This window comes from Ptychodera flava, chromosome 8, assembly GCF_041260155.1.
Source record: "Ptychodera flava strain L36383 chromosome 8, AS_Pfla_20210202, whole genome shotgun sequence".
NCBI classification, from domain to species: Eukaryota; Metazoa; Hemichordata; class Enteropneusta; family Ptychoderidae; genus Ptychodera; species Ptychodera flava.
In genome coordinates, this window is record NC_091935.1 from 16,522,181 (window position 1) to 16,594,269 (window position 72,089).

The 72,089-nt window shown below is 39.3% G+C and overlaps 1 protein-coding gene across 4 annotated transcripts; it reads left to right on the top strand.

Annotated features, from left to right (window-relative positions):
* Window positions 1–8,935: 8,935 nt before the first annotated feature.
* On the top strand, window positions 8,936–57,197 carry LOC139138645 (uncharacterized). 4 transcript variants are annotated; one of them, XM_070707121.1, is made up of 15 exons: window positions 8,936–9,121; window positions 27,158–27,218; window positions 43,890–43,949; window positions 46,085–46,117; window positions 46,942–46,962; window positions 47,409–47,426; window positions 48,473–48,517; window positions 49,450–49,464; window positions 50,083–50,118; window positions 50,605–50,622; window positions 52,358–52,387; window positions 53,523–53,540; window positions 54,232–54,277; window positions 55,489–55,536; window positions 56,448–57,197. In XM_070707121.1, exons 2-14 carry the CDS (start codon window positions 27,167–27,169, stop codon window positions 55,490–55,492), a joined length of 396 nt encoding a protein of 131 aa, XP_070563222.1. In that variant the 5' UTR covers window positions 8,936–9,121; window positions 27,158–27,166; the 3' UTR covers window positions 55,493–55,536; window positions 56,448–57,197. The 4 variants fall into 4 exon arrangements, with proteins under 4 accessions (XP_070563222.1, XP_070563220.1, XP_070563223.1 ...); XM_070707119.1 differs by having other exon boundaries at window positions 54,232–54,264; XM_070707122.1 differs by having other exon boundaries at window positions 53,526–53,540.
* Window positions 57,198–72,089: the final 14,892 nt, after the last annotated feature.

Below are 72,089 nucleotides of genomic sequence, written 5' to 3' on the forward strand. Positions count from 1 at the left end.
TAATTATAGGATAATGAGACCATTACTTTGTACAGTGATTGATTGATTGATCGATCGATTGATCGATCGATCGATTGATTGATTGATTGATTGAATTGATGATCGATTGGTTTGCCAAGAGTTTAAGTTGGCTTGCTGCATAAGTGCACATAATGTAAAAGCGGTATTGGAAGTTTACAGTATTGTTATCTATCTGACAATGTCAAGGTGCTGTCACGTGACTCGCAAGAACAATAGTGCCACTGCGACTGGAGCCGAAATGTTGATAACTTTGAACATTAAACTGCCTAGAAGAATACTTTTTACATTGGCAACGTAATTATGGTCACGTCATACAATGGCCAATATGAACTTGACATAGAGGATAAGAAGAGCGCTAATTGCTGTAACTGACACTGAATTTGCTCTCAAACAAACCGTGTGTGGTTGAACGGTGTTAACGAGAGAAAGCGAAAATAACAAATACATTCGGGTGTTCCTATTGTAAGCTGCCTATAAATAGGCGCACTCTTTAAAAGCAATCCATGACCTTCAAGCTGAAACGGCCAATACCGCATCTTGTTGCTATGTGTGTCTGAAGATTTTCACACCTTTCCAACCACCGCTACTGTGGTTTTCTATGATTTGTTTTCGTTATGCTTCTTACTGGACCAGAGCAGTTGCCCTGTCTTTGCCAATAGGCAGACACTAAGCAGCGTGCTTCTATTACACTATACTTGCCAAGCAAGGCCGTCGACAACATTTTGTTTGTGCTGCTGGGGACTTAGGTGTAGCGCATGCGCACCACATTGAAGAAAGCATGTTGAACGAGCATCACATTTAGTATCCGGGAGAAAACAACAACAACAGCCCGACGGTAATTTCTTTGCATTAAACGATAATCAATTGAAATATTAATTTACGTCAACAATTCGAAATTTTACACCTCTGTATAAAAAGGAAAGTAAATTTGCCGGCCATTAGTATGGTTGCTGATGGGTTTTCGTCAACATTGTGAAATACTGGTGAAATTTTGAATTTTTGTCAGTAAACGATGAGGGTCAACAGTGTCTGCCTGGCACGTAAACTGATCTTTACGCTTCTTTTATGTAAGAGCATATGACAAACACATGGTTTGAAATCAGCGCCTTGCAAAGCCACAACGTCAATGAGTGACCAAAAGTCGATAAGCGTCTTCTTGGATGCTACCAACCTCATAAAGCGAGTTTGTTTCCATCGAATGAATTGCCTTGTTTGATAAAATCGAAACTGTACTCTCCCAGCATACTCATTTTTTCATCTGTATACATTAAACAGCATATTGGTGTCCCCCATAACGCAATGGTCCGACAACGTGTTGTCAAAAGGTACCATGTCTTATCATGGTGGGTAGTCGTAGGCATCACTGACAGGTGGAGTATAACGACACTCTCAGTCACTTCGCTAAATATTTTTGACTCAGTCGAAAAGTCATCATGACGATGGTTACAACCTTGCCCTTCGCTTCTGACAATGTCAAGTGAGAACCATGGACGTGTACCCTCGCAAAAAACAAAGCAAAACAAAATTAAAACTATGATGGACAAGGCTACTTTGAATGTGAAGAAGGTCTTACCGAAGATGAATTCAAGAGTGTGCCCACTCGAGGCCTCATTATCACACAAATATGACAATGTCATAACAATTAAACAGGATGTATGACACTGTAATAACAATTAAACAGGATATCTGATTTCACCAACACCGAAAAGGCTCTAACAATTGTGTCAACAAGCGCTCATTAGTTTGGTTCAATATGTAAAGTCTATGTCAGATTGTATTGTCAAGGGTGTGGATGGGTTCAGTTCCGCTTTGGCGAGGCTCGCTTAGTGAACATTAACTGGACTTGGAGGATATGCCCTATATGATATTCTCAGTTTTGGTGACGTAAACACAAATGTAAAAGGAAGTCAACCGAAAGGTCATTCACACCCAGAATCAGATGACCTTTCACTCAACTCGGCAATTTTTTTTCTACGAGTTCAACATTCACGTACCCGACTTTTTGTTTCATATCAAACTTTGTGTTTACATCAAATATGTCAAGTTGTCCCCCGATGGCGGGCCACTTCCAGTTGTTCTCTTTTTAATAATCGTTGTAATACCTGAGACATGAAACGTTTACCGAATTTATATTTGGCAAGGGTCTCCCTTACGCACAGCGTTTTCAATGTAAAAGTTACACCCATTATTATGATTGAATATTCATTTGCAACTTTTTAAACCCATGACCCGCAATTTGTGAAATTACGTAAATGTTTCCTCAAAATTTCTGACAATGTTTTAATACAATTACAAAAAAAAAACTGCATTCTGTCGAAGTGGTGTCGTCTTTTGAATCAATGATGAGGGGGAAACGCAGTCACTTTTCTTAGTGTGTGACACTTCCATTAGTCTCGAGAGGTCCTTGTTCATAGTTCAGATTTAGTGCACGATCTCACTGTGCATGCACTGCCGCTTTTTTTTTGCTCATTAATATTGGAAGCACTCGTGAAACGTGACATAAGATGGCTTCATTTACCGACTCAAACCACGTTACTAACAGTTAAATTTAAAGCGAATTTACACTTCACAAAGATCAAAAGTGTATGTGAGATCGCGCCCATAGATAATGCAACATTAGCGACAGAGTAAAGTTGAGGATGATATTGATGACAATGCTACCAACGGGCGATTAAGATTACAATGTTAAAAACGATGAAGTATACATAATAAAAATGAAGAGGCGAGAGAGGATAAGACATTTTGTTAATTTTTTAATTTTTTTTTATTTTCAAAAAATAATGTGTTATTGGATGAACAGTCACATATAGTTTTCTATTAGATTAACCGCTGGGTATTGTCCAAACGCTAAAATCAAATAAATAAAAATAATGTACAAAGTAATTAAGCAATAAAGCACACCCAGCGATAGCATACCACTCGATTTTGACCAGTTCACTTCATATATTCGCTCGTGAATATATGAAGTGAACTGGTCAAAATCGAGTGGTATACCGTCGCTGGGTGTGATTTATTGCTATTATATCATAACAGTATATTTAAATTCCGGCGTGGAACGTCAAAAACGTTTTTTTTTTGCTCAAGCTGAGAGCTCGTGCGTATGCCAGCCGTGGTATATCGCCAATATACCACGGTTCTTTTCGCGTCTCGACCAATCAGATCGCTGTATTTGCGCCATCAATATACTGGTATGATACAATTAATATTTTACGATAACGTATATTTAAAAAGATGGAGGGGAGGTCAATTGATTATTTTAAAGGGACATGTTTTGTTGTCAGGCCACCATTCAATGTAACATGAAAGACAATGTTATGTGCCCGGTTGTGGACAGGATCATTGGATCACAAATGCAAAGTCTTAAAGGGCCAGTAATGCCAGCCTTTGATGATTTTTTTTCATTATTCCTATTTTGTATATTAATTATAACTTATAATTCTACTCCTCAAAGAATGTTGAAACACCCATGCTTTAGCTTTGTCAGCTTAGCGTCTATGTGTGGAAAATGCACTGTTATTGTTTACATTTGAATTGTAGTCCGGACCAGAAGTCACTTTTCAACAATACCAATACAGTTTACACACATACGGGCTGAGTTGACAAGCTGAACAATATGTATGTCAACATTTTTGGGGAGTAGAGCAAGGTATTATGGTTCACATTCAAAACAAAAGTGGGGAAGAAATTATCCAAAGTTAGCATTACTGGCCCTTTAAGACTAGAAGTATTTTAAGGGCGTTCCCAACGTTTGTTTTGGGCGAAAATAAATGGTCCGTATGCCATGAAGATGCTACGATGAAAAGGTGTAACCGCCAAAAAGTCACATACACCAGCCACCAGTCATTCACTTCAGTTTGATTAGCGTTCACGCTTTTTGCATGGGCCAATACGGTATCTATTTATTACTTGTATGACGCACAACAGTAACTGATAAGGGGGAAAAAGCGTCGTATGTCACGATTTGTTCACACAGAACCCTGCCCAGTCGAAGCAGATGGTACACTCTCTAGCCGCGGGAGCCAATTAAAGAAGAAAAGTTCAAAACAGAAGACACAAGCAGGTATGAAATATGCCTCGTTTGTACTTCTTGCAATTAACTGCTCGCTGTGAACGGGTCTGTACCTATATATGAAGACATTGACTAATGGGCTAGACTCTGCTTTGAATAAGTTTGAAGGCGTTTTCTATATTCATAAGTCTACCACCCTCTGGGCAGAGCGGGTTTAGACATGATTTATCTTAGACGGATTACACATCCCCAGGGCCGGGTTAAGGTCGAAACTGTTAAAATATTTTATGCTGCGCATTTTTATGTTAAACGTAGAACAGAAATCGTAGAAAGCTTTATGATCATCGACAACAGAAAACGGTATAACGATATCCAAAGAATTCTAATGAAAATAGCCGAGTAGTGAATGGCGTCCGTCCGATCCACTTGTCATGATGAACACAATCCGAGGCAAAACTATGTGAAAATGAACGATACATTTCAAACGTCTTATACTTAAACGACCGATTCGCCGTCCTTCACGCACTGGGATCAGTTAGAAAGACATTCTTTAACTCAGTGACAGTGGAAGCTAAATAGATGCCCCCTTTTTATATGATTTCGATACAGAGGTGTCTGTTGTTGGTTTCAACAAAGCTTTGCTATGGTGCGTAGACAAGGTACAGACACGATGCATATCTATGAGATCATCGCTGATTTTATATCTCTGATGAAATTGCATCCTTTGGCATGTTATGGACGGGCAAGCCATGCAGAAGTGGAAACCAATGCCTCGAAATCTCCCCATGGACACGATTGTTTGTCTTTCTAGTCGCGCAACTGAGATTTGGATGGAAATATACATTTTGATTAAGCAAATCGCCCGGCTAACTTTTCAAACTAACAATCTCTTCCGACAAACGCTTTGTGCGTCCCCGCTCAACTTAATATATCAGAAGGGGCACTGAGAACGAGTAAAGATGCCACGCAGTATTGGCTAACCTCAATATCCAGACATTTGGGCGTCTTAACGAGCCTGCGACAGAGAAAAATGGTCGCGCATTCATTGTATTGGCGGAGGGGTGTCAGGAAAAGTTCAATCGTTAAATTTTATTGTGTCACTACAAATGACCTCAATCATTACTCTGAAGTGATGGGCTACACATACACAAATATTAAGGTCTAGAAACATATCAATGGTATCACGTTCGCACTTGAAGGAAAATACATTTCCTTCAGCTCAGTACACTTTAATTACAGTATTTGACAACTTGACAAGTGTCATATTATTCAATATATTCGTCTCCGTGTGAACATTATGTACAGACAAGACTATATATATATATATATATATATATATATATATATATATATATATAGTCTACGAGATTTCTATATTTTAATTTTTATGTTTGTTCATCAATCTGTGACAAAAAATGCATTACTTAAAGGCCTGTGTCGACGTCAGATTGTCTTGCAAGGAAATTTACTCACTAAATTACAATTTCAATGGAAAACAAAGGCTATGACACCTCCATAATCCTCTTACAGACTAGAACAAACTTGATGCCGGGGATCAAGTCCCCGGCCTTTAACTCATGTCGCCCCGCCCTTGATATAGTTCCAAAGAAACACACTCAATGACACTGCTATCCGCTTATTTGAGCTTATATAGAAGAATATTATGAGAAGTATTGTCACACCATCCGTCAGCCGGGGTTGATTCTTAAAGGTGGTCAGAGTCACACACGTGTCGCGAAGGAACAACAGTGAGGCAAGAAGTAGTTTTGAAAACGTGGCGGCAGATTTGTTCGGAGGAAGGGAAGCTTGATGAAGTGCCTTTGACAGTGACTGCATATGCCGGGTTCTATTAATACACATTCATGCTTTGAAATTGTATTCATTGAGCAAGAATGCAAACCATTTCCATCCATTCCTCATTAACAAGTTCCTATTATGTTATTGATTCTTGATGTCATCGTTTGACGTCCATCAGACTAGAAAATCCGTCGTACATTTTTCATTAAACACCATGTCGAGAGAACGCATACTGTCCACCTACTGACCGAATGGGTCATGCGTTGTTATACCTAATAATTAAGCCGGCACTGCGTCTTTCAATTTGTCCATATAACCATGGTAACGCCGTGCTCAAGCAGATCTCGGAAGGCTGACATCTTTGTTTCTACTTTTTTATGATAATATTTGGTAATCTTTTTAACTATAGCCACCGCTCCAGGCCTACTTGCTGGTTACCTTATTTTCTTTTACAAACCAGATTGTTGTTAATGTGAAACTATAAATTTCTTTAACAGCAGAAATTAGTGTGAAATTGGTTTTTTTAATTTACCCTGTCTGCCATATTTTCTTAGCCGTCCTCCCTATTACCGTACACAGAACACCGCAACTGCGCATGCGCCGCAACGATAGTCCTCTGAAAGCGGATTGGACAAACTGCCGTTTCCGCCATTTCATTAGCATACGTCACAGGAAGCCTGAAGCGAAATCGTTCTGTCCTGGTTGGCATGTCACAGCAAATATCCTTCACGGGAAATGAACTTTCATCTTCAGCGGTCGCTATGTTTTAATCAGACAACGGCAGGAAATGCCGTCCATATCATCGCTCTCGTCAAGTTTATATCTGTTTTGACACAGGAGAGATGATATTTTGCAGTGGAAGTGAATCGTGCATTCACGTAGTTACGACTTTGTGACTATCAGTATCTTTATGCAGTTTTGTTATCAGTAAAGATATACATTAACACACATACAAATATATATATATATATATATATATATATATATATATATATATATATATATATATATATATTAAATTTCTAAACTTAAAGAATGTTATATATATATATATATATATATATATATATATATATATATATATATATATATATATATATATATATATATATATATATATTCTAACTGTAAACTGCACATGAGTGACACTGGACAGGGTTCCACATGTGGCGTCGACCGTAGAAGAAAACACTTTTGATATTAGTGACGTATGTTGGATCAAATTTTTGTCAACAGTTTGTGACATTAAATTTGCAGGCGCGGATGAATTTGTAAACAGCTAGTGTGTGCATGATGAAAACGCCAACAGACTGCAGTCCGGGAGTTTCCGAAGGGCGAAATAGGGGAGGGATCATGTATCCCATGGTACACTTCTTCCTATAGTTGAATGGTTTGAAGGCGCACCAGCCTCAATCTGACGGAACCATCCACTATCTTCAATCGACAATTGAAGCAACCACAAACTTTGTAGAATAGGATGTGACAATATCGCAAGTAGTCGTAGCTTTGTCATACGCCCCACGCCATGTTTTTGATTTGCCGATAAAGGCGGTTCTAAATGCGGCGATCAATAAGCTGCGGTTATCGCGACGATGAACAACCGGAATCCGATTTAACCGATTCAATGATTCGTCCTGACAGACCAAATCCGGCTCACGATTAAACATTATTGGAAAAGTTTGAGGAAAAAGTGACTGCATTTACAACGATCTAATTGGTTACTTCCTAGTGTGCGGCATTGTGGCGTTAAGTTGTGACACTCTTCAGGTTCCGCTGCTTTTCTCCCTTGCTTGTACTGCAAACAGAAACCCATGGTAGTCTATCAATTACAATTTCCCCGTCTATATACTTTCATAGTTGCACGTTCCAAATCACTGTAAGTCATCTATCACTTGCAAATCAACGCATATTGCTCTACCTTCTCTTGAAAATTCGTGTTATGTCCACAAAGCTATGCTCTCACCATGACCATTGAAGTTCAGGGTCTTTCTTTGGCTGACATTCAATAGCGGTGTAGTTTTGCTCAAACAATTTTAATCAACTACAAAGAGCAGTACAGTACATTAAGTTTTTAAAAAATCTAACGTAAGGTTTCTGGGGGCTTGATATAACCTATATTACTTCAGCCTAGAAGAGCCAGTAACTGTAACGTTTATGGGGGGTTTTCATCATTTCTGTTTGCTCATGATGAAAGAATGTCGCAAAACCTACTATGTAGCTTGTCGACACAGCGTCAACATGTGTGAAAGGCACTGTTATTGTTCACATTCGGATTATATTCCGGACTAATATTCTCTTTTCTATAACGACGATGTGGTCTACACATGTAAAGGCTGAGTTGACATTAGGGGTAGCACAAGAAACTACACTTGGCATTTATTACCCTATTAGTGAAAAACTAACGTCGAAAGTTACAGCTTCTGGCCTGTTAAATAAGCTTTCGATAAACGGTTATGTCAACAGAGGCTACACTTCTAAGTGTGATGCTGGAGTCAAAAATAGGCCCTCATATCTCAACATCTACATCCACAGTGAACTTGACTTCTGTGGCGTGGTCCCTGTCTCGTTCTTTCATTGAGTGTCGACGTCATTCATTTGACACAACACAGACAGCGCCGAGATTTGTACAGATACGCCTACTTGAGAAAAAAAAATATTACAAACCTTGACTTCAGTTAAACCTCTAACATCGCCATTGTAAAATGTGGACTAACACTAGTACTCAGCACATTCAATTTGATGCATCACATGAATCTAATACAACGTACAAAATACGTACAGTTGAACCGAGGTCATTCCAAGAGTTTTGACAGGCCAGACGTTTAATTATGACTAAATTGAGAGGTGAAGCATAATTTCCAGAGATTCAGGCATATTGCGATTCTTGTCTTATTCTGTCGAAATCACGACTTTGCCGAACTTCCGGTCACTAGAACCACCAGTGACACCAGCATTGACGTCATAACGCCATGGCGTCAGTGTCTTCAGTTGAGGAAAATCGAACGCAGGCGTCTGATTGGCCGCACACTGTGGTGTGGGCGTGACAGCTCTGGCCAATGAGAAAGTGAGGAGCTAAAATCGTAACCGTTTTTTAGTGAAGTACACGTCGCCAGTTCGGCATTCAGGCAAGGACGGCTCCAAGAGAACATTGACGGGTAAGAAGTGTTATCTCTCTCCATGCTGAACAAGTACTACGACTGAGAAGAAGAGAAAGCGTCTAAAAAAGCAAGTACTTTCTACCCGTTCGCTTACTCGGCAGGCAGCCCCGTGAACCAACGTTCCAGCTTTTATAACGTAAGCGCAGTCCGATTTTCTTCTCATATCGTTACTTTATACATGTTTAATTGGATTCGGGTATTGTGGGGTTATACTCCTTTGTTTATGAAATAGCACCCTCATTTTCATGAAACTGACATTCTACATACTTCGCGCTCTTTGTGAGTCGCGACTAGTCCTACTATACGTCAAATTGAACGCACAACTTGAAAACACTCAACATGCTCGGCCTGAGAAAGACGAAAAGGGTTTCGCTTCGAAAACGATGATTTAGAAGTCGTGAAGACCACGCTGTAGTAAAAGAATACCCTCGCGGCCAAGCACACCATTTCATATATCAATATTTATTTTCATAAAGCCTTTAGTTATTCATGAGATTTTCCCCTATATCTTATTTGTCATGACCCACGTGAATCGTGGGTTGCCACGATATCTCACGGGACTCACGAGAACGCGAATTGCTTTCGACACTGCAAGTATAGCCCTCCTAATCTGGATGTTAACTTGCCAAAGGTGTGCTGGATCAACTTCACGCCGGAAAGGTCAGATAGCAATCTTGGTATTCTACAAGGGGAAATCGATCCTCGTTTATGAGTGCGATAGCTTGTTATCTCATAACCAACATAAGAGACATAAAAAGCGGGCAGTTGTGGTATCGCGTTACATAAAAGAGATGAAAGATCACCCTTATAAGCTTATATATATACACGGTGCTTATCTCAAAAAATTCCCAGCGACAAAGAAATGACATACCAATATACTCTGACTGATCTTCGCTTGTCGATATCATTTACCACGGTGGATCATTTATCAGACAGAAAGAGAGTGACACGGATCAAAAATACATCACAAAAGTTTTGGTAGATCAGATTTACGCTTTTTTGCAACTCCATATATGCACATCTGGAATATCTTTGTGTCGGGATTGGAACTCTTCGACGGTAAAATCTGGAATCTGACAGGGAATATTGGCACAGGAAATTTATTTCGTTGACAGTTCTTGGCGTGAAGCCCGGCGTGCTCATAAATATGACTTTGAAAGTGTCATTTCACCTAAATCATAGCTCTGACCATTAATAAAGAAAAATTATTTCGTTTAGTCATGAAAATCATCGCTTTTTGAGGAATTAGTTTGAGGAAGGCTTGAAAAACATACGAAGAATAAGTCAACGTTACGTTGTTGTGAGATCATAGGCGAATGTAAATGCGATTTTACTTCTGTAGAATTAATCCTAAAACGCAAATATCGTTTGCGAAAGCGACTACAAAACTTGCAGGAAATGTACATTAAATGTGAATACGATCGATTACATGCTGGATTGATGAGTTTGACCCAGTCGATTTGCTTTTCATATTTTGTCTCGACGGGAACCTTACTCATCAAAAGGGGAGCTACTTTGAATTTCTGCTTTCCTTACCCAGTTACAATTTTACTATCGTCACCATAGATGAATTCAAAGGTGTCGCAGAGACGTTCCATGCGACAATTGTGACAAATCACCCGTGTGCAGTAAAGCGCACCATTTTTATCGCTGAAGTGACTTTTCGCCGCGTTAGAGCGTAGGGTATTAGATTAGATTTTTCGCTGCAGCAGCGATTAACGGCAGGCTGGTGTTAATCTGGCGCACAGAGGAGAATGCTGATACGCGAATACGCCGTAAACATTGTCAGCCTTCTGACCAAGTAAAAAGATGGAAACGTTATTGAAACCCTTTGAGCGCCAAAATCTATTGTTGTCCTCTTTACAAAATATACCACAGTCAATTTTTTTCTGATTTTTGCCAAAAGTTTGGTACAAAAACCGTAGCCGATGAAATGTGATATCCATTCGGTCCAAAATAATGAGCAAAACTTACAGAAAATTCACAAAAATTGGTAAAATGTTGTATTAAAATTTTGGTGGGAAAACATTACAGCAGTCAAAAGATTGAAACACCAGGAGTTCGTCACTGACTCCAAAAATACCGACCATCCCGGACATTTGCTAAACATACTTGTAAAGGCATGATTTTGCGAGATTTTGAGACTAGACTCAGTACCTCTGAGGGAATTTGTGTTTGTACGTTTTGAGGCTTGGTGAATCGCATGTGAAAGTGAACTACCCCTTTTATTAGGGAACAATCAAAGGAACAAAGGAGTGCAGCTTGTACTCTGGCATCAGGTGTGCTCCCAGCGATGGAAAGAAAGCACGATACACGTGCAAAACATCACCACAAAAGTGTGCATTGTCTTGTCCAGCCTAATGGGCTGTTGACGAACGTAGATGTCAATTGTCGAGCGCGCATATTGATGCTGGTTCGAGAACGAGTACGCTCGGTGCATCTCTTTGACCAGTCGCCGTACTTTCCGAGTTCGCCATTTTTTTAACCATCAAACCAACGATTTGAAAATAGCCAATAGTGCTTGGTGCTGCAGCTTCTACCGGCGCACAAAGCGAAACTTGACTTATTAAGTTTCTGCAGCGACTCTGCCACTCTTTAACCTACTACATGTGTAGTAAAGCTAAGCCCGTCTAGAAATCCGACCAAATACTTCTATTGATCAATTATGTAGACTTTTTTATCTGATTCATGTATCAAGAACCTACCTGACATCCTTGAAACACCTTATTTCGACAGTAATAACTTTCATTACGCCGATGTCATGTACACGAATATTGTTGGCCTGACCATCAGCATTGCTTGATCTCCAACGTCAGTAATATTCCTAAAAATACGTCTTTTTTTGAAAATACGGGACGTGTACACAAGTGTTCGGATCTTAGATTCTACTGGACAGGATCTCCTTTGAAGGACATCATGGAATGAAGGCATAATTAAAGGGATTTGGCCATCCAGTTATGTACAGTGACCATAAGGTTGAATTTACCAAAACCAAATTGTGAATTTTAGGAATACGGCTACTGTGAACATAGTGTTCATTATATTTTACAACAAAATATACAGGTTTGTGACTTGCAGATTAAACGATAATAGATGGCAGGAGCTGAATGAATGGTTCAAGGTTTTGCCCTACCCATCGGGCCAATCTTTGGAGAAATTCTTAGTTGTGATTTGTCAGCCCGTGAAAAAACTGTTGCGTACGAACATTTTGTCTGCTCCGTATGATGAATGCCATTTCAAACCTTATCGTTTTCCAACAGTTTTCATAAAAGTCGCGAATGATAAAACTCGGATCCGTGAGATCGCTCGGATGTGTCTGATAAAACACCAACTTCACGCAGTGGCACTTGATCCACCTGCAGGGCGCCGATTGGCCTTTGACCCGTCACGGCAGTCGACGCCGCCACTAGTTCTGGGTCCTCTGGCTGCGAGTCGCGGCATACAGCCAGTGTATACGGAATGCACCCGTTGAAAAACTGATAATTCAACGGTATTATTGTTGGAAGCCTCCTTTGAAATGGTTGGAAATCTTTCTTAGCTTTATCGTTCTCTCGTAAAGGGTTATTTATTGAGCGTGAAGTCAAAAAAATGAGCCGTGGAGACAGGAAGACACGTGATTTTAATCACTAATTTCACAGCGTCACAGCCAGCCCCATTAGCGTGAAAGGGCGTCGCGGAGATAGTTCAATGGCGAGATTTTAACTTCACAAGGTGTCGGGAAGTGAACAAGATAGGTATTCAAGCCCAGTGTTAGTCGCTATACTACGGACACCTTCTGCTTCCGCGGCTGATTGTCCAAGTAGCGTCCAGGTGTGCATCGATATCACACCAACACACTAGCAGTGAATAAACTAAACGTTCAAATTGAGACACGTTTTCATAAAAGGCTTAAACGCGGTTGTAGAAGTCTGCATCTCTCACACAAAGGAGTGTTCACCGAGTTTCCCCCGTCAACTGATTTCATGGAAATCACAGGGAAAACAATAAGTTAGCATCTTCAGTCTTTTACAGAGCGAATCAGCACAAGCTTAATGCGTTCAGACGGTTTGCTATCACATGTCTGACATATCTTCCTCTACAAGCCACTTTCAGTGCAAATCGCTGTCATATTTTATCGCTGCAGATCTGTGCGAGCCCGTTATGCATAAATTGACTCGTAAAATTAATCTATACACAATACGTCCCTTGGTAATCGAATGAGAGTAAAAAGGGAATAAAATTTGAAACCGTCTCCAAGTAATTTGTATGATGTAATCTGAATACGTGCCACACAGAGCATCTCAATCACTCTTTTATTTATTGTAGGAAAAGAAAATATCTCATGCCACGGTAAAAATAACAACTATTTCGTGAAGAGAAATCGACTTTGCAGTAGTCTCTTCATATGATTGTCTGATAGTTAATAAAAAACGCACCAACTTGGATACAATGAATAAGAGATAATACTTTATACTAAACGATGCCTATATATATATATATATTATATATATATATATATATATATATATATATATATATATATATATATATATATATATATATATATATATGCGTGAGTATGTATGTATGTATGTATGTATGTATGTATGTATGTATGTATGTATGTATGTATGTATGTATGTATGTATGTATGTATGTATGTATGTATGTATGTATGTATGGATGGATAGATGGATGGATGGATGGATGGATGGATGGATGGATGGGTGGATGAACGGATTGATGCATAGATAGGTATGTATAAGTAAGTATATACTCATTGCATGTATATATATATTACCTTTTGCACTCCTCTTTTGGTTTTGATACCACAAGAGCGTCATGTTTTTAGAATTCGGGAGAGGAACTTAATAAACTTCCTACTGAGGCCCATCAAGCTGGACAAGCAGTCTTTGGAAACGTTTCGTTTTATTTCTCACATTTCAGTACTTGAATTGCCGTTGTTTTCATTGTATCGTACTTGTTCGCCAACTCGTGTTTGGTAATCTTGAAATTCTCAGTGCTACGTGGATCAAGTTGTTTGTGTACTTTTTGTTTTACATGTCCAGATTTCAACTATATATAAGTAAACAATACTTCAAGTGATATCGGCTATCGCACAAAAGAACGAAACGAAATCTTAAGTGTGGACCTAAATCAGTGCATAGTCAACAATTACTTCGCATCTGAAAATACCCGAATCGTTTCGATTGCCTAGCTTTCAACATACCCTTTGAAAGAAAATCTGCTGATTGCTGTCAAGGTGGCTCGATGATATTCATCTTATTCGTCTGTAATATGTTTAACACCACATTGTGTAAATCTCACCATATGGCGAATACTTCACTTTACAGCGATATTTTGGAAAGCTTTAACGTATACAGCGTATTGGGATTCAAACGGCACGAGGGTGCATTTCTTAGATTTGTAATATGCCCGTGCTGTAGTTTTAAGGCGGTCCGAGATATTTCGTCGACAATTTGGACAGTTTTTGCCAGAGCGACTTCTTAGGACGTCTTTGAAGATGGAAGCCTATTGAATGTAGAATGCACCTCGGGGACTGACATTTGGACTCTCAAACTTTACAATACTTTTGATTCTATACCACTTATGGGGGCTCATTTTTCAGCTCATTGAGTAAGTAAACTTTTCACCGGCTTGTTTTCGCGAAAACCGAAATTTTGTTTTTTCCATAGAGTTAACACAGGGATGGCGACTATTTAGAATTTCAAGTTTCGGTACATGTTAAGTGATTTTTTTTCTATAGTATCGACATTTGCGCGATGACCTCTGTTTTATTCTTGATTTTGAAAGAGAATGGTTGCTTAGTTTGCTTCAGGAAAGTTTGGGCAAAAATTGTAGGTCTTTCATTTTCGAGGAGCGAACAACCTGAAAGTTTAACCTGTTCACCTCCAATTCCCTGTATAAAGGTCCACACTTACCGTTGATAACAATGGGTTTGGACCAAACCATGGTGGTGAAAGGGTTAAATTTTAAATCTTTAAGGTTTTACAGTCGTTTTTTCTGTCATTTAAATTTATAGTTTTCATCACCAAAGCCTCTTCACCTACCGATGTTTACTTTACTTCATTTCCTGTTGAATATAGTGTGATGTCAAGAGAATATTTGAACTATTAAAGAAAGCAACCGTTTTACTGATACCTGCATAAGAGGAGGTTTAACATTTTGAAACAACATATTTAAAATGTTTAAAGCGTGGTCTTTAAAAAGGGCTGTGTATAGTTGAGTACAAGAATGGCATACTGTCTCATACTTTGCGGTTTCTTGTTTCGTCTATTTGCGAGCAATATTGTTAATGTACGTGTTTTCGTGTCTGTGTGTTGGCTACTGATTCAGTTAACACATCTGGGTTAGTTGCTGACTGAAAGGGCGATCTACCCGAATCATTGATAGATTGTCTAGCTCAGATTGTAAAAACTGTAAATTGCAACATGTCCGGGTCCTTACAGTAGATCGATCCGTTGCCCTCTGCCATACGCATTTAACCAACCTTCCCACAGCTTTGCCTGACCGGCGAATCAGCTTTCAGGCGGGGGCATATCATGCCAAATGAAAAGTTGTTAAGAAAGAGAACACGAAAAGTCTGTCAAAAGGATTTAAAGATTATATGCCAGATATAATTGAGATCAGTCCTCTTCCTCCAGTGGTAGGCGTAACAAAGTAAGTGGAAGTAAAGAGAGCAAATTCATGCATTGCACCAGGTGTTCGTAAAGGTCTAATGGATGGATTCTGTTTCTCTATATGATCCTTCGGCGGTCTTACGTCTGAAAGATTCGCTAAAGTAGAAAAGCAACGAGATTTTTAAAGCAGTTGTAGACGTGAAGGTTACAGGTCAAATGCCACATAGATATTACCATGATAACCGGTGTCCAAGCATTCAACTCCCTCTCGCAGTAACGGGTCAAAGTCGCTTTAGGAACGCGGTCTTCAAAATCGATGTACAATGTGTAGGCAATTGGTTGTCAACACTGAATTATGTATTTGACGATATATTTCTTCAACCTACAAGTATCCTGACGAAATCGAGGCCATTATTTCATTGAGGAGTGGAACAGCTTCTGGTTAGGAAAATAACAAAACTTACCACGAGTCTTAATAAGCGCTTTGCACGACTGGATTTTACAAAGATTTGACGTGGCACAATGGAAAGCCTTCATCCATTATTCACCGTGTAATCCCAACACACGATAAACATGATGGGTTGCTTCGCATAGCTCATTACGTGTTCACCCATAACAATGCCCATAAAAGGAATTAGCGGTCTCATAAATTACGAAAAAATGGAATTTCGTGAAACAAAAGTTCACTTGGAAAATTACTTTCCTCTGGATTGTGCCCGAGAAGTCACTTTCACTGAAACGCCCCCTTTGCCCGACATTCGAGAAGTTAGTTTTATCTTTCAAGTAGATTTTGCCTCGGGATCTTGTTTACCCAAAAGGTACAGAACGCTTCCGCTGTGTATTAATATTCCCTTGTTTGTGTTCATTTATCACTTAACAAATACATGAACAGGAAACGGGTAATTGGAAAGAAATTTTCAATCTGGAGAATAACTTTCAAAACAATCTAGGCGGGTTCAAATTTTGCTCGAGTTGCTCGAGCTTATCCAGGTTTACGCAGTGTTTTGGTGATCAAAATCAACATGATTTTAACGAATTCCCTGAATACCCTAAAGTCATCGATATCTGTACCCAATTTACCGTTCTACACATTTGTTGGGTCCAGAAACTGAAACAAAATTACATTTTGACGTTTGACACAGTGTCCAACAATTTCAGTATTGAATTACAAGTCTATAACACTGATAATTATAGTTATTATACAGTAGGATCAGGCACAAAGTTAAATGGTTTAAAAAATATTCATCTACCTAACTTTCAGTTTAGCACGTTTATCTTGTTAGAGTTTTTTACGTAGGAGGACTTTCGTCGAGTTAATCATCAATTATGAAAGAGAAACTCAAACAAGACTTGATGACGATGTTGACATCAATTCCTGGAGAATGACGTCACCGTTAAATAATGGCTGTTTATATGTTATGTACTTGAAATTGTCAATGAAGGTTGCCATTTGCTTTTGCTTCCTTGCTTGTTTGTTGTTGTTGTTTTTATTGTTGTTGTTGATTTGTGTATATAAAATTTTATGAGACACAGTGCTGGGTCTAGCATATTTCATGAAATAGTATTCTGTGTTCTGGAATTAACTTATACGTGTAGACCGTAGTCCGTTCAAGAATCGGACATCCACCATCGGTATCCCGAGGCGAAATCCAGAGACGTCTTTTGGTTTAATATCCATTATTTTTTACCCACGCAAAATCATTACTTGAGCTCTCCAAACTAATACCTGGATGAATTATCGGCTAAACACGGTGTGTTTTGATTAGATGACTACTCTAACAACTGTCAAACTTTTCCTCTAGGCAGGACCTGCATTTGTTGTTAGCACGGGAAGCAACATATCGGAAATTAACTCGGCATAACAGACCCGTCTCTGGCTCGAGGCACTGTGTGTCTGAGAGAGAAAGCAAGCGGGGGAATTGCAAGCAATTCACCTGCGCGTTGACTTAAGTGGTAACCATTAAACAGGATTCGCTGAGCCAAGTTGATTTTAATTCCATGGCAGAAGACACTACTACCCATGACGTGCAGAGTCGTAAACATACGGCACTTAAACACGTTGAGGATTGACTGAGTTAAGTTCAAAACGTTATCGAGTGATTGGTTTCGCCGCATTCAGTACGTGGGTATTCCATTTTGTATTCACGAAAGTAAATAAACGTAAACGAAGTGGCAACAAGTCTCTTTTGGAGAAAACCAAAATTCTCTATGTTTAGAACGGCTATTCTTAGATGTTGAAATTTTTTTAAGCTATCATCTAACAGGCGAACCCCCCTTAAAGGATAAGGTACCCAATGCCCATCAACATCCTTCGATAGTGAGTCCGTTACGGTGGACTCGCCCGGGTCTCGAACTCCCCATTCTCAGATATTGAGACCAAAAACCCAACCATTGCCCCTCCCTGATGATGGATTGAAAAGGAGTTACCTATTATAATAACATCACTCGAAAAATTATAAATTCTATAGAAAACTATGATTTTCCTTGAAATACGACGTCTTTTGTGTTTGTAAACCCTCCTACCATGGTTTGATGATGTCAACAGAAAATCAGATGCCAAAATACTGAAAACGAATCGAGAATGTATTGAGGGAAACACACATTGTCTTTTGAAATCTTTTCCGAAATAAATTCACCGCTGAAACAGTGTTGATGCACGGCCGATCTTGTTGTGTGCAGTACTAACAAGTTAATGGGGGTTTCGCCTCCTGCAATGGCCACGTTCGACGACTGTTTGTCAGCGATATTTGAAAATCACACTCGTCGAAGGAAATCACGAAATAATTATTCCCGCGGGTCATAAAGGCAGATTCGATCGACACCTTGCACTGTAAGTCTTTGCAGACAATGACTCTGTTCATCTCCAAGTATGAGGATGGCTTGCTTCAACTTAATAGGAGCGACACGGGATCTGTTAATTCCCCCGAACTGAGGCTAATCAGCGGTCTCGCCATACACGCCTTATGACAGCTCTTCCGTCGCAGCCCATAAAACAACCTACATGTCGATGGTATTGAAATGAGATATGAGAGAGAGAGAGAGAGAGAGAGAGAGAGAGAGAGAGAGAGAGAGAGAGAGAGAGAGAGAGAGAGAGAGAGAGAGAGAGAGAGAGAGAGAGGCAGGCAGACAGAGACAGAGAGGGGAGACAGACTGACACACAGACGGAGGGAGGGAGGGAGGGAGGGAGAGACAGAGACAGAGAGAGACAAAGAGTGTGTGTATGTGTGTGTGTTTTGAATCAGAATTCTTGATTGACCCTCACTTAATTTTGCAGTTATTGGCAGTTCCAAAACCGTCAGGGGAATTTCTATTTTATGTGAACATATGCACATTTTTGAATTCAGTTTACTTTAAACTGTTAGAGCGCAATAGTTGGACCGAATCCATACCACCCAATAAACATTTGAAAAAGAACCTCTAAATACTATCCACCCTCTCGTTCTCGATAATCATGTTTCAGTTTGCTGTTGTGTCATTCACCGATACTTCTTCCATTTCCTTGAAGAAAGATAATCGTGTCCTTGTCCACGATGTTTGTCTTATGCATGGTTATACACATCCTTACTGACTGCTCACTAGTTAAAAAATCCATCGAATCAGCAGCTAAATTCGCATTCTCTTCTCAATCAATCTTCACTCTTCGAGCATTCAAACGTCGAAGGCATTGAAAATGAACCACACGCCGCGATGCCTGCCTTCAACGTGTGAACGTCATGAACACGACACCAATTAAAGGCAGTGGGTTATTTAAAGTGTCTAATGGCCATGTTCACCGCTAATTTAACCGTAGACCTTCCTATACTCGCCGGGGCAATCGAAGACTCGTAAACGACTCTGAGTCAGCTGTACTGAAAAAAAGGGTAATTATATCAATGGAATCAGCGGGACTGACTGACTAACAAGAACTTAACTCAGATGTTGATTGATTTTTCTACTTTAAAGTATCTCTACTTGTTTTCAAGATATCGTGTACGTTTATCAAAAACGTCTTCCGGAATCGGTTGGAAAATCAGGCGTCATCGCAAAGATCTAGCAAAACCCCCGTCATGGTGTATAAGAAGATTTCATGGCAGATTACCTCCCCATAAAATTTTCATGCTTTCACGATTCCGCCAATGTCTTTTTTTTTCGAAGCGTGTTTTCCACTTCGTTTGGTTACGTGAAGCAATCGGCGGTAGCGTCTGTGTTGGTGAACATGTCTGAATATGGTATATTTTGGGTTGTAAGTGAAACTACAAATAATAATAGGAAAAGGATAAGCATGTAATATTTGAATAGTGTTATCACAGTGCCTAAGTATTGGTCTGCGTTGTAATTTTGTCATTTATATGAGTAAGAGAGGGGCAGCCTAAAATGGAATCATAAGACACGACAACTGGGGAGAGAGAGAGAGAGAGAGAGAGAGAGAGAGAGAGAGAGAGAGAGAGAGAGAGAGAGAGAGAGAGAGAGAGAGAGAGAGAGAGAGAGAGAGAGAGAGAGAGAGAGAGAGACAGAGACAGAGACAGAGACAGAGAGACAGAGACAGAGAGAGACAGAGAGAGACACAGAGACAGAGACACAGAGACAGAGAGAGAGACAGAGAGAGAGACAGAGACAGAGACACAGAGACAGAGAGAGAGACAGAGAGAGAGACAGAGACAGAGACACAGAGACAGAGAGAGAGACAGAGAGAGAGAGAGAGAGAGACAGAGAGAGAGAGACAGAGACAGAGAGACAGAGACAGAGAGAGACAGAGAGAGACAGAGAGAGACAGAGAGACAGAGACAGAGACAGAGACAGAGAGACAGAGAGAGAGAGACAGAAAGAGACAAACGGACAGACAGATGGAGTCAGGGACAGATATACAGATAAACATAAAGGTAAAGTAGACACAAAGAGGCTCAGATGGACATATCATCAGAAACAAAGATATAGAGCATACAGAGAGGTACGGACGACAGACAGACAGGCAGACAGACAGACAGACAGACAGACAGACAGACAGACAGACAGACAGACAGACAGACATGCACTTAAAGAGAGGTTGTATCCAAGATTAGTGAGACTCACAATACTGAAAATAACTCTTGATTCATTCAGTAAAGGATTTTTTATAGCCAACATGGCAAAACGCCAGGACTAATCAAACTTGAGGTAAGCTAACCACGTGTTAACTCTTCGCTGCTGAAAATCTTTGATCTCAATTCCCCTTTTATGTTAAGCCTTCCGTCATGCCTGGCTTTACCTATTTCAGACGAAGTGGATACATTTTGAAAGGTAAATTAGATTTTGATTAAGGACATTAAGTGAGTCCCATTGCCATTTCCTTACTCATTCATATCTATTATTTGCAAATGGTTCATAGTTCACAAGGACTTAACGATAATCTAGACAAGAGTCTGATACGTTAATACACCAACGTCACAATCGGTGCGGCAACACCTGGGCCAACAATATATGACGAATAAACGAAGCCAGGCTTATGTAGAAATCGAACAGGGGGGGGGGGCGAACTCAAAATAATTTTCTAAAGTGTGTTACTTTTATGATAATGGTTCCAAAGATTTAAGAAATGTATGCGCCTGTATAATGGAAATTTCTTACGTTGGTTTTTACACGAAATATCCTTATTGCATCGTTTGATCTTGTTCGAAGGGAGCGATTTGATTCTGAAAAGCTCCCGTCTCACTTGCAATCTGAGCATTTCGTACGATCGTGGTTCAAACCATCTTTCACATAATTATCAAATAAGTTTTGTTTTTGTATTTTGAACTGCCTTTCCATTGAAACCCATCCCCTACAGGATGTTAAACTGAATTTGGACATGACATCGAGGCAGTCACTGCAGTTGATTCCGTTTGTGACGTCCGTGATTGTACGATATTTCTTGTTTGCTGTTACGACTTTGATCCTGAAAACGATGCTATCCGTATATTTTGTAAGGAAAAAAGGACACTATCGCTAAAAGGTCACCTTATATCTAATCGGATTTGGTGTAAAACTTTAATGAAAGTGTGATTTCGTTTCTCAATATTTGCTATGTCAGGTTCGAATCCACCCGTCAGAAAAGATTTCATTGAAAATGTTCTTGTACACAGTCGTGCAAATTCAGAGCGACTACAGCTCTTACGATATCTTATCGGAATATTCTACAGACATCATTTAATTTTTAAAAAATTATTAATCTACCGATGGTTTCCAAACATAAATTAAACAAAGACTTAAATTTACGAATCATGTTGTCCGGTCGAAGCGCACAGGACAGAGGCAACATTAAATATCGGGATCATTTATTACTTTTAAAAAACTTGTCTCTGAGCCGCGTATCACAACGTTCAAACCATGACGATTTGAATGTGAATCGGATAAAAAAACCGTCGGCAGGGAATGTGGCAACACCTCTTAAGACGGAAGGGTAGATCATAAGGACGTTTTTAAAGTGTCAATATGTGATTTGAGTAAGGCATTACCAGGAATGCCAAACAGCCACAGAGCTGATCACGTGATAAAGACAACCTGACAAGCGAAAATCCGCCAGGGCGTCATCTACTTACACGTGTGGATAACTTGTAGACCTTATCTATGACAATCTTAACTGAGTTCGGCAAACAATGCCAAAGAGGCAGAAGTCCTTCACGCCACACGTCAAATTTGCTTACTTCAGAGCGGTCATGTGGACAGCACTTCAGAGATTACTCAGCGAGTTGAAGAGCAGGAGCGTGAAAAGACGAGATAAGGCAGAACATTTCTCGGGTGATAGTGTCAAACTGGCGATGTTCCGAGTCTCCACCTGGCAGATATTGTTCTCGCTGAATTAGACCTTGGCTCGTACACACGAGAAGCTTTGACGGGTGACGTCACTGGAAGTTTTAAGATGGATTCGACAATTTTAGATAAAGATGAACTCGCTGAAACAATTAGCATAGATAGGCAGACGACGGAGATGCATCAGCCCGAACACAATCACACACAGTGACACATATCATCGGCATGTTTATACGTTCGTGTGTATGTATATGAGAGTACATGCCTGCATGAATGCAAATTTACATGCAAATAATACACCTGCTTAAGTCATTTATGTACATGTACCAACCTACATGACTACTAACCTTCCTAGGGACGGTATGTGATAATGCATGCATACATGCATACATGCATACATACATACATACATACATACATACATACATACATACATACATACATACATACATACATACATACATACATACATAAACTCGTACTCTACCATGAAGACTGTGGATCGTTGGATTTTTTATCGTGTTATTGGTCCTATGTTTATTTGAAGACGGTTATAATGATCAACAATCAATCTTTATTACAACTGAAGTAACACAAACGAGTAATAACGGTCGAAGAAATAAAGTTTCAAGGAGGGCTGAAGTGGGATGTATTAAACTTATCGTTTTTCATTTGTTAATCCCGCTTAAATGATGACCAGTGCATAGCATCCTGAGCGTGAGATTCAGGCTAAGCGTTGAAAGAATCACATTGGAGGTCGTTTCGGAATCGATCCAGACTTTGTCTAATCTAATAAAGGCGAGCGTTACACCATAGTACTACTAATACTATCGTATTACCGCTCAGATTGAAGAGAAACGGGGAGACTCACTTAAAATGGCAAGCAATTTTCTTCACATCACATTCTATAGAACTCTGTACCACCATCTGTCCACGGCGAAGGGACCTCGCATGTACTCGAGATCACATTTGATTCAGCATGATGTGTACACTCGGATACAGCTTTAAGAATCAGAGAAATCTCGTCTGTGTGGAGAGAGAGAGAGAGAGAGAGAGAGAGAGAGAGAGAGAGAGAGAGAGAGAGAGAGAGAGAGAGAGAGAGAGAGAGAGAGAGAGAGGAGTAAATCCGTTATTTCGATAGTGTAGTTTCGGATTTGTTTACTAGAAACTAATGATGATTCTTTTCTAGTGAAGAGGGCAATTTCATGAAAGTTCCGACTGATTTTGTGAATAGCCATGTAGAATAGGAAGGGGAAAACGGGAAAACAGTTACAGCCGTATTGCAAAAAATGGGAAAGTAACTTGATTGAGTGGATGGTTATCGTTTCGCTTCTGGCAGAGAATAACAGCCTAAATCGGGTATTGCAAGTTTCTAAAATATGTAGTATAGTCCTGGTAAAACACGTAAAGTAGCAAAAGTTTCCCGCTTATATGGTAAATTAAGCCGTGTCAGTGACAAGATGAACATTGCAGAATAGTCCAACGTGGCTTGATAATTCAAATAGAACGAAAGACCATTTGTTCGTTGAGAACAGTAATGCGGCAAACACAATCAGTAAGTTATAGCTATGGCCCCTACCTTATCAGTAAGCCGCCATATTTATTGCGTATAGTTACCTCCGCTAGTGTGAACCGTCATGAGCGCGACCACGAAGCAAACACCCAGACACAAAGGCAGATACACCTGAGTATTAATACCCGTCTGTCTGGTCACTTGTTTGTTGTACCCTTTTGTTAATTCAACTGTCAGTCTAAACAAATACGGATATAAAGTCCAAAAATTACAATCCAAAGCGATTAAACTTCACGTGATTGGGAATTCTAGCGATAGCGTTTGTGCAGTTGATTAGGATTAAATCTGATTTACCGCGTGTATTTAGGAAAGGAAGGAGCCGAATGAAAAACACACAAGGCAGGCGAATAATTGTCGGGATAATTAGGATGGATACTGCCTCGGGATATCTTACCGGACGTAGATGGAGGGAAAACTCTTTTATGTCATTGCTTTATACATTTATTGTAAAAACCTTTGCTAGCCTGCTAATATGATAAGGGACAATTATAATGAACAGCCGATGACAGGAAATGTACTTTTGTAGCATGTCCGTTAGAAAGAAGTCATACATAGCGTTTTTAATGTGCCTATTCTGTATGATTGTATTCGGAACATTCGTGTACAATGTGGCATTGTGCATAGAACATTTATGAAATAACGAGATTGTATCTGTCTAGTCTACTGCCCAGATTGCTCGGGCACTACATGTATAAACAGAGAACATTTTCTAGACCCGACAACGCGATTTTTAAGCATGATGCTTTAATCAGTGAAAACCTTGTCCAGAATGTACATAGAATTGATCACCTGAAATGTTTAATTTTACCATGTTGACTTAAAATATCTCGACCCAATGAGTCTGTTACTATCAACTGATACTGATATTTTGCCTTTAGATGAGTTTAGACGGGCCGTGGTGGAGAATCCGTCCCTGTGTAAATCTTTGTCTAGAATTTTCCATGAGTAACAGACAAAGCGGCTCCTCGGATATTCGCCGCATTGATGCACTGCGTCCTCACAAGCTTTCATTTACCCGAGGATCCACGGTTTCCACGCAATCTGATGTAGACACAGCTGATATCGCTTAGCCGTCGTTTTGGGACCTTTCTGAGGAGGAATTTCGCAATCAGAAAATCTGTAAATACATCCAGAAGTGGCAGTTTGTACAGTTAAGTGGACAATCAAGAAATGATCTTTCTAGAACCGATGATGGTTCCATTCACGCAACAACTGGTCGATAAAATCACTTAACCCTAATATTAGATGAATTTACCTAAAAGAATGCAAAGATTTTTTTGAGCATCGCTTGATACCTATTTGCGTTCAGTCAGCCATGCTTTCCGCGTCGCTGGTAACATCTGGCGCCTATATTTTGAGCTGTTTCTCTCTCCTTATCATATGATGCGATCGGTCCGGGTGAACTGATCGTTGGAAAGAGATTATCAGGCACTGCAATATGGGCCTCGTGCTCCGAAATCGACTCACTCGCGTAGACTACAGGGTGCCCCTCTGCATTCAATCAGAACACAGATGGTACTAACTCTTCTGGTACTCTCACATGACATTACTTTTTTTTCCTCTTGGCCTTTCTGCGCTGGTAGTTCTTGTTTGTCTTAAGGTAGAACAGATATTTGGACTCTCAAATTTCTCCAATTCTTTTCTGATCTACCACTTATGGGGGTTCATTTTAAAGCTCTTGGAGAAAGAAAAACTTTCACGGTCTTAGTTTTTCGAAAATCCGAAATTTTATTTTCCCCCATAGAGTTAACATAGGGATGGCAGCCATTTTCAATTTCAAATATCGCAAAATGTTGGGTTATTTGTTTCGCTAGTTGCAAACTTTGCACGGCGATCCCCGATTTTTATTGTTGATTTGGTAAGAGAATGGTTGAAAGTTTCGATCAGGATATTTTGAGCAAAAGTTTGTCTTTCACTTTCGAGGCGCATACTACCTTAATACGCTAACATTTACCTTGAACAAACTGGGTTCAGATTATTCTTGTTAAGACTCTTGAACAATTCAATGTCCAGAATAATTTGTGATTTGCAGTTGTAATTTGCAGAAAGACATTATTCCTGCGACTTAAGAGAAAGTTAGTAACTGTCAAAAATACTAAATAAATTGTCTGAGCAGTTTAAATCAATCGGAGATTCAGGTATAGTTGCCTTGGATAAATCGGAAATCATGCGGGTTTTGAAATGGGTTTACAGTTTTAGGCACGAAGAGAAATTTTGTAACGGACTTTGTCAAGATATTTGAAAATGTTTTAATGTAATGCTATTTCAAAAGAGGGGAAAGGATTTCACTGTCGTGTGTTCGATTGTTTGGCACGAAGAGTGCCTTCACGGACAACGGACAGGGAAATTATCACCGCAAAGTCAAATATCTACGACAGTGAAAAGAGTTAATAATCTGGCAGAATTATTCATGGGCATCGTCCTGTGCAAACCGTATCATTGTCTTGATCACGTTTCATTGAGTGGGCCACACTGAGGTGTGATTGGCTGTGATTTCCTAAGTAATAAAGGTGTTTGTCTGATTGTGGCGACCTTGGACTTCTTCATTATTTTCATGTATCAATAGTGACGATAACCGTATCATTCATTTTCTCGTCCTTGTTCAAAGTTCAAGAGTATAAAAACGGTGAGACGAGCTGTCATCCCGATGAAAGGTTCTCAATCGGAAAATTGGCGACCGACGGAACAAAAATAATTGCATGAGCAACAGCATATGCTTCGATGGAAAATAGTTATTCATGCTTTTGCCCGCTTTCAGAGAAGTCAACTTGCGGAATTTTCAAAGACTACCGATGACCCTTTAACACTTTGTACTCGGTGCGGGGTGTTAATCCAATATACCCGGTAGTTTTAAGTGTTAAAGACCGCCACAGCTTCCCATGAGAAATAAAAAATATCCCTATTCCAACTTTACAAAGATCATTTAACATTAGCGCCAAACATTCCCTAAAAGGCTCTCGCAGAACATTCACCTACATTAATCTCTTTCATCCACATGCACGGGGGCTGGGGGTAGGGGTGTCGGGAACTCCCCTATCGTAAGCCCTTTTGCCTTTACTATATAGTCTTAAAATATTTTTACCACCCACCCGCTATTTTGAAATTTCTGGCAGACAGGGTACATTATCATAACACGTCAATTATTATTGGGACTTATGAATATGTAACGGGCTTGCTGCGCATGACACAAGAGAAACAGGTTTTTCATCTCTACTTCTTGTTTTTTCGTCTTCAGGTCCTAACTATGGCAAACATATGCTTCTACGTGTCCATCCTTCTCGTAGGCTTTCTCTCAGGTAAGTAATTTTTCCACTCCAAGCATAATAGCTTGGTAACTATCTCTGGTAACCTCTCTTTTTTCAAGAACATTGTTCAAGTTAATGTTTAAAAGACCGCTTTGAAAGATTTTCTAATGACCCCTGTTTTAACAAAACGCGTCGACATCGAAAGTCTGTCGCATTAGAATATATCAAGGTAGGACGTGACAGAGAACGGGCGAGCTCTATGCAATGCAATGTTTTGCTGCCCGACATTGAAACCTTAAAACAATTTATTGGCAATTCTTGTGATTAAAGTCCGCTTTCTCGACTTTCGCTGACTGAAATAATGGAGGCAGTTCGATAGTGATTCGGGCGGACTCACTTTATTTAAGGCGTGTTGTATTCGCTAATATTGCACAGGAATGAACTGTGTATACACTCGATGAGCTTTTTAAAAAAAAAAAACTGGCCGCGTCAAGTTTAATTTTTAAGCCACCATAGGTTGTGTGAAGGTTTCTCATGATTTTCTTTCGCGGAATGCCACCGATCCGATGTCGCAAAATCAGATGACATCGCTAGTCGGGCGATCTAGATAGCATTATTACACGCCCGTGTTTTCTAGACTATAGTATTAATTGCTGTGACATCCAGAAAGTGAAATGTTAAAACACGTGTTATCGCAGTCCCCGAAGACGCCACCGACTTCCCCACTTTCTCGCATCGTCGTCGGTATCGGTTAGATAAATCGTTCTAATTGCCGCTATTTACTGGCAATGACCCAAGCCAAAACATTAACAGAAGGGGACGAACAACAATTCTATCGATATCCCTTCCCCTACAGACTAATACAGAGGAACTCTTATCTTGGGAATGCCTCGTCCCGTGAGATAAAAGACATAAACCTTATCTAGGGATGCTACGATACCGTGTTGTTTGTGTCTTCTGCCATTTAGTGGTAATTTGACTCCAAAACTATCTTTGTTGATCGTAGGGCGACTTTTGTGCCTCGTTTGAAAGATGTTTGATAGCTTGAGGCCTACACATGAGTATGGTATCTCCTTGCTTCCGCGGATTGTCGCTGACTAGATATCCGCCTATCAGCACTGCAATAATTGCCGAGACAAGCACCGACTTAAGAGTATTGATTTTCACGAATTGGGCAAGATGACGTTCTGCGAATGCATTGTCTGATATCATAAAACTGTGCCTTGTCGTCTGCAGCGGGCTTGGAGCGGGAAAATAACTCAAGAGTTTTTTATCTTGGTAATGGAATCCACGGCTCATTATAAGGCGACCTCTTCGAATTTTGTGCAAGAACACAGTCTCCGAACCGAACGCATATGGACCAGATGTTACTGCGCCATTGTAACAAAAACTACCCAAAACAATTGACATTCGTTAAGTAACACAGCGTTGACAGGAAACTGTCATCCATGGTACAAATAAAATCATTGGATAAACGAAACAGAAAGAAATTTGAAAAAAAAATAATTACAAACATCCGCGTTAAGGCTGTTTTCCAAAACTTAGTGACGACGCAAATTTTTGCATTTTCTTTCAAGTTGTTTTCCTTGCCAGTCCGAATGCTTTTCAAAATATTCACCTTGTTTTATGTTTGATAATTTTTGCTTTGATCTCGACCATTTTCCGAACTACGCACAGCATCACACGAAATTCTTTGAATGTCACGGCCTTGACAATTACACGCGTGCAGGTGCTGTGGGTAATTTTGCTTCTTCGCTGGCCGATATTTGCTACATTTCGACAGAGAAAACGATGAACATGGGCGTGTGTGAAAACATGGAGAAGAATATGATAACTGGGAACAATAAGTAGTGAACAGTGACAAAATGAGAGACAATAGCAAATAAACACATTGAATATTAGCGATATGAAATTATATCAGTCACAAACTGCCGCAAAGGCGCATTTCCAAACTGATTTTTTTTTCAGCAAAAGAAAAGTGCACAAAAAGATAGTAGAAGTACACGTCATCATTATCTGTCTCGCCTATAGAAACTTTTTCAGTCATTCACAAAGTTTTACGTCATTATACGTATCGAATTAATCAGATTCAAAAGCAAATATCGTGCCCGAACGTCACTTGAAATCGGCTCGCTATACTGCTGCATCCAGAATTATACGGGTAATACACATTTGTAAATTTGGCAGTAATTTCTTAATTGATTAGGTCTTAGTCAGTAGTGATCTGATATATATAGCGCTAAAGAAATCTAGGTGTTTTGGGCTTGTTTACGTGTTTGCAGGGATATCTTTAACGCGAATGATAAGACGAACCAGAGAAAGGATAAAGTAAATAAAAATCACAGCCCATCTATTTTACTGTAACGCTGACATTTACGGAGCTAATAAATTCGTCAGGAGATAACCAACGATCCGTTCGTGTCATTAAGTTAATCCGATGAAATACGCTGTGGCCAAGCTTTGTAAATGAAGTAGATTTTTCGAATACAATAACGTCATTGTACACAGTGTGGCTTTACAGGGGATATTCGCTTAATTTAATTTCTGGAGAAACGGAAGGATTAATTTGGCTTTGCCCGAGCACACAAAAGCGATACCGTGTTACCGAGCCTAATGATTGTACTTCATTTGTCCGTACGCTATAATGCCTAGGCTTCGAAAAGCTTGAATGTCCCACACCAAAGGCCCTGCTAATTTGACCTTTGTCTTCGTCCTTTATCGCCTCTTATTGTCGTATTTCCTTCTTTCCTTCTCGATGTCCCAGAGCACTACCATCCCGTCCCTTCGCATCCGTACCTGTTTTCTTTACTTCATCCCCAGAGGATGCCATGGAGACCTATTTTTTTTCTCTTCGAATCGACGCAATCACGATTACGTCCTACGGCACACGAGGGACTGAGCGCTCTCAGTGACAACATGGCAAAAGGTGCAAATTAAATCCTGACTCCTAAAAAAAAGGAAGCGTGACATCCCTACCCACAAACTCTGCCGCCGAGAGCCGTTCTACCTATTTATCCATTATCGTTGCCTTTCAAGTCAGGGTTTCCTGCGCATAGTGACACCGGTGTCATCGATCAACCCGTTGTCATGGGTTTTTTCACAATTCAAATATGCTTCACGTTGATTAGATCAGCGAGGAACCGCAGCCAAATGCCAACTTGGCATTCTTTCCACTTCACCCTGGGTAATAAGTCTAAGAGAGTGCACTTCGACGCTCTGTCTCTCTTTCTTCTGGAAGTCATTTTAGCATACATTCCTTCGCAGGATCCCCTCCTAACATTTCCTTTCGCCTCAACACTAGAACAAAAAATAATTTTTGTCCACCCTGTTTTCCCCTTTTGATTGGATTATGGCTGTTAGGGAACGTTCTGCTATAAAAATTCTTGATAAAACTAACAGAACATAGACGAGACTCTGTGTCTCCAATCATCGGCATCACCATAGTGACTTGTTTCTGACATTAAATCATTTTATTACTCTGCCAGCCAACAATAGGGAGCATCTGTGTATTTCCCATGCAGTCCTTTTGGTAAATTCCTGGGCAAAACAGGAGAAATGACAAAGCTGTTATTGATTATGATATATTAAAAGCATGCGTCGTGCAAGAAGGCAGTTGTAACTGCAGGCAAAAGAGGATTAGTAAAAGGGCGGGTGCATGTTTCACTTTGTCTGTGATAGCTTATTATTTTGCCACCCCAAGGAAGCACTCAACGTCCGAAGATTTTCCCCTTAGAAGAAGTTCCCACTCATCACGTATTGTAAAACACAGTCAGATGCAGGAATTTCGCAAATAAGATCAGAACGCTTCTTTGTCATAATGAGACAGGATTTGTATGTGATTTAAAACAAAGAATGTTACCAAAGTTTCAACTGGAGGGCTTTTCATTTTGACTTCGACTCAAAACTCGCGAGGGACAGTATGTCACCGAAGAATCTCAGTGATAAAAAAGGCGGTTTTTGTCTTCTATTAAGAATGACATATCAGTTTGTTTTCAAGGATAAGAGAACCATGTAAAGGCAACTGCACCCGTATCAATATTTATGCATTTTGTATGAACTAGACATGTTGTCTGTTGTATTTTGGCTCTTTTGTCGGCGGTATCTTTTGGTCCTTAGAGGTAACATTTTGGGTCAGGACAGCTCGTGTGCACAGAATTATCCACAAACACATCTAGTATATTTCATTTCATGATGTATTCTATTTGTTTGATGTACATTCAATCTACACAGAGCTCACTTTGAGAGGCGCGCTCACTGTGGCCAGAATTACACCCACCTGCGCCTAGCAGAGGACCGGGCGTCGGAGAATGTTGCGTCCTGCGTTGATCAATTTGTGTTCGGAAACTTCTCGTCTTTCAAAGGAAAAAGCAGCAATGTCCTCCGGGCATATTTGACAGATAAATATTTGGAACAAAATGGATTTGGGTGGCAGAAATTGCCAATTTCCGCGAGGTTTGTGAAGCGAATTTGCCAATTTAATGAAGGAGGCACAGCAAAGAAAAACACTAGCCTGGTTCTGAAGGATGGGGGCAGTACGATACCGTATTAAAAGATTGTATTGATTTACAGGTACAAAGGCAATGATTTCACTCCAACTTTAACAACTAACAACATCTTACTCATACCCATATCTTCACAGAGAGAAATATTGGATGCAATTATAATGATTCACAATTTAAACGGAAAGGCAAACGAAACGAACCCAGCCCTATTATCACGCTTGCTTAATTCAACGGAGCAGAGTTTTGTTGACGCGTCAAGCGAACATGATGGCTCTTCTATTACCGTGGTCGCCAACACACGCTGACAGCAAGGGGAACGAGTAGCCAGCAGACCGCCCGGGATTTCATCAGAAAATAAACCAAGTCGATATTTATTGCGTCGGAGTATTGGAGGATGTGCGTTTATGAGTGAAACACTACTCCAAGCTATCAATTGCGTCAGGGATATCGGCAATTGGATAACCTTGTCAATATTAATAAATGATCCACGTAAGACGTCAAACTGTTTTGAAAATTACACCATGAAAGGGAAAACTGTCTCGTTGCCATTGCTCATGCGTAAACTGACGTCAGTTCTGACTTGCATCGCGGCAGTAGGTTTTGTAAAACCACTTCTTATCCATGAACGTGACATTTAACAATCTTTTGACTACTTTATCGTAGCAAAAGCTTAATGTTCTCTTTTGTTCATAAATTTCCGCGACTTTGGACTTTAAACTGATCATACGGCGACAGTTTTTGTTTGTTTTTTTGGGGGGGGCAATAAAAGAATGAAAAATTAACAGATCGAAATTTCTGGGCATTATGAACCGATTTCAGCAGACCGTATTCAAATCATCACAAAAGTTTTGATCAAGTAGTATCTTATTTTATTTCATAAAGATATATCTGAGTCAATAGAAGACAATTTTTGAATTTCCTCACGAAGATGTCATGCTAAGCATGCTATTTGTGATATTCAAAGGTACCTAAAATGCTTGACGCTACATGAAGTTCATGGACAAGACGTTGTGTTACATATAGCGTTTCAAGTGTTTTTGAAAGTTTCACATTTAATAAGCAATTATGAAATTTCCTACGTCAAATCACAGTATTCCTATCACAAGGGAAAATGCACTAAACAATGCCTATATTAATGGGATATAGTCGTCGGAACTGCGCTCAAAGGTCGTATGGGACCCATACGACCCATGGCAACAATGTATCCAAGGCACAATGGTGATTGATGAAATTTAAACATGTCTGTCAGAATCTATCATCGTATAATTTAAATGTTACAACTATGATGATGAGGTGCATCTTGATATCGTGCACGAAATACATTGTTTGTAAACAAGAAACTCGCACAGGCGCAGTTCAGACGACTATATGCCTATATTAATTGGCAGTCGCGCTTTATTATTCCGCGAAAAGTCGTCATATTTTCGCCAGGGTTCGGCTTTATCATGATAATCACGTCTCGAATCTCGGGTGCGTATTATATCGTCTGAAATGACTATGTCGCTAATTGATTTTGACATTTGCACTGCGCATGCGTGATGGTTTGTCCTGTAGAAACATCAAATCTTGGCAGTTCTTCTGTCATCTTTAAAGGTCACACAAACCTCAAGTTCTGAGATGACAATGTCGACTCTTTTTGATTAGTCAGCTGTCTTGAAAATCACTTCGAGTCGGAAATCGTACGTGCATTAGCCATCCGTATTTCTTTTTCGATAGTTTTGTCCATTAAGTTTCTGGAAGTAAACAAAAAAAATACGGAGACAGATGCAGCATAAGTAATGTAAGCACTCATAGTCATCGCGTTTTACTCGGTGTGCCTAATAAACTAACATATCATATTCTATGACACCCTTGCTAGGCCATATATTGACATGATGCCGTTTGAATGAAATTTTAGCACATTTCATACCAGTGAATTAATTAATAATAATAAACTATACCCTTAGATATTCTCTTCAGAAATAGGAAACGAAAGTCAGTGCAAACCATTTAGTAGTATTTGTCGTTGTTGTTGTTGATGTTGTTGTTGTAGATGATGATAACAAAAACTTAGTAGAAACGAACAATTATACCATAGTTGTCGATTAATTCCATTCTTTTACGATAGGAAGAGTAGTAGAAAGTCAGATGTTAACATTTGCATAAACTGAAGTCAGAACAGACAACTGTCTTTAATTTGAAAGCTTTAAAGCTCAAGGTTCACGCACTTTTTCCGTTACACCCACAGAGATACATGTAAGAAATTCTCGGAAAGGAATATTTGTTACCTCTTTGTCCACAATACTTTGAATGAGATAACCAAAGAGTGGGCAAATTAATGAATAATATCTCATTGGAAGAGCGCATTCACATTCGTATATATATATATATATATATATATATATATATATATATATATATATATATATATATATATATATATATATATATATATATATATATATATATATTAAATGTCTATAATTTGTCACAGATCAAATGTGCAAATCAATAATAGAAATGGCAGACTCGTACATAATTATACATGCAAGCAGCTAGATTGTAAATTTCAATGGCACATTTCTAGTAGGGGGAATGAGAGTCAAGTCAATTAGAAATTACTTAATATTTCAGAGCAGAAACTAGTTAATAATCGTATGGTAATGAGTACTCTGTCGTATGATTCAGATGATAAATTAAGGGCTGTGGAATGCTCAGTAAAAATAATGAATGTGGGTTACTGTAGGTTACATTGATTTGAATGCGCGCGTGTGAACGAGCATAAAGTACAGATTTTCGGTGTAAAAAGCATATATATATATATATATATATATATATATATATATATATATATATATATATATATATATATATATATATACACACAAATCGTTATTACTAAATAGAATTAGCGATGCAATTATGCAATTCTTCATTTTCCATCAGAGATAAAAATAACCACCAGGATGAAGGTTTTTCAAGGAAACAGATATGCTATATTTGGATACAATATTCAGTTTCTTTCAAAAAAATACGTGCGGTATTTTAAGTGGATCACTTAACGAAGTAAGATAATGGGCATATGGACATAACATAGGAACCCCTAGGTCTTTAAGATGTCTTGTATGTTCAGTTTGTTGAGGGACCCCCGTCATCTATTCGTTTAATGCATTCATTTCGTAAGTTGTAGTTTTCTCAATGTGCGCCGAGTGTTTGAATTTACACGTTTGACATTGACATTGATGTGTCGTCGTTCCATGTTCATCGCTCTGCCGGGTTGGAATATGGTAGGACAATCGGGAATAACAAACGAAATAGTGAATCCAAGCTGAAATTTAAAATGTCACAGAGCTACTTTTTCTTTTGACAAATTATAAAACCAAATTGACCGTGTCAATAAGGAGCGATGTACACATCAGGGGAAAAAATGGAATAGTCGAGTTAAGTCAAGTGCAGTTCCATTTCTTGATCTGGAAACGCAGTTGACCGTTCAATTGTACGGAAATAACAATTTGTAAACTTTCAACCAATTAAGACATCAGTAGAAAAAGTGTAGAGCCTAAACGCTGAAGTGTATTTTGTTTGAATTGTTGCAACTTAGCAACGAAGTTCGATGAATATAATTACGTGTTAAAACCAATAGTGGGGTTTCTCTGCATTCCATCGCTATGAATATAAAAATTCGGTTATAAGTCAGCTTTTGTAGCATAAAAATGGGGCCTGCATAATTAATATTGTAACGCCCTCCCTTGTAGAGATATCATCTGGAAGCGTCCCTCACGTGGCTAAGGCGTGTCAATATCGTACAAGAAGAGATAGGAGATAGTGTGACACTTTTAATTAATTATCGGTTAAGATTTCAATGAGAACAATCGAGAACGGGATATTCCATGGTGAGATCTTGTTTAATCTTAAGAAATAATCAAAGACTGGAGGGAAAATTTCCACGTGATGGCCATTGTATGATGATGATAATTTTATAGTATTTAACTTTGAAGAGAATTTAGAGTAGAGATATTACGGATCAGACCTTTGACGGTGAACTACATGGTCGCCATCTTGTAATAAAGTATACCGTTGTGTTACAATCTACATCTTGGTGTGTCAGCTTCAGTTACTGAAAGCATTACGATCCAGACTGGTACCTCTACTCGTAAGAAAACGATAGTATCAATAAAAGGAGAGAAAGATGCACATTATAAAGTTAGGTTTTATTGTCTTGACACACGTTCAGTCTTCACTGTTTGTTATTCATTGCAATGACAAATCAGATCACTCGACCGAATTATGTTGTGAATTAGCTTTGGAGGTAATAAATGACATTATCATAAGATACTGCTTTCCTATTATTATTTTTTGAGAAATCGTCTAGACTGTAATGCGTTTTTAATACCGTAGAGTTCCATTTTGTTTCTACGTTCAGCAGGTAGCTAGCAAATCTCAATAAAGTCCCTTGGGCAGAGTCACCATATCCATCCACTATGACCTCTGCCGTTGCTCTGTACCTTGAAGTCATCAAATTGTTGATCCCAAATTTGCTGGTTTTAGTTTACGACCCGTAATCGTTCTCAGTGACCTTGAGGGTTTCATAAAATAAAAATAACATAAATATTTTATGGGCTGTCATAATTTTTACAGACTTCTATTAACTGTTTCCTCTCGTTCTGTGAAGAACTCTTATTCGATAAACGCCAGACAGATTTGAGAGCCACTCGATACTTTCTCATGTCGCTCTCTCCTGCAGTCCTGAGAAGGTAAAATTTGTCCAGTTTGGCCAGTTTGTGACTCGGTAGAACCTAAAGGTCACGGTAACACCTTACCTGTGAACAGTTTGAAGTTCAACGACTTGCGTCAACAAATTGTCCGACGGAGACGACAATCGGTCATATTTAGTATGCTCTCTCAAGTAAAATGTTTTGACTTTCGTCACATCGTCATCGTTGATGGTGCCAAGGATGGGTTCCCTCACTTGAGACTTGGACGCGACTTTTCAGAGTCTGCGCAGCGACAAAGTCACTATTCTCAGACAGTTTGTTCGGTAGCCAATTAAAGCACGAACGCGTAATAAATGCAAAAATTGGCATCAACGCAAGGTTTTGATAAACATCCAATCCCTGTTGACCAACATTTATTGAATGTGAGTTTTGGCTGTGCTTTGTATGGCCAATCATTGTCTGAGACCCGTAATTCTTGAACATCGAGTTGAAACGTATTAACACACTCAGAATTTCACTGGAAAATACAAGTTTCATAGAACGAAATTTTATGCCAACTTCGCTCCAGATGTTGATTTGTACCGAGCATTTTCATCCATTTGACACGATTACTTCATTCTGATGTACCTGGAGTGCCCAAGAATCTACACCCTTGCACGGCTAGCGGGCAACACTTATTCAAATTATTCGAGGGGGCTTTATCGGCAGTGAATTTTATTCTGCCTGGTTCTGACGCCAGTTGCTCGTATTAAGGCGCAGGGAAACACCGCAAAACAGAAACGTCCCTTCATTATTCATGTAAACTAGCTGAAAGTCAGAATGCTGAATATAAACTCGTACACCTGTTCCAGCACGCCTGTAGCACATCTTCGAAACGCATGCTTGAATCGGAAATGCCATTAAATAAAATACGTCGATAAAAATACTACTCTACTTTACGCGGCGTCAAGAATCGCTTGCTCGTCCTGCGGGACTTTCCGAACGTACCTGGTGTTGCGATTTCGGGCGATGCTTTCAGTTACGAGAAAAAGTAAGTCGACAGCGTATAAAATATGACTGCAGATAACGGATGTTTGTTGAAGACATTGGCTTTACAACATTACCACATGCCGAATCTTTCTGCTTAAGATCTCTCAAAATGTGCATATGCCGAATGTTGTAGTCGTAAAGGCTAGTTGATCTGTCTTGATATTGGTTGGAAGCCATAGACTTATCAAAAACTTGTGGACATTTCATTTTCTCAAAAGAACGTATAAGATTGTCTTCTATGGAAGAAAAGTTTCAACTTTAAACATTTAAAGATAAAAATCTAGTAGCCTGGTTGTCCGTTGCTCGAGTTTCACCGATCAAAGCGATTGTCAGACAGAATGTCATTTCTAACCTTCCCTATAGATACAGCTTACATCCATGCTGGGCCGTACCATTCTTTAATGGGTAGGTCGGGAGTATGAAAAGTAGCGGGCATTTGAAGATTGAATCAGAAGGCTTATTTTACTGTATTTTGGTCACCGTTGCTGATGCGTAGTTTCTGTTTCAGACTATGGTCTCTTCGGTGCCTTTCGTTGCTAGCGGTTCTATCAAGATCAAGAAGGGAGGGAGGGGGGGGGGAGGGAGGGAGGACGTGCTGTCTGTTAGTCTATTAGTTCATTATCGACAAATTGAAACTAGCAACCAAACCGCTTGATGATCAAAATGATTTTCCGAAATCTTTTCCAACGGTTTTCTTATGTAGCTTGTTCGGTTAATGTGTTTCTGCCCTAATGTCTGTAGCTGAAAATTTAACATTGATTTTTGGATGTAAAGTTAATAGTTTATCAGTTGTGATCGGATGACGCTGAAGTTCACGCTCATTAAGAAGCAGTAAATGAGCATTTTTCACGATAATGGTTTGATAATATCTTTTAGCAAATATCCGCTTCATCATGCCAACGGCAAATTTAAAATGAAGGTCACAGATCCACCGTCTCATGTCTAATAGAGTGAAAATATTCACATCTCTGTTAAATTGACTACTCATGAAAAAATGTTCTCTCCTCATCATACGTATGGATGCGGTTTTAATATTTCAATGTCTAAATACAGAATGAAGGCACAATCAATACCTGTATTTGGGTCGAGGAGTTGCTGCCTGCACAGCGTTGACCATATAACTCGATGTATCACTGTTTTCATTTTGGCTTCCGCCCTGACTGAAACGATTGTTATCGGATAGTTGGGTCATCTTCTAGATATCGTTCCGGACGCCATTAACCTTGAGGGCCCGAAACTTTTCATGTAAATACATTTGAGATGGAATTTCTCGACTGAATAAATCAGAGCCTATATGCGTGGCTCGTCTTATCATGCCAATATTTGGTGCCCGCAGTCTCACTACCATTGACCCGGAAAGATTATCATGGTCGAAATGGATTTAATTAATATGTATTTGTAAATTTGAAGAATATGATTAAGAAGTGCAACTAGCTAAAAGAGTGTTTATTCAGAAATTTACCACAACGTTATCAGAAAACCTTCAAACGAAATACCTTATCAGAAAATCTGTTGGGCGTCCTATATTTACTTTGTGTATCAGCGTCCGTATCGCCGCATCCGATGAGCTACCGTGCGTCTAGCCATCAGATGTGAGCAGCCCTTGAAGCATATGTTGAAAATTGAATGCCCATGCTTGCCTAAGCTTTCTGTCGTCTACTAGAAAGATTACATCTTTGGAGATGTCTTTCAGAGCTCACCTTAACCACTGGAGAAGGCCTCGCCTACGATGAAAGCATCAAATATCAAATGATGAAAAATGGGCGCGTTCACACGTCACTGAAAACAACACTAACGCCAGAACTCTGCAATTTTTTTCAAAAAATTATTCATCGAAGGAAAGAGTACATTTATTCTTGGCAACAGCTTATAGCCCTTGCTTAAACCCACGCTATGCGGTAATAACTTTCCGAGCGAATTCGCTAGCGGCGTCAATTTATCATACACGCTGAGCTATTTCATTGGAACCTGCTCGTTAAGTGTTTTCGATTGCTTCCTTGTAAAATCCTATTAAAAATGAAATCGCCGTGCCACTACATCTAAATTGTGTACCGCAGCGATAATTCTTCCTTCGATCACACATAAACAAATTGTATCATGTGTGTGTTGTGGTCGTTTTTTTATGACGTGAAAATTGTTCTACGGTATTTAATTTCATAAATGCGAGATTACAGCCAAACTAACGTGATCAAAACTTGATAAACAAAACCGGTGTCATATAGAAATAGCCCTGTGGTTCCCGGATGAGTGAATTCAACAAGCGCAGGACGTCAGATAGGCGATTTGTCTTTTCGAAGCTAAACGTTCTTTTTAGAATACCTGGACTTTTAACATGGTCTTTGAGCGAACCCCAACAGGCAAGAAACTATTCTGTCTAGGGGAAGGTCAACTAACGAGTGACTTTTATACATCCTCAAGTATGAGTGACGGTGAATGATTATTCAACGCTAGAGTACGTTCTTTGCATTCCTGAACCTTATAGTTTGTTTGTAAATTGCCCATGGTCAAATTTAAAAAAAAATTAACGTATCCACAATTAGTAAGGACAACCACAACACATATAATACATGTACCTTTATTGAAAATGACGTGCATTCATAGTCACAAACGCTATTGATTTGATACAATCACATAAATAATCATTTTACTCGTGTTGTCTGTCTGTCTCTTGTTGTTTCTGTCCGTCCCTCGGTCTCCCCTCCTTATTAGTCTCTCTGTCCCTTTCTCTCTTTCTCTGTCTCTACAACTCTGACTCTGTCTGTCTCTATCTTTCTCTATTTCTCTCTCAGATATCAACTAAAACTCAAGAGATCTAAAATTTAAGAAAGAAAATTATCACGCTGTAATGTTGTAAAAATTGTTCAGTCATCTTCCTGAAAGATGATGTCATCATGTGTGTCTTTTCAATTTACGACGTCATTGTATTTCGAGTTTGTACTGATGCAAATTACTTTTCCCCGATTTTAATGCAATTGCAGGCTGTTATTTTATTTTGGTTATCTCTATGCCTTGACAGGACTTAAGGATTAACCCTGCCTATACAGTTATTGGCACGTCCTCTGTCTATCTGTCTGTCTGCCTGTCCGTCCGTCTCTCCCTCTCCTCTCTCTCTCATCCGTCCGTCAAGGCTTCCCACCAGTACCATTCAGAATAAATATCAAAGTTTGTACGAGAAAGTACATGATGGAGCATTGAGTTTCGTCAAAGAATTTTACTTCTCAGAGAACACAAAATGGCCAAAGACAATGGGGAGGGGAAAACTCATTATAGCAGATGCCTGAAGCATGGTTCATACGTTTTGTGAGATGATGTAAACCTACGGCGTTGTGGTTGATTCGCTAGCCGCTACAGGATTAAAGTCGACCCCATATATTTTTCATACGCCCTCTTCATAGTACACAAATGATTAGCATAGTGCTGCTGGTGAAAAAGATTTATCATCCATCCACTAGCAGCCTGTCTGTCTGTCTGTCTGTCTGTCTCCAAAAGATATTTTAAACTTCATCTTAAATCGGCAGCTAGGAAAATATATTTGCTGCGTTTTATTCTGGACTCCTGCGGTTGGGGCATAATATACGCAGCTGAGGCGTCTCGATATCTATCATGTGATTCACAGATATGAACTTGACTTAGAGGTATCCTCAAGTTCAAAGGTCGATAAATGTCGACAAGAATCAGGACAACAACACGAATTTAAACAGGACAGATTGTGAGCATACATTTCGGCGGTTTCAATGAAAAGAACAAACACGTGTAATATCAAATATTGTCTCTTTGCGGAAAATCAAGCTCATTTTGGGTAATTCGTTTGTTGATTCTTGTGACTCGACTTTTAGAGATATGATCGTCACTGAATGATGTTTTACCATTGTTCTAAACGAGTTTTTGGACGTCTACTAAGTTTAAGTTTGACTTATGCCTTACAGAAAAAAATGCTTTTTTTCTTTTCAAATTGGCATCATATACTCTATTGAGTAAACGCAAATTCGCCTTTAACGTCACTCTGACTCCATTAGATCTCTGTCATGGCACATACATGTATTATTTGCCACCGGATCACGTTTTCTTTTGCGGAAGATAGTCTTGTACAAATGCGTATTGATGGGTGTCAAAACATTGCTCCTTCTCACATTTATTAGAGACATCGCCGATTTAATTGACAACAGATCCACGTTTTGATGCCAAATTGGACATAACCATTTTATAAATGCCTTTTCACTCTGACATTGTTTAATTTTGCCGTGATGTCAAATCAGTTCTTCTTGGCATGTGAGCTTTAGTTACTCGTCTCTGGATTGTCGTATCTGACATTTTAAATAAAAAAAAACTTACTTAAAGGCGTCAAACATTAGCGTGGTTGCACGTATGACAGTTTATATCACCCATTTGTGTTCTTGAACCACAATATCAGTGGCCCACTTCAAGTCCCTTGACGATTTGGGTGGTGTAGAGGGTTCTTAATCCCGATAGGCAATCATCAGTTCCTCAAATTGAGCCCCATCAGTTACTGTGTTACTGTGCCGCTAATTAGGGACGCTTCACAAGATTCATTCCTCCCGCATTAATATGCTCCGTATTTCGAGGCCCATTTTTGAGACGCGTATAATAATAAAAGAACGTGCTCCTGTATGTTGAGGTTGTCATGGTGATAAGAGTAATAGAGCTGCTAATTCAGAGACGGGCCGGAACTACAATATTTCACTGTAAACTTCACCCTGTTCGTGGTCTAAAATCATCTGTTAACGATTGGAAGAATACCATAAAAGACTGTACAATAAGCTTGTCCCAAAAAAGTAAGAGAGACCCCCTGTGGAGAGCGATTATATCATCGTGTTTTCCACATAACGCCGGACGACATTGGACCCTGCAGCAAGGAGTTTGTCAGGTTGAGTGTTTGAAGTGCTGCATCATACCCCAAAATGGGCAGATACGTATTTTTGACGATCAGAGGAAAGAGCGTTGGATTCTGCTATTGGCATTAACCTGTTAGTTACTTTGAGACACACTTTGCATTCTCAGTGGGTTTCATCATTTTGAAATCTGAGGTACCGCGCGCGTGTGTATCTATCTTATCTTGACCTCATCTTTCGAAATATAGAAGAAATAATCCATCTTGTCTTTTTTTTTCTTTCTTCACCTGTCCCCTCTCATTATCTCCGATGTCACGTAAAATCATAAACCACACCAGGAGTGCGCATAAAACCTCTCCAGTCGATAATCAGACCCTATCAAAACGCACGGGGATTTTCACTCCGTGTATGAGAACTCAGCCTGACAAAGAACTTGAAGGGTACTTTCAAAATAGCATGATCTCGCTGATTTGGAGACTGTTTGAAAATAGCGGCGTGCAAAACTGATGAGAAGAATTATTAGCCACGGAGCAAATATGAGAGTGATAACATGCAATATCTAGATCGCCAGACTTCCCTTTGAAGAGCAACTTCTCTAGTTTTTTTTATTTATTTTTAGATATAATTACCATTCTCCCGGGAATGCACCACCGGGGGGCAATATGCATCAAGTGAAATCTGATAATATTGCCCTGCCAACGAAGAGTGATGGAAGAAAAAAATATTTAAATATTCCCTGACTCAGACTTTTGTACAGTAACTCATGTGAATTGTCCATGTGGGTATGCCAAAACTGCTTTCTATTAAACGATTTATCTGATAATCTTTTTGGGGCTACTTTAACAAAAAGAAAACTGGATCGCCAATGTTAACACACACACACACACACACTTTTGCTGTAATGTAAATAATTTAATTTTCCGCGGCAGTAAATGAGTAGACGTTTGTATTGAATATTTATTTCTGCCTGCAGTAAAAGTGTAAGAATAAGTAAAATACTATTTAGAGAGTTGATGGAAAAATGACAAAATTTTAATGAAGTTGCAGACGGCTATGAAATTCTTTGACGAAAGTGGCGGCAAAAGACCATGACACGAATCATTTGCAAAATGGATAAGCGCGTAACATCCATGCGTTATTATTTTAGCGTGGAGAAAGGGGCTAATACACTGATCCGAATTTCAAATGAAAAAAAACGTAGTCCGGGAAATGTAGTTACAGATTCAAAAATTCACGCCTAGAAACAATTGACAGCCAAGACAAATTTCAAAAATCCGAGAAAGAGAGATATATCGACTCTGCTATTACTGAAACAGAGAAGCGATGCCAGGTGTTGGAAAGACATTACCACGGACGAGTTGGCCTTCGATTATTAGTTGCACATGGAGCACTGTTAAGGCAAAACCGCTACTGAATGTACAACCAGTGTTATGTTGAAATACTCATAGTCACCTCAGCACTCCTGATCGCCTTGTGACGTCATTCGCCCCAAAGAAACAAATGACAACATAGCTATAAAGAATAACAACAACACACATACACAAACAAACCAGCAGTAGATGTACAGCCACTGGAACGGTCACAATTTCAACATAAATATATTCTCATGTAAATTGACAGTCTTTTTTTGTACTTTCTTCATTCCAGTTCACGCAGCACCCACGAGGCAAGAAAGAAGTGTCGACAAAAGAGAAACAGCGAAGCGAGGTGGGTCAGATTTCAATAAAATGTCAACATTTCCCCCTCTCTGCTTCATATTCCCGTGCCTGGAAATGATATCTTTGCTGGATGTCAACTGCGACAAATATAACTTTATGCATCATGCGGCAATCTGTTGTTACCATGGCTACGGCATGCACGAGTGCATCAAGCTCTTCCTCGCCAGCCAAAACATCAGCGATCTTTCCCCCTGGAAAATGCTACTTTTGAGGGAGCAGAAAGCGCTTTCTGCGATTTAATTGCTGAACTTGAGGTTATCTCGCCGGTAGTCGACCTGACTTTACAGGCAGAAGAGTTTCTCTTCAAAATTTACTTGTCAATTTTACGGCCGTCTTTAACGGGATCTGTCCAATTTTCGTCCGCGCTGGTTAACTTTGAAATGCGACAAAATGAATATTAGACACGGAAAAGTGACAGACCCTGATGCACTATTCGGAGACTGTGGACACGGGCTTGATTGAAAATTTCCGCAGTTTGGGGAAAATTGCCGGAATTTTTTTTGCGCGCGTGGAATGGCATCGTTAGTACTTACCATTGAAGCCCATTGAGCCATACAGAGGCTTCACGTTCCAAGATAATTGTACCCAAGTGCGATTTTACGAAAAAAAGTAACCACGACAAGCTAATGCGGTCTAATTTTTCTCTTTTCAAAGTAACAACATGTATCTCCACGCCGAGGAAGACATTACATTCCAATTCGCAAAGTTTTAAAAGAGAATAAATCCCGTTTGCGTCAGAAAACATTTAAGGGATTTCCTTATGTGTAGCGGAGAGCAATAAGCACATTTTGCAGTCACAAGAAGCAGATATTCCTTCAGATGGCTTTGTTTCTCTTCCTTACTCACATGGGAAATCTCAGTATCGTGTACATTCTGGATCCGCTCAAGTTAGGGACGTTTGAATTAACATGATAAGAAATTGTCGAACTCTGTTTTTTCTTAACGCGCGGGACTTATCCGCCGCCGAAATTAACATTTCCACACCGTCATTTGACTCAATGACTGAATATAAACAGTGACTCACTCTAAGTATACACAACAACTGTGCTCACCGATGCAAAATTATTCAAAATAAATAATGATAACTCCCGACCGCACCGGAATAATTCCACTCGCTTTTGTCTCCCGTGGCAACCCCTCTGAAATCGTTAAAAATAAATGAAACAAAGAAGGATGCGGCCCTGGTGTAATTACGACGAGAATAGACTGGAATATATTTCTTTTTGCGCGCGCGTAATTTATCGTTTTCTATTAAAAGTTTTTTGTGTGCATCGCTGCGGAGTTAAGTGGCCGCATTCAGCGAGTCTTTGCAAAAAAGAAAATTGTGATATATTGGAAATAAAATTGAATTGGAACATTAAACAACTTAATCGTTCGTGCAGTAACCGACCTTTTCAAGATTCTTATAAATAAGGCGACGGGAGTAAGATAGATCCTGCGCCGTAACAACGATGTAGGAGGGGCCTTCCCCAACTACATTTGAAATATAAGATAAATGAGTCATTCATAGCTTCGGTTTGTAATTTATCCCGTGATATTTAAGTGGAGACGTGAACAAATGTACTTTAATGAGAAATACCCAAATGCTGTTTCTTTTAATAGGGAAAATGTGTCGAAAATTACACATTGGTATTATGAATAACGAGCTATCTGAATCAACGTGCTGGAACGAACATTGAATTTTAAGTGCCGAACGCGCTGAACAAGAACGAGATGTATACTTATACCCACAGCCAATCTAATAGTTGTCCTTTTGTTTTTACGTGACATGAAAACACGTAAATCAACATATGCGCATAAACATTCGAGGTATGATTAATTACCCACTGTAAAAACCACTTCAGGCAAAAAACGGCGCAAAATCAACATAGACACGTATACTTGTACCCACAGCCAATCAAATAGTTGTCCTTTTGTTTTTACGTGATACGAAAACACGTAAATCAACATATGCGCATAAACATACGAGGCATGATTAATTACCCACTGTAAAAATCAGTTCGAGCAAAAGACGGCGCAAAATCTCGCTGCTGCGTTCAGGCCAAGTTTGTCAGCCTGTATCGCAATGTGATATTTTGCGATGTGTATACGTTTAACTGATAACGGCTTTTTCTCCCTTTTCAGTATTTTGGGTAGAGAAGAAAAATGCTGATCTCGGTAAGTCATTTCTGACACATGCCGAACTTATTAATGAATGAATGAATGAGTGCATCTGCCCTTGATAGACGCTCGCTAAGATATTGCCTCGTTTCAGCGTCTCACAAGTCAAAAGGACCAAAATTTGCGCGCACAGTGTCTTTTTTCAATTATCGTGCATCTGAAAATGGAGTTCTGTCAGGTCGCCAGTGTGTGTGGCATCTCCCCGATGCGTTTGGAACTCATCACACCGTATGAAATGCCGAAAATGGAATGACGCGAAGCACATCTCATTTTGACATCTCAGATCCCATTGAGCTAATGAAGTCGCCTTTGAAGCTCTCTTTCTGACCAAAATATCGATAGCCTGCGACCCATGCAAGAGGTTCAGATTTTTTTCACTTTATCAAATCACGTCATGGAAAGGAATAAAACAGCGCGAAAGATACGTCAGGGAATATTTTAAATCGGTCAGAAAGATTAGCAAGATGTATACTTGATACACAGAATGTACACAAATCCATAATGTACAGAAGTGTGTATTTTGCTAAGCAACATATCCACGAACTTCCCTAACGAAAAATACCCTGAAAATGAGCAGAGCGGGCCAAAATTAATCAAAACATGTTTACTTCGGGAAGTCGTAAAATGTTACATTTCAAATGTCAAGTTCAAATTTATCCTCTGTGAATCTATTCAAATTTATCCTCTGTGAATCTATTCTCAGACTGGTCATCTCGGTTATGATCGGCGCGACACATTTATCGTTGCCAGAAATTTACTCTTTTCTGACTTCGCTCCTCGGCCATTGACCTTTTACACTCTCTTTCTTTTCATATTTGTAGATAACGATGATGACAAGAGAGGTAAGGTTTTCATTCATTTTCCCGACAATGAAACAAAATAATTTTTTTCATGTATTTTGAAAGGATTTTTCGAAATTCTTTTTCTCATTTTTTCTACCAGTAGTTTTCGTTGACTGGAAAAGTAAAAGAGCGAGAAAATACCAAAGCATTTCAAACATGCATCGCAAAATATTATCGTTATTTTTTATGATATGGATAGTTTCCGAAAGAAATAAGTATACTCTTATTTACTCTATCGTAATGCTACGAACTTCGCTATGTGTTCATGACTCCATGCCAAGTTCAATTACACGAACATTGTTTTAAGCGTGTCTAAAGCGATCTGATAGTGCCATTATGCTGGCTGAATCTGACTCAATCATTTTTATAATTGTCATTACTTACCCATGAATTAATGATGACCACTTATTTTTTTTTAATTCCCTTCGCTTCAACAACACCCGCAGAAGATTTAGACAAAAGAGGTTTGTAGTTACGTTCAGTCACGTGACGACTTGTCACCATAGCGATCGCTCATAGGGGGAGCTCCACACATTTAAACTATCTTGTGCTTGTGGGGATTCTCGAGTGGAACGCTTTTATTTGTATTGGATATTTTTGTGTGTGTGTCTTGCAATAAAATGGGTATACTAGGGCGAGACGCTACTTAACCTGCAGCGCAAATATTTGTGATTTGTGATCCATTTGACGAGCGTTGTGAAACTGAAAATGTGGTGTCTTCATCAGTCTGTTGCTTCAGTGTATTATCCCAGTTATATTGTATGTATAAATGCCTGGTTCAGCTGATTTTGTATTTGAATTCATGTCATTTATGTTTTGTTGTATTTGCGATTCTCCTGTATGATCAGAGAAATCCCAATGTGTTGATTGTATAGGGTATAGGCAGCTTCACATATCGAACTATTATTTGTATTAGTTGGGAAAGAAATTTTAACACATGACGAGTTGTCTTCCTGCACCGTCGTTCAGGGGACGGTCCTCCAGGGGTTTTTGCCACCCGGACTCTCCAAACCATGAGTTTAAAATAGGGTGTGGGTGATTGTCCCTTGAGTAAATATCAAGGGGGTGAAAATATCATAAAAGCAGTCGCCCATGTGTCAATTAAACGCGTTATTTTAAAAGTAGTTATTTTAAAAAAATGGCTTTACAAACAAGTCGATAGCAGAGGCGCTGTAGTGCATTTTTAAATTAATTTTTTCCCCAATAACAAGTAAGCAGTTTTAGCTCAGTTTCGGCAAAATGACAGCGCAGACTGTGCACGATTGAAATATACTCGAATTCCATTCATTCAAATAATGATGTCAGACGTAACTCTAGAGTCGAGTTCTTATGTTACTAGTATAAAGCCAGCATGTCTACACAAGTCAAATGTACATTTTTGCTACCTGTTCAATCGACAGCACATCTCACTGAATACCGCACGAACTTGTAGAAAAAAAAACCAAAAAAAACAATATTGATTTAAAGTAAGATCTCTGTGATACCATTGATACCGCTTTATATTTTGCAGTGTTTTGGGTGGAAAAGAAAGATGCGGGACTCCATGGCGATTTCGGTGAGCGATACCAACTTTTAATCCTTTAAAAAAGCAGCAAAGGTTTGATAGAGCTAGGAAGTTTTGAAAGAAACCCGGCGAACCAAGGGCATTTCTTCAGATAACTGGTTATTATAATTTATCAACTGTAACTTGCTGTTGATAGTTCAATAAGGTTACATCGAACTGCTCAATCAAGTATATACTGACGTAGGGCGACCTATTATCGAATGAGTGGTACTGCCTTTCACATTTAAAGAGCTGAAACAATGTGAGGTTTATTCACAACCATATTCTATTCATTTTGTACTTTATTGTTCATTCACCTTTAAATTACACCAGTCGACACGGAATACAGTATATTGCATAGCTATGAGAATTTCACACTCAATATTACGTGACAAATTCTTATCAGGCAACGAAATGGGCTATAAGGTTTGTAACAGCAAACTATACTGCAAGCGTACAGACCAAAATGCTTCGAAAGTAATTGCCATCATAATTCGAAACTTACGAAGTTTACGCCAAGTTATATTGTTCTACTTGTCCATACTCATTATACAGTGAAAGAGTCGATTTAATTATACGTTTACGAACATTTATATCTTACAAGTACAATTACTCTGTGCTTATCGAAGTCATATCTGCCATAATCCCGAACTTATAATTGAACTAGAGGGAATTAAATCGCCAAAAACATTGAGATAAAAATCTCAGGGCCCGTCATTTACCCTTCAAGTTCATACATCATGTCACATTTGTGCTCTGAGAGACAAGCTAATGTTAATAATTGATAGCTCGGTTGCCGTAAAACGGGACGTATTTTTGTTTGCTGTCATGCGATAGTCATCACTGTCATAAACTCATGAAATTATCACGTCAACTTTAGAGGTCATAAGTTATTTTTGTAAATCTAAACGATTCATTTTTTGTTCCCATTGTCTGTGCAACAGAAGCGGCGAAAAGAGGTGAGTATGTGTTCAATGTTCGTAAGTGTTCATACGGCAGATCAAGGAATAGAAGAAATTAATTTTAAATACAATGACGTTTTGTCGACCTTTCGAACATAATAAAATCTTACTGTGAATTTTGTGATCTGCGCGGCATAAAAATGATAATAAAATTAGTATTCACGTGATATGTTTCGCTTGTAGAGGGAAACCACAATAGCGCCCTCACAGACACGCTGTTACTTTGTTTCCGAGTGTATTTTGTGTTTGACATTTGGGTTTCATTCTGTAGGGATTGAATCATTTTCCCGCCAAAAGATTGATATTAATTGAGGAATTGAGAGCTAGTGTGAATCTTAACACTGAAAATCCAAACTTCTTCTTATCTGAAACTGCTTCGTTGTGAATAGTCATGTTCATTTCGTAGGAACTACAGCACCATATTCAGGCAAAGTCGATATTTACCGTAATCCCAGCATGTCGATATTGATCACAATTTTCCGCACTTTGAGAATAGCATGTCGACGAAATGGTAACAGGCCAGGTAACTTATACTGATGGCGTTGTTTTTCGTCGATTTCGTTATTTTGGAGTTCAAGTGCTTAACAAGTATTCTCTCTGTCGCTTTCCTTGCAGTTTTTTGGGTAGACAAAAAAGATGTTGGTGCAAAAGGTAAGCAGTTCATGCCCATCTATTGAACGAAAATACTATGTGTCAAGCACATGATTGATTTGGAAATGACGATAAAATGGATTTAGTTTATCGAAGTACATTTGTACAGCATCGCTGATAATTTTGATTACCCCTTTGCGTGCATTTGCGACAAGAACGCGCAGCAAAACAAAGAAGACTTCTTTCAACAGGTCTTGCGCACTTTCCTGTGAGAGCGAGTTTTGCTCACTAACTTTACCGATTGTCAGTGCAAAGAAATATACACGGAGTATATAATGATTACATCTTTCTGCCACATTTGAAAGTGATCCTCGTAGACATTGCAGTATAAATTATACCAATCTGCAATGCACATTCTACTTGGAATGAAAGACAAAATTACCAAGATATCAATTCTATAAGTCATATCGTGTATAAAGTAGCATTATGATACCTTACAAGATCGTGTTGCCTTTTCGTAATTTTATTCTCTTGTTTAAATTTCAGCTGATGACGACAAGAGGGGTGAGTATCGAACACTCTCTAACATTCCTTTCTTAGAGAACACTATTATACCGGAATACTTGAACACTCGTATAAAACAGATAACTAGCCATTCTTGGGGATAATCATCCGGAATAAGTGTCTGACAATTGAATGGCCATTGTGTGCAATCTAACTAAACCGCCAGCACATGCACGTTTCAATTTCAAACTTTGAAAACTATATCAAATGTTAAACGGTGAAAACTGGCGGCAATTAAAGAGGCATAGAAAAGAAGTAGAAATGTTACAGACAACTGTTTCATTGAAAATATAGATTTTCAATCTTTTGTGAACGTTATCATTATTGGCGCTGCATATTACGTCATAGGTAGACTAAATGAGGCCATCAGCCATGTAAATTGCCGCTTCAGAACCGATTCAGATTGAAATAAGCCTTGATTATACAATCGTACTGATAATATGCCGGCCAGTTTAGATTGGCGAGTCCAGTGTGATAGCCATTTCTTTTTATTCCCGTCAATCTATCTTCACGTGAAAGATTTAATCATGTATAGGAAGTTATCGTGTTGTGTTCCACCCTGTCTAGTTATTTTTTCAACAGTCTAACCAAGCTTGCATGACCAAATATTCTAGACTACCAATTCACAAAAGTTGTCACCTTCTTGATGCATTTATGTTTTCCTCTGAGTCCAGCGAGTTAACATGAAGACTAATTAAAGCCACATTAAACGTACACTCAGCGAGAGATACTCCTATGAATGCAATGAAGCGTCTCTTTCGGAAGTTGAAAAAGAGAGAAACTGATTGAAAATGTCTAAAATAATATATAATGCAGAACCTATTGGTAAATTTAAAAGCTTGTAACAAAACACTTTAGTTTTAATAAGGAGCGCTGAATTGTTTCTGTGCCCAGAAAAAACTCCAAGGACACTATTAATATTTCCGCTGTACTGTGATGGATGGCAAACGTTCGGAAATTTTAGCAGGATGTTTTAGGATCAGCGTCTATTTGAAAATATGAGCAGCGGGCCAATCGGCCTGTTTGCCCGGATAACAGCATCCTTGAAGTGGAAAATCTTGTCTTCTGTGCGTTCAGCGCTTAACATCCATAAATCCGATACGCATTTAATGCCAACAGCCTCCTCTGCGATTTTTTTCTTTTCCGTTTTTTTAAACTGATTGAGGATTAAGAGTTGCATCTGAAATGTCACAACAAGCAATCATGCCCACACACTTAATTTTGACAAGTTAGCCTATCCATTAGCCTCTTGACTCGACTAAGCCCTTTTTCATCCAAGCCATCGAATTGCTTAAGCCGATTAAGATTACCCTACATTATTCATAGTATATTTTCGCAATCTCATTTAATTCAATACCCCGTTCTGTATTATGGATGGATTAAACTTTTCATTTAAAAAGTGTAATTTATATGTTTCTCACGCGGACAATGATGAATAATTCTTAACGCGTTTCCGACACGAAATCACATTTAATTACAGTGGCCAGTTTGTGGAAATGCTACAAGTACGCAGTCTTAATTACAAGTCGATTAATGTGTGTGTTTGATAATCCATCTGAAGACATTAATATTTAAACAGTCACTTAGCGATGTGAAAAACTAAAACGCTTATGTACATGTCATCTCGGCAAAAGGACAACAGTTATGTCATCATCAAAATTACTATGTCCATGAAATTCATCTTTGGCATTAGATGTACTCAGTATAAACGTTTGCTTTTTCTTCCGCTTTCTAGTTTTCTGGGTACAGAAAAAGGCCGCCGATGGTAAGTGTTACATTATCCGTCTTAATTTTTCACTGCAAGAGCTTGTGTGTTTAGTTCTGTGTTCCAAGTCAGTGATGTTGGCGTCTAAAAATGATACTTCGACATTGAGTCTATGAAGGTTATGGACAGGTGTAAAAACGGTATATTTAATTGACTCCCAGAGAAAAATAAGTTTCATTGTAACTGTGTGTCTTTATCCTCGAGAAGCGCGTCCCCCTTCAACTTCCGATTCGCCGCGTGCGGGCGCACATATCTAAGTTTTGCAGACCTGTGGCGAGAAGTGTGAGAGGGAACGTACCGATTCATTGCCCAGCTAGTTTTTGCTTTGTCTCATAATGTTTTCTTCATCTAAAATAATACTTTATAATATAAAGTGCACCCCTTATATCACCCCTTACATCATCGAGAAACGTAAATGCGCAACCGTAACAATATAGCTGCAGCTGATTTTTTACCTGTTTTAGGTGACAGGACTGAAGTTCAGATATTTTTCACAAATTTGTTTTGAAAGAACCCATAGAAGGACTACCCTTACGTTGGATGTCCTAATAATCTAAAAGTCGTATTTTGGTTCATAAAAGGTCGTATTTCTGTACTATTATTACTATGTATGATCTACAGATACCCTTAAAGGACCTGTAGCTGCAACGTTTGCTGATTATTTTGACGATATGTCAACTGCTGTTTGTTGTTCTACTCGACTCCCCAAAAGCATGTTGATATACCCAGCCATCTTATCGGCTCGCCCTCTTCAAGTGTAGACCGCATCGTTATTGTTGAGAATTGAAGTCTAGTCTGGACTATAATCCAATCGTCAACAATAACAGGTGCACTTCACACACACGCGCTGTGTTGACAAGATAAATGTGGGGTTGTTTGCCTTTGTGAGTAGAACAAGAACTTGCCATTGACATGCAAAACAAAAACAGTGTCAACAATGATAAAAAAAACTTATAAAAAAGTTACGGCTTCTAGCCCTTCAATAAACGAAGAAGTTGCACAGTTTTTGTATCGTTACGTGCCAGACTCAAGTACAAGTTATGGAAACATTCGATGAATACGTCATCGGACACTTTCTCAGACTTCTTCTTCTTGTTTTCTTATCGCTCTTTTTTATTTTACAATACTTTTTCAGCAGACAAGGACAAGAGAGGTAGGTGTTTTAGATCATTTAAAATGGCTCAGAACAATGGTTTGTTTATGATCTCATTGTTCTCAAATTAATATTGGTCCGTATTACATGCTGAATTTGTCATGGCGATACTGCATAAATCGAAATAGGGAACACCATGGGAAGCATTAAACACTCCAAAAGCAAGAGTATACTTCACATGGCTGTAAATAATAATTATCGTCGCAAGAGAGCCGTCATTATTCACGACCTGAGGGTCATAATAATTGGAGAAGGATGTCACTCGCAAAACAAACACTAAGAGGAAAAGTAAATAAAGAAAAATAAACAGGAGATTACAAAAAACTTTCATTTATGATAATTGTTCTAATTATCACCAAATGATTAACTATAATCTCCATATTTCAAAAGTTTCCGCATCAGGAGAGGGGAGACCCCTCCTGCCCTCCTTAGTGTAGTCTCAATTAAACATACATATATTAAATGTGTATGTGTGTATTTAAAAGTGTTATTGTGGCGGAGGGCCACTCAAAAATTCCTAGCTTTTAAGCTAGGCGGGGCCAGTGAGAATTTCACACCCAAGGCAGAGAGCAGAGGAGATGCTACTCACACTTTCTGAATTCTCGAGGCAGTATAGCGCCCTCGTAGTTGTATGCACAACATTTGAGTTAGTAGAGTGCGAGCAGTAATGAAGTCGTTTTTTCTGTTGCAGTGTTCTGGGTTGAGAAGAAAGATGCTGACAAGGGTATGATTGCTAAGTAAGATTAGTTTCCTCCTTTCTCTTCGATGTGGAGTGACGTCACGTCCGGTAGTGGAAACAGTCACGTGATATTGTTCTGTCAGTGGTAGATGTAGAGGAAGACCCGTCATACCAGGGGACACGTAGCTATGTGTAGAACCTCGTCATCCCTTCCCTTTATACTCCACACAGCCTAACTTTTCATTGTTTTTTCTGTTTTCTACAGTTTTCTCGGTTTTTGATGTATTTAAATTAAGTATAATATCAAACTGGGATTATACCGAAACAGTTTGTTATCATTATTAACATGACATGTAGTAGCTGAGTGAGAAAAAAGCAAAACGATGTAGTTGGTTAATTATTGTTGCTTCTGTATAGTTTTCGCGAAGTTTTTCGAGCTACCATCGAGTGAAAGTCTGCTTTACAAGTGAAATCAGAACTGTAACAGCGAATTTTGACCATCATATTATTGCTATATGCACTGTTCATCTTCAGCTACACTTCGTTGCCCATGCTTATAACTAAAGCTTTTGTGACGTAACAGTTTAGACTCATGAGGCGAAAAGTCGTTGAATTTAAATGGCTGCCAATTGGTTCAATTGTACTGTAATCGTTTATTGGGTCTTTGCGAGAGTGCCTACCTTGCTTTCAGATAGCAAATCTAGCAATGGTTTAGTTCGTTGTCGGCCAGCAAGTTTTTTTGCTGTAATCACAGACAAATAGAGAAACTGTTTCTCTGTTTGTCTGTGCTGTAATGTACGACGCGTTAAATTGTGTCGTCCAGTAAACCCCCATCTGCAGGCATTCAACATTATGTTGTACACAGGTCGGTTTCCGATGTAGGAGATTCGTTTGACAAATTGTCTTAAAAACAGACAAACTATACAGCTGGTACTTTAGATACTTAGATTCTGACAGTGTAGTAATTCGGACACAGGCCCACACACGCACGTTCTTCACTCATCCCCTGTGACGACCAATAGAATTAGTTCCATGTCCCGGGCCTCCCCGAGAGACATCCAGCAGAATCAGTCCGACTCTCGTCCTCATTTTCCCCGGTGGCGCCCAGTCGAAATTAGTTTTATTATACTCCTTGTTTTGCTGTGCTTCGTATAACTTCATTTTGCGCCGTATGCTCCAGTGATGATTAGTTTACGGAATAATCGACTTCGTGTTTCAATTACTGTAGCAAACTCATTTATATTTTTGTTTTGTTTTTTCTCTCGGCAGCTGATGATGTCCTTAGAACGACTCTAATACGGTCAGAGCCCATTCTAGGTGAGTGCTAATGCTTCGCTCAGTGTTGTGTTTCATCGGATAATGGAACAGCGCCATCAGAGTTCGAAGTTGTGTCAGGATCACAATTTTTGACTTACATTATTATTTCAATGAAAGAAACTCAGTTGTGACGATGCAAATGTTGTCACTCCTCCAATACTGTGTGATTTCCACACCAGTTATTTTTCAGTCCTTGGTCATGACAATAAGATATTTCTGACAGGTTGTAGAACTCTGCATGTTTATCGATCCTTGGTGAATGAAACTTGAAAAGGAGGGAACTACTGGTACAGTAACAGTACAGTTACAAAGCTATCTAGGTAATGAATGTTAGAAGAAGTCTGACGTTGATATAAAAAGCAGCGGTTGTGTACTTCTTGTGAATCAACGGATTGGATGTTGATTGTTGTGATTTACTTTAATAGTGCTCAACTGTTACCATGTAGAACAACGTCGTGTCATCTTGGAAAGCTTATACTTATAAAAACATTTAATCCCCTGCTGATGTGCAGCGGCGCGAAAGGCCATATATGATGGGTTGAAATTATTTATTGACTTCAACTTATGGAGTCTGGTGATTTTTGATTATTTACAGCCACTAAGGGAGTCTGAAACGATGGCTTCAATAATGACAATGTTATTCAGCCAACCAATAATTTGCAATCTTCCAAGACGCTGCACACTGCCCCTAAGTCAGTACTGGATAAGGAAATATTATTTGGCCGTAGACTCTATTTTCTATGTGTCTTTGTGTGCTTGTCTCTGAGTATGAATCCGTATGTGTCTGGTGTACTTGTCTCTGTGTATAGGCCTGTTTGTCTATATGTGTCTGTATGTATTTGTCGCTGTGTATGGGTCTGTTTGTCTCTGCTGGGTCTGTCTTTAATGCATAATCCTTCTGTCTCCCACAGATTGCTACACACTTCTTTGCGTTGGGAAATTCGAAGAATGTGCAGCGTCGTGTGACGAAAAGGGTGGCCACCCTGCCTGCCTGTCCACTTGTGAGAAACTCAACGCTAGATGCTTAGACGGCTGTGCTCAACTCGAAGGCGTGGGCGCGGGTATCCCTTCGCATCTGATGTCTGGAGAAGCAGAGGTTATTTCTGATTTTGACGCAGGATTATAATTTCGTTTTCACACAGTGCACCTGAAATATTCTGGCTGGCCTTTTCGTTTCACGCCATTCACCGTATTCAGAGGACTGAAAAGTACATTGACATTCTCCCGCGTAAATTGAAAACACTTCCACCCAGTTCAAACAGATGATTTCCGGAATTTTTTTGGTTTTCTGTGCTTTCTTTTTCCGTGCTCACAGTGTTTTTTCACTTTTAGTAGTTTCTTTGCACGTCTCTGTATATTTTTTGTGATAAACCTTTTGCATGTATAAAAAAAGTGTAAACGGCATGTACATATCGCTTGATGCTCACATTTCGAGTCTGAAATGGCGGGAGTGTTTCGTCACTTCCGGTACGTTTCTACCAACAAGCAGAATTTTGTACAGTATGCAAACAACAGCACGTTGCCATTTCAGGCTAGATCTGTACTGCATTCAATTTGGCTGAGTTGTAATATTGAATTGGGATAGCATTTAATTACTAGGTGTATATTGTCAAAATATGCAACACGAATGAGGAATAAAATGTCTATGTTCTCTTTTGAAACGCACCTGGCCAGTGTCTTCTCTTGCGACCCCACTTGAACTTGTAATGCACAGCGCACCCTGGCGGTAGATTTTCAGAAAAAGGAGAGTTTTTTCAAATCTTCTCACTTTGTCCTGTATGATTTTCTTTTGTTTACTAAAACGTAAATAGAGTGTTCGCCTGTGTAAATTCGTCAAGAGAGTTTCCAACGTTATTGAGATTGACGATTGAGGATTTGTGAACACTTTTATTGGCAAATGTTTGTAAATTGAGAAAATTTGGTGGCTTTATCACAAGAACAAGAGTGAAGGTCTAAATTTTGAAGTTTGATTTCGGTATAAAGTTTTCATTGGCAAAGCAATCGAGAAATTATTTTTACACTGAGGTATAGTACTGAATTACGTACAGTTTTTACCACATCTGAGTCGGTCAACAGATGATGGCATATTGCAACACGGCCGCATGAATACATCCCTGACTGTAGACACATATCGTTTTAGTCTATGTAATGCTCATATCCGCGGCTACGTGTTCCAAAGGAAACACAAACATATGGGAGTGCAAGATAATGAGATCTGATCTTTGTCAATTGAATCGCCGATAATCCCACGTGTGCCCCGTTGTAATGTGAGACGAGCAACACCAAGACTTTAGAACGAAGTGTTGGTCAAGTTGACCGCAAGCTCACGTAACAGTCATAAATTAACGTAACTTATAACATTTATTGTAAAGCAGACTTTTTCGTTCAAAAAGGAACTAAAACGCGATTTTCAAGGCGAAATAAAGTAATGAGAGTTTGTCTAACATCCGTTGAAAATTACATTTTTTGCTCTCTTGGAATGCCACTGCATATGGAAGAAATGATCAATCGCTCGTGATTTCATCGGAGTAATCATGCAAATTACTTGCAATTCAGTAAACTTGATCTCAACATCGAGTGAAAAACACACTCTCCTCCCCTAAAAAAACCACAAACAGCTGTTCAGATATGAGTAGAAAAGAGATCGAACACTATGTAAGACGGGCTCGAATACTACCAGCTAGTTTTTGAAAGTTTGAGCACAACACATTCAAAGAAATATCAAAGTTTTTTTCGGTCGAGGGAGAAACAAATACTATACCAACCTATCATTTAACCGGAAAACCTCTGACATGTTAATCAGGCAAAGATAACCTTTAGGTTCCATTAAGGCATGGGGATAACACGTAGCGATTATAAAAATAGGAGAAAGAAATGAAATGTGGTAAACAATGGGAATGTCATTTATTGCAATACACACTCGAAATACAGTGACGTCTTGAAATGGAAAAAAATGACAGTCTGGAATAATCTGAGGGAGGCAAAGTGAAGTCTAACTTACCATAATGGCTGAACATGTTTCTTTTTATTTTAAAGTGTGATAATCCTCCTACCCAGATTTTAAAGCTAATTAATTTACAGAGAGAGAGAGAGAGAGAGAGAGAGAGAGAGAGAGAGAGAGAGAGAGAGAGAGAGAGAGAGAGAGAGAGAGAGAGAGAGAGAGAGAGAGAGAGAGAGAGAGAGAGGGGGGGGGGAGAGAGTCAGACAGGAAGAGCAGACAGACAGACAGAGTCGGAGAGTACAATATTTGATCACACCCTTAAATAAAAACCTTTTTCGTGCGGACTCTTTTCCGTTCTGTGATCTCGTCAATGTTAGCAATTTCCATTAATAATTAACTCTGTCGGCCTGGTGAGAGACCTAATAATAATGATTTGTTTGGTACCAGTGCATAACTGCGTATCATAGATTTAAGAAATCGTCATATTTCACATTTGAAACTGTGTAAAAGGCGATGTCGTATGCTCTCTACAACTTTTCTACAATAAGGTATCGACATTAGACATATGATTTGTCTTGCGAAAATCCAAAACATTAGACAAGCGTTTTGAAGAAAGTCTCGATACAAAGGAATAAACGGGAAGGCAACGGCAATAGTAGTATGTCAGCATATTAGACTGTGCGTTCTTGAAATACGAAGTTCCCCAGTCCCAGCTTGCCATCCTGGTTGTAAAGAGCTCGGCACGAGAGAGATTAAAGACCGGCGCGACTGAAGATAAAAGGACAAGAACATCAAACCGTCAGGTACCTCCTGGAGGGTCGTATGACTTGAAGTAACGATAAGTCAGCTCGAAGTTAAACGCACTTGCTAGGTTAATGGTCTATTAAGTCGCCTCGTGACGAGAGTGATGTCATTTTCAGTCCTGCCCTCTTCTGAAAGACAAACAACTCGGAGGCACCGGCGACCGAATCATCCCGAAATCATTCTAAGCAAATGAGTACGAAATGTTATGACCTCATGTAGTCATGGTGATCATCGTGTCTTGGCTGTCACGTGCCGCGCGGATGACTTGAATCTGCCTTGTTAATAGGTCTGTCGTCATGGTGACAGACACGTTAATAACTGTCACCTGACGATTAGATTTCCACCCTGCGGGGAATTCGTGTCAGGATATGGAATTGCTGATTTCTATGAAGTAACGGAAGGATGATAAAATATGGCATATGGAAATCTTTACCTAGCGGTCATATTGTACGAGAGCAAGAATTCTCAATTCCTTGTATTTAATCGTTTTTCGGCATAACATTTTCGAGGTTCTGTTAACGTAAACGTTGATCGGTATATATGCTACCTCGATCGTAGAGACTGAGACATAACTTTAGTCATCTATGTCATTTGCATTTTATTCTCCCATCATTCAAGTCCAGGCGTTCCTCATCCGCCAGAACAAGTTCCCCACACTCGACCCGGCCACAAGTAATGGCAGGCCAAGCACCGGTATCTCATATTCCTGCCTTTTCTATAGAGATTCTAAAAACTTCTTTCTCGAGAAAAGCACTCATTAATCAGCCGAATTTTGACACAGATGAGTTCTCAGGTATATGCAGCTCAAATAGTTTCTCACCTGAGGTTTTAGACATTTACTATGAGAAATTGTATCGCTAAAGCTAGGTCTGACATGCCAAAGGGAAAAATAGAACGAGAGAGATGGATAGACAAAGCAGAAAGACATAGAGACATGCGAAGAGAGAAAGACTGAGGCAGAGCAACAGAGGAGAAGGAGAGAGTGTGAGGCAGGCAGATAGAGAAAGATATACACGGATGCAGAATGTGTCAAAGATGGGCGGAGTAGCGAGTAAATTTTACATGTGTTTATATCGAAATCGAAAATATTCTCCTTTCAATATGTACGTATATATAAACAACAGTGACATTGTAATCTCAAACAGCGGTAGTATAAGACGTTACGGAAAACTATTAAGACGTCACTAGATCTTGACGAATCTGTAGGATGTCGGCAAACATCTAAATCTTGATAAATGGGTTAACATTTCTATAACTGTGTAAAGCAAGAATGTATTGTGATACACAGACACAGAGAGACACAGACACAAAGAGACACAGACACAGACATAGACACAAACACACACATATAATATATATATATATATATATATATATATATATATATATATATATATTATATATATATATATATATATATATATATATATATATATATATATATATATATATATATATATACACACACATATAATTTAATTTATTTCGCCGTAAAGGTACTTTATATAATTATATTTATTGTGTAAAATATCAAATGTGTGAGTGACGTCAGTTGTCGAACAAAAGTGACAAGCATGAAAGAATTCATATTTATTGAGAATATAGAAGGTACTGGAAAAAATTCTGAGTGTTTGACACTAGAGGCGTATGGATGAAAAAGAGCCAAGATTTTTTCTGGTAGAGGACAGAGGTATGAAAATCATTTAAAATACGCAATGTCATACAGATGGAATAGTATAGTGCTTGGGGATAAGTGATGAATTTTAGGTATAATTGGTGCATCATCATTGTAGTCATACACGGTAATGAACAACTGTTTCGGATAATCGTGCTTAAAATGATCTTGGCTGACGACAATACTGCCGGAACCTGACCCACTTCCCCAATACGGAGAAAATCTGATCAACCGATTCTTCGGAAATTGATGCTCATTGGTGGGAAATTGATCAAATCGGGCGAGCGGCAGATACCCACATAACTCTTCCATGGGTGAACGCTGTCCTAGTTCTCGATAGAAATCACGTTGGATGACTCTGTCGTGTCGCCGTACTAACAGATTGATAAGACGACACTTGTAAATATAAAACTTAGTCGATTATGAACACGAACAAGGGCACAGAAACAAGAAATCCTCCCAACAAATCGTCAAACTGATGCACTGAGTATTGGACGACGAGGAGTACTACTCCTGCAGAAAATGTGCTGAATTTGAAAAAGGAGATCTCTAAAAACATGCTTTGTAGCTTGGTTTGTTTTTTCTTGGTTAATGTTTTTGAAGGGAAAGGAGAATTCTAGAAACCACTATCTTTTATTTTCGGCCGTAGTCAAAGGACGAAAATACCATGGTGATGTTACAAAAGTGTAATTTGTGCTGAGATAGGATTGAGACAATCGTTCAGAATTGGTCGTTATGAATCATCAATTTATCTATTCTATTTCAGTCTCACTCGCTGCCCACCCGTCCAGATGCTTAGAATGTGCCTCGAGGACAGATATTCGGACTCCCAAATTTATATATTATTTTTCTGGTCTACCACTTGTGGGGGCTCATTTTAAAGATCTTGAAATCAGAAAAAATTTCACCGTCCTAGTTACCCGAAAATTGAAAATTTAATTTTGTCCCGATAGAGTTAGCACCTGGATGGCGGCCATTATGAGTCGCAAATATCGGAAAATGTTAGATTGTTTCTCTAGTACCAAACTTTGTTTGGTGACCCCTGATTTTTATTCTTGATTCGGTGAGAGAACGATTGAAAGTTTCATTTTGGAAATTTTGAGCAGAGATTTAAGTCTTTCAGTTTCGAAGCGCATACTACCTTAATGCCAATGATACATAATTTTTGATCCAAGGAAACGTTCTTGACAAGCTATTTTGTATAGCTTACTGTCACTACGAAAGGTTGCCTACGCTACACGGTGATGATCTACATTGAATGGTCGGTGGATTTATTTCTATAAGCTGAATTCCGCGGCAGAACACCCCCCCCCCTCCTCCAACATAGTCTACTTCACCGAAACAGGGCAGTTCCAATGCCAACTTGAAATCACGAGAGAGCATCCCTACTACCGCCCTCTATCATTATAGTTGAACAAACAACGTCGTACTGGGTATCCATGCTCACAAAATTGACATGTGACAGCTTTCCGATTCATAAACAGCGTCCTCTAACGAGGAATTTCGGTTAGAGTCTTCTCTGTGTCGCGGTTTACGAGTAACAGAATGAGATCTTGCAGGACAATCGGCATTATCATGCGAGCTCAGGCATGTTGTAAACGTGTCTATTACTGACGTCGGGTATAAAGTATATGCCTTGTATTGACTAGGTAAATTATCCGGCAGTAATTCGCTCATTACTCATCTACTGCCGACTGTGATGGACTAATGCTAATCTTTTCTTCGATTTATTTCATGACTGCGCACGTCGTTACTCTTAAAGTTTTTTTCTTCCGATCTCTGTGTCTAAATGTCAGCGTTTCCACTGGGTGTCACCCGTACTGAAGTCTTCACAACGCCTCCGTTCTTGCACCTGTCAATCATGACTCTCTGAATTATGTCTTTGAAACCCTTCCGCTGAGGAGTCTGGTCTTCCCTAGCTGGGACATCTTCAACTACAGTCATAGCAACTCCTCCATGACAATGACTTTGAAATCCAATGCCAGATTCGTGTCAGTCTGAGATCTGTGTCTTGCTTAATATTTCTTCTCGTCGTTACGTCTTTTTGTATTTGCGTATGACTCAACATGTTTTCGGTGTGTCCCCAACTCTTCGTTTGTGTTCGAATGTGCTAATCCTGTCGTTTCGGTCCTCTTGAGTGCCACTGAAGGACTGCTGGGGCCCATGCTCGTCTCCAAACATTTCAAAAATATTCAATATGGTTTTGTTTCCACAGGGAAGGGCATTTAATGTTTTCAAATTGGGGAAAAATCAGACAGTGGACACTTAATGCTAATTTCAAAAAGTCGATGAAATGAAATGAACATCACAATGCAGAAATTGTTCGAGTTAACATGAATATTATCCTTCAAAGAACAAGATTTCGACTTATGGTCTTTGATGACAAAAGAAAACGAACTTCCTGCAACCACGGACAGTTTATGCTGTGTGTCCAGTATCTGTGACTGTATCTCTTTGTATCTGTCAGCGGTATGATATGATTAGTGGTTAGGCTATCCATGTTATGTTCCCGTGGTTTTCTCTAGATATTCCAGTCATACTCAAAGTTCGGAAAAAACTGTCACAGCTAGTAGTGTGGGAGTGGATGGAAAATTACTATACACTTGTAAGCAACTTGTTCAGGCTAGGTCATCTCGCGGAAGTTTACTGCGTTCTACAGGGAAATCTTCGGACAAGGAAACAGAATCACCTGACACTGATCGGCTCATCAGGGGGTTACGTTTCAAATGCCCGACATGACGAAACGTGACCCCGCGTCCCGATCAATTGTCGCTGAAGTTTTCCAAAAAAAATATATGTGTAACGGCGGCGCAGCTGTCTCCCCTCCTTCGTTGTGCAGGTACTGCACGAAATAACCAGCAGCCATTTGGGAAATTTTACAGACCCGTTAATCGAAACTATCAGGTGAACGTCTGCCGGGTAATTGGGTCTTAGGAGAATTTATGAGCTGGCTGCGCTAGGCCGTCTCATTTGCACGACATCTCGTGTCCATTCGCACTTTCAAGTCCCCAAAGTACTGTAAAACACCATTCCCCTCTCAAGCTAGGTGTATTTGGGGTCCGCAATAGTGCAGGGAACGACTGTCCCACCCTCAATCATCGTTAACGATTGTCGCGGAGGGGATTGGGGGAAATTCCTGCGTTCTTGAAAACTCCATTATTACGACGGAGCGAGGTGATCCGGACTTAACCCCATTGAATTCCAAAAAAGTGTTGTTTTTTACACGAGTGGACATAAAATGACCGACCTACAGTCTGATAACGGCTCCAAATGGATCGGTGATTGCGTGCTGTAATGTATGGGCAATAGGCACATGCAATAACCCCCGGGCGCTCGAGCGCAATGTGAAAATTAGTATAATGTGATGCGATGGGTATTCGTGTACGGCGTAAAAAGGATAATTTAGAATAGCTGCGCTGCCACTTGCTGCGACATGGACATACATTTTCAGATACAAAATGAAACTATAATTATATTGTCGTAATATTGTTGTTTCTGTAAGTCACTTAATAGTGTAATTTTCGAATGTTCCAGTCAAATCTTTTTCTGCAGAGAATGCATGTCTTAGACCCAGTCGATAAATCAGGTCTATTTTTTCATTTCTCCATCACAGAATATTCGGTGAACTTTTCCACTCAATCGCATTTTTTATCATTCCCTCGGCGTGTCTCATGACAGGCCATGAAATATGGTTATATCAAGTTTGAGTCTGTGACGTGCACAATCAGAGAAATCTCATGCTACAAAACATTCTGGCTTAGTCAGGTAATAATTTGCGGAGGCGGACAGGTTTCTATAAGCTTGATTGTGAAATACGCTGAACTTTAAGAAGCACTTTTAGGAATTTATTTTCATTGTGATTGACTACGGCCAGATTTGATGTACCGCCCCTGTAGCGCAGTCCCTTTCAGAGATACAGAAGCTCGCTACTTCACCATGGTTCACAAGAATACGGGTAAAATACAACAGTACACATATCTGTCATCGGCGAAATGATTCTTGGAAGTAGTAGTATGCAGCGGTTCTTCAAGTTGATTCCTATACCTAAATCTGAGGCAAACAAGTCTGAAAAGCAAAATTACTGAAGAAATGTTTTGACTTTTCCGCTGGCCAGCCCGATCAGTCGTAAGGCAGCTATGTAAAGAGGTTTAACGAAGTAATAGCAGTTGTACTGTTAGTAGAATAGCACCGATTTGTATCGTCTTATACTGTGGTAGGACGACTTCAAAGTGACTGTACAATGGAAACAACAGTAGTAGTTAAAAGTGAGCTCATATCATGGTTCCAATGCCATATGTTTTACCTTCGCGCAATTAAATACGCATATTTCACTAAGTAACAATTGTTTATTTGCAAATTTCATGCCCTGTGTTGCCAGGCCTGTCGCATGGTGACGGAAAGACAATGAGACTTTGCTTTTGAAATTGTCAATACACAAATTCATTCGATTTACTACACCATTTGGAGATTTGTGGCAGAATCTCACCAGCCTGCTCATGCTCAAAATACTCCGTCCTTTTATTCAAAAACAACAACAACAACAACAACAACAACAACAACAACAACAACAACAACAACAACAACAACAAATCAATAGTCACTATTGTGTATTGTACAGAAAAAAATCGGCGCGGGCGTTTGGTACCTGAAACTTGTCATGGAATTTGACGACCACGTCCGACAGTCTCCAGATTATCTATGAAAGATAAAAGACAGCACATCTCAAAAGCATTGTCAAATAAATACACCTTCGCGAAATACGACCATTATGGTCAACATTACGAAGTCCTTGCCATATTATAAAACATGTAGCTCTGTACTTTTTCGCTGGTTAGAACGGTCAAGTCATGTGAGGCACATTTTAGCGGAAGAATTGAACAGAAAATCTGTGATTTTAAAGGCCGTCGGTGACAGATACGGATATGTCAGGTTTAGCAACTGTCGGTATGCGCTCATGAAAGTTACTCACGGACTTAAATGTAACGTAAAGTAAATATATCATATGACTGTATATATATATATATATATATATATATATATATATATATATATATATATATATATATATATATATATATATATATATATATATATAAACAGAGCTCAATGATAATAGAGGGCTATCTCAATGGTCACATCTGTTAAAAGAAATGAAATAATTCAAACTAGCATACTGCTTCAAATTTGACGTCCAAAGCAATGCATAGAAGCAGAGATTTATATTTGGCCGTTGGCTTCTACTGTTTCTCGCGACTGGCGCCAGTGAACGGACGGAAGAGACGCCTTAGAAGACCGTCCGTCCATTAGCATGCGGAGGTTAGCCACACGGTGGGTAGGTGCAATCCCAACACGATCGTTCTCATGGGTAGCGCAGCTGAAATCATCGACTTCTGCCGCGATGAAAAATGGCCGCTCCGTATTTGCACTCGTAAAAATCCAAACAGTCGTTTCAAAACGCAAACACGGAATCCCAGCAACAAAACAAATATAACAGGGCTTGGATTCAATAAAAGCCGGCTAATAAACTGCGGAGAACGGGTAAGAGCGTCATTTGCCCGCGGTTTGGAATTTTCATACTTTTTATTTCGCTCAAGGTCAAGCCCTCTGGTAGTTTTCATCCAAATTTCATCAAATTAATGTCAAAATTGATTTATCGAATATGTTCATTCTGTGTATGAGGGTTTCACTGTCGCCCGACTTTGTCAAAGTTGCAGATCGTCATACATACACTCCCTTATAGGCGCATAATTACAATCATATTTATTCGTTTTCAATATACTAAAACCCTAAATATTTCTCCGTGCACATCAAGCAAGCATAATTCAAGTTTGGTCTTCCTCTGCCCTCGCTGCATATGCAACTCATTCATTTTTATTCGCTTTCATTTACCGCTCAAGCTGGTACAACACGAAATTGACTCATTTCGTTGGCTCTGAAAAAAAGTGCATTTCGCCGGAATGCTACTCAATTTGTTTAACGGCTGACAAAACGCCACAGTGTTTAACGACAAACCGCTGCACATGTGAATATACGGTACACGTCATAAAATGTGCATAACAGTGCATAAAATTCTCATCGCCCACTTTTGATTTTTTTTATTTCAGAATCTTATACAGGAAATTTTTGAAGATGAATATATTTAAACAGGGTTCCTTTCAATAGACAGGAAGAATTATATTCAACTTTTGAGTTGAAAAATTCGTCATTAATACAATCTATAGTTGGCGTCCTTAATACAAAGGTGAAGTTCTTTCCAACTCGTAACCTTGGTTTAAAGAAGTGTCTTTAAGTGGACTGCAGCTGTGTCTTTTGAAAATCTTTCATTAATTTTGTTCCAGCGAAAAGTTTAATTTCTTCTTCTTCGAAGTATGTTGAAATATAACCTCAGGCTGCCGACTCAAGCACTGCAATCAAAGCAATGTTATTGTTGAAGTTGACAAAGAATTTCCAGTACTGACTCTAAAATTCAGATGTAAACACGAATTGAACATAAGCGGTTTTTTTTTTAAATGATGAAGGACAGAGCATAACAAGAAACTGTATATGTTACAAAGAAATCAAAATTATTGTGCTTTAATAAGAGATGTCTTCTCCAAACACGTTTTACTGTATATTATCCTTGATTGATTGCATCATATAGCGTCTGATGGGAAGTGGTAACTATACATCGAGGATTATAAAGCCAGCTTCCCGATAAATTAATCTACAACTTGAACTCTGGCCGAATGTGCCATCCAAAGTGCAATCGTGTTAACGTTTTTCTTTTAGTTCGTTTCAAGTGCCACACTCGTTGGAGTAGACTCTTCTGCTCACAAGGGTGCCTAACACTGCCATTCAAAAGACAGCGAGAATGTTTCATCTATTATAGATAAATTGACCTTTACAAAAGGACTAATGGAGGTATCTACTTTTATTTTTGTCTTAAGTTTCCTTAATGTCTTGGTAAGCTACTTCAGTCTACGGTACATGTACGTTTGAACTTTTTTCCTCATTGCTGCAATACTTAAGAAATCTTGATGGCAATTCTCTTTCTCACAAACGAAAAATTATACTCTTCACTTTTCTTCCACCTGCGAATGATAATTAGTTAAGTGGGCCTGTTTAATCTGATGGGCAGGACTGTAGAATCGTGGACCTACCTTTGCACTGCTTATTGAGATATTCCATTGCCCTTGAGGGGTGATCTATTTGCTACCCATTCTTTCTGTGAAGTTATCACCTGTGAAAATACTACATGGATTCCAAGAACAGTGAAATGAACAAGATATTCAAATTAAGGTAACGTTCTCATGATGTGTCTGTAAGTGCACAGGCCGTTTTTCTCGAGGGGGTATGATTGGTGCTGAGCTGCACCATACCAAACGAATATCATTGCCCATTCTTCGGCTCAGGGGCTAGTCAGCTAAGTACAAAGGCAGCAATGATTTAAGGTACCAGTACAGAAGTACTAAAACCGGTGTTGAACAACTTCAATAATTTAAACAGGTACTACAATTCCAGGTATTGAGCAAACCCGAGAATTTATAATTTGTTTCCCATTAATAATCTGAGAAGCTGATAAACTGTCCTTATATTTTCGAATCCGTAAAGGTCACCATGAATCACTCTTTTCACAGTTGTCTATCACTGTCATAATTACACAGAAAGGAGTGAAATTTCAACTTTTCAACTATAAACTGATGTTTCATCGGAGCTTCATGTGTGAAGTGACACCTGTGATCCCTCTGGCCTCCAGTTGTCAAACGGATGCAAACGTCATGCGGTTCCCTATATTGCCATTTCCCGTCGCGAAAACAAACTCGTTCTTTATTTTAACCACATTTACGTTATTCGACTGTCCACCTTTGCATTTGTTGATGTCTGGCGAGTGCAAGGAGTTAAGGTTATCTGAGTGCAATAGCAAGGACCATGAAGGTAGGAGGAATCTCGATTCTACCTCCATCGAAGGACTGAACGATCATAAGCGATCTCGGAGTTCTCAATGTTTATCAACTACCTTGAAACCCTTGTACCCAAAGCGCATCAACCAAACTATGTAAATTCAAGCAACATCAAAGCCAATAAAATATTGGGGTTTGGGTTAGCTAGTAAGTTCAGTTACCGTCAAGAATTCCGAGTCTATAGGGCCTATCGTAAGTGTGTAAACGGCAGCCACTCACCAATTTTTGACGTCTATCTCTCCTTGGTATGTTTGCGAGTCTCCAGAAAAAGATATGCACTAAACTTTGCTCTTCGGTATGACATCGTCTTAATTTCACAACCGCAGTTGTACTGTGAGCATTTTCATGTACATAATAAAACACACACATTATTTGTATGCAAAGTAAAAATATCCCAACAACAGAATATCATAAAGAAATTTGTCAATTCCTACTTCTCCACCTGATGTGTTTTCGCGCCCATTTCTAAAATTTACCTGAGGATAACAGATATGGCGACTTGCACTTTTCACAAGTCATGCAGTTTAAAAATGTGAAACTCAGATCGATGGCATGAAAAACAAAGGACAATTGTGGAGACCAAAAAAGAACATCTGAAAACAGACAGAAAAGATCAACCTAAAATACTGACTAGATTCTTTACGTCATTTTTGTATTCTAATTATGCTTTTACGCAGACGACATCAAATATTCTTTGCTGGTCATTTTCAGTTCTATTTGGGACAAGATAAAGAAACGCTCGATAGAAAAGCGAACTCGTTCGGCGAGATAAAAAGATGTATCAGACATGACCATTGATTTGTGCATTTTAGCACATCCAACCGCCTCGATTCTTTGATCTATCAGTACAATAACTACCAGCAATTTTAGGTCAATAAAAGAGGTCCTTTGTCTGTCAGCTTTGCCGAAAATATTAGTATTTAATTTGCCGCGGCAAGCTCAGAAGCCGGACTTATTAAAACCATTGACAGTGGAGGCTTCTACTGACTCTGGAAAAACAGGCTCAAGAGTTCATCCCGAAAGTTTTCGCAGTTACTGGGTTTGAGGGCAGAACGATGCCTCCCGCGTTCTCTGACGCAGACCAAGTCGCCCATGGAGGTTACCGAAACTGATTCAATATTGCAGTCAATTTACATTATAATTAGAGTTTTGAGCAAAAATCATAAATAGTTTAGGATTGACCCCCTAGAAAGATAAACAGCCTCTTTCGTGATGGAGTTAGTCGTGGACGTAACAAGTGGAATTAATTATTAAAATAGCAATTTGGGTTCATCAGGAAATCCCGCTAGCGTGACACACGCAAGAAATTATTCAAGAAACGATCGCCTATCTGATCACGTGATCCCCGACCTCCATAGTGCTCCGCCACGGGAAGTAAGAGACAAGAGCCAGTATGCTGTTTCTGTTGACCCGAACCGTACAAGAGGGCATTCTTCACGGCTTTTGAAAAAAAATATGGAAACCAACCTCATGGGGGATCTTAGCGTCGTGTCAATTTCAGTCTAAACTGTTTGACCTTGTAAGTCATCGTTACCTGTCGTTCGAAGTGCCAAATTTTAACCAAGCATGTTTACTGATTTTTCTGACGTGAAGAATATTTATTTATTAATTTATTTCTTGATATATTTATTTTTATCGAAATCTGCATAATTCAATCATGTTCGCAGACAAAAATCTTCCAATTGGTAGGTTGCGAGACTCGAGAGATTTAGTGCGAAGCACTTCAACAACGCATGTGTTAGGCATGGGCCCTAGACTATTATCAAAACTCAAAATGTATTACTTGCCAAACAAATCTTGTTGCTTGCTGAAATACATATGTAAATCCTTTGATTACTGACTGTTCATTAATATTCAAGAAATAATTGCAATCAGTGTATAGGGATGATAAACGAAGCCATCGACTCGAGACTGTTTAAGTGACACAGACATGAATATCAACGTACATCTCGCCTGCGATAGGGTCCATACAATAATACGACAGCGTTAAAATATCATCCCTTGGTCATTTCATCTCAATGTACCTAGAAACAACGGGTTAACTAAATGATATTACGCTACACAGCGCTCGGCACCACTCGCGCCGTACCCAGGTAGTGCACATTAAGCGTGTCAATGAGATGGATTCGTTTGTACATCATAACTTTTACGACACAAGCAAATTTGCCCTGCGCGTATTATCCACAGACACTGTAAACGGGGATTTATTGCCAGATATTTTTGGGAACGTTATTCATCTGCCGTCATGTATGCTTGAGAATTTTACTCTGCTGGTATATCAAACGACGCAAAGAGGAAAACCTGCACACACTCCATGGACGCTTTGATTATACACCTGTCTAAGGAGCCGGGCACTTGAAAGATATGTGTAGCATCTGGGTCACGAAGCTCGGAAAACCGATTTCATTTCGAATACCGGCTTGGCTCGAAGATGGTGAATCGATTCTTGTGAAATATCTGCGGTGAAAAGAGACAAACCCGTGAAATGTTAGCATGTAGCTTTTGAAGCGTGTCTTGAAAAAAACTCACGAGTAATTGGAACATGCTTTGATTTTCGTTTGAATATACTTCGTTTTGCATTTTCATATACCCGGGTTCGATTAATTTTGGCCAACTGATTTTCTGTCTGTATCGCTTAATACTTCTCATTGTTCTTGTCTTGTATATGATCTACAGTTCAATATTCGGCTGTGTTATACATTACGAATTCAAACGATAAAAGTCAACATTATGAACTGTTACACCGTCTTCACATGTACGCAGAGTATTTCTATTAACTCGGTTTAGCGGCTACCTTTTGTTTGCTCGACGCAAGCCTTGCCAAACAAAACCACAGTTTGAAATTAAACGAATTTCGAACTTTGGCGAGCTGAATTGTATTATCAGCCGAGAGTGGTCGTGCATCACCGGGTTTGCTTTTGGACTTTTAATGGGGTAAACCTGCCTCCGCAAGAAGACAAACAAATGGGAAAACAGTAAAAAGCCATCACGTAAGTAAAAAACTGACCATTTGGCATTTTAACGTACTGATTGAGCCACATCAATACTAGTTTGAAATGCCAAAGATAAACGAAGATCGATCGGCAATGGACCAATTCTCTCCCTCTGCCTCCCGCAAGTTGAGTCACTTTCGATGAGACGAAACGCCGAAGATCTCTTTCTAATTACAATATCAAATTAAGCGAGCACCCTG

What these genes read in the sequence shown, in the direction of transcription:
- LOC139138645 (XM_070707119.1), top strand. Translation starts at nt 27,167, where the DNA reads ATGGCAAACATATGCTTCTACGTGTCCATCCTTCTCGTAGGCTTTCTC. An exon ending in TCTCGTAGGCTTTCTCTCAG is followed by an intron (nt 27,219 to 43,889) that starts GTAAGTAATTTT and finishes TCTTCATTCCAG; the next exon opens with TTCACGCAGCACCCACGAGG. An exon ending in ACGGTCAGAGCCCATTCTAG is followed by an intron (nt 55,537 to 56,447) that starts GTGAGTGCTAAT and finishes TGTCTCCCACAG; the next exon opens with ATTGCTACACACTTCTTTGC.